Source organism: Halichoerus grypus, chromosome 4 (assembly GCF_964656455.1).
Source record: "Halichoerus grypus chromosome 4, mHalGry1.hap1.1, whole genome shotgun sequence".
Taxonomy (NCBI): domain Eukaryota; kingdom Metazoa; phylum Chordata; class Mammalia; order Carnivora; family Phocidae; genus Halichoerus; species Halichoerus grypus.
Genome location: NC_135715.1, coordinates 2,349,280 through 2,421,084, shown reverse-complemented (window position 1 = coordinate 2,421,084; position 71,805 = coordinate 2,349,280). Strand labels below are relative to the sequence as shown.

Genomic DNA, 71,805 nt, shown 5'->3' with positions numbered 1-71,805 from the left:
CCCACTTCCCCACGCAGGGCGTCAGCGGGAACAGGCCAGCTCCAGGGATAGAGTTGCCCAAAGCAAGGCGAGGGTTCTGCGAGCTTCTCCCTGACGGTCTGCAGGTGCATTGAGCTGAGCAGGTGGTGCCCACCCCCCAGGGTCCCCAGCGAGTTCCTGAAGCCTCAAGCGTGGCCTCCCCAGCTCTGCTCCCCCAGACCGAGGGGCCTGAGGGCGGAGGTCCCTCCCCTGTGGAGACACATGGGTCCAGCGCAGTCCTCTCCCTGTATGACACCTGGTCAGTGGGAGGACGTGTGATGGCAGCTACCAAGGCAGGTCTCGTCCTCCATGGCCCTGCCTCCGGGAGGCCTCGGGAGGGCCGTCAGCCCACAGTCCCCCCTCCTGCCGGACACCCTCCACTCATCATTCCTCCTCGGCTGGCGGACGGCACGGACCCCTCTCCCCACTCCACAACGTCCCCAGCCCCCGGGGACGACACAGCAGCCCCTTCACTCCAGGGCTTGAGGTCAGAAGGTGCTCCCTGTATGCTGAGGGGCATTTTTCGAGGCTGTAGGCTCCCCGGGCACAGGCAGCCAGCTGCCACACACGTGGGGACAGCGTGGACACACATAGGTGCTGGATAAATATCTGAGGGTCCGCACCGAGTTGGGGAAAGGCAGGGTCTGCACGTGCTTCCCTTTTTCTACCACAGCTTCCAAGCCTCCTGCAAAGTTCACCCTCTGGTCAGCATGATGAGGGCTCCCCGGGGGGATGCCCCAGAGCACTTCAGGGCCCAGACCTTTGGATTTTCTTCTGGCAATTTCCTGAAGGGAATTTCTTAGGTTGAGAGAGAGAAGGGTCAAGTTTGATCGTTTATGACTAATCGCATAAATACATTTATGCTTCAAGCCGATTCACTGATCAAATAGGAGTCACTCAACACCTCATTAAAACTAAAACCAGTAGAAAATGCACTCTGTGTGAGGATGAAAGGTTTAGACAGGGGCAGTTCACCGAGTTGCCTTCTCTTCCTGCCGTCATGCCCACAAAGCCATCGCTGTTGGGCACAAGTTACCCCAGCAAGATTTCTGTCTGGCCGGTCATCTGCCCTTCACTTCCCTGAGTCCAGAGGCTGGTCTGCTGCTGAGATGACGCAGAGGAACCTGTTCTCCTGCCTTCCTCCGTGTCCAGTGAGGAGGGACGGGCACTGCTCCCAGTGACAGTGCAGCATCTGTCCCCGGGTCCGTGACGAGCTGCGGAACACCTGGTGGGTTGGGCGGAGTTCCACCGAGCCACCGATCCTCACATTCCTTCCACGGACCCAACCCTCCCCTCGGAGGGGACTCCTTCCCACCACACTGCTCCTGTGACCAGGGGTGTCTGTCTTTCTGGCAAATGGTCGGCTGCTTAGGTGCTGGGCCCATTACATTCTCTAGATTCTGAATCTCCCGGGCCTCCTGCACTGGGCCTTATACACGGTGGGTCCTCAGCAGTGAGAATGGATGACCGGTTGCATGGATGAATGAAGGATCCAACTTTTCTTCACATATTTATCACGAGTTAGAGGGAGGATTATCTCCTGACCCCCCAAATCCAGACTGCTTACCCCTCAGACTGAAGGGTCTTCTGGAATCAGAGCCCCGCCTCAGAAAGGAGGACAGAGCTGAAAAGAGGGGTTGGGCAAGCTCGCACCCCAGAGCCCTGAGCTGGGACCTCCACCCTCGCGAGCACACCTGGGACGGACTCAGCAGCTGTGCCGCGAGCACCAGCACGGCCGGATGACGGAGAGCCTCATGCCGGCCGGTGGGTGCCGTGACATGTCGGTGTCCCATCTGAGGACCGTGCCTGAAGTCCCCCAGTGGGAGTCATCCAGGGTCAGGACCCCAGGCCGCGAGGTTCAAACCCATCCCACACTTAAAATGGGGTGAAGTTGGGCAAGTTCCTCTTCTCTGTGTTCCTGATCTCTGAGGTCACTGCTTGTAGTCACTGGAAGGATGGAGTGAGTTCGTACGGTCACGCCAGAGAACACAGCGTGCACATAACCGCACGATAAATAGCGGCCACCCATGTGTCCGTCCTGCAGGTGAGCGAGCTTGGACTCTGACAGGGTCAGAGGTTCACTCGCGGCGACACCTGCGTGCTAGGAAGCAGCCCCAAGGAGTTGGATCGAGCTCTGAGACCGGTCAGCCCGCACGGACGTGCCCCGCCCCCGCCCAGGAAACACCCCGCCGCCGCCGCCCCAAGCATCTCCCGCTGCTGCGAGTCCTGCCAGGGCTACGGCAGGGCCGGCGGCTGAGGAGCCCCGAGTCTGGAACACACGAGGCAACGGGTCCAGCTGGAATCTTAACAGCATTTAGGCCAGGAGTTGGCTGGATGGCCTCGACCCAAAATTAGGTTGTTTTCAGATGAGTGCATTATTCTGGAATGTCTTCATAAAGGTCACAGAGACACAAGACAGAGAGAGGGTTTTTTCTTTATACTTCTATTTTTCTGTCTCCCAAGCTTTATGACATCACCCACCATAGCGGGCTGGATAGTGTTCCCCTCAAGGGCACGTCTACCCAGAATCTCAGGATGTGACTTTATTTGGAAATAGGGTTTTTGCAGGTATAATTCGCTAAGATGAGGTCACACTGCACAGGATGGGCCCTAGATCCAGTGAGTGCCGTCCCTGTACAAAGCGGAGAGGACACAGGGGGAGACAGCCACGGGGCAGTGGAGACACAGACTGGGTGAGGGGTCTCCAAGCTGAGGGCACCAAGCAGCGCCGGGGCCGCCAGGAGCTGGAGAGGCAGGAAGGAGCCCCCGGAGCCCTCAGATGGAGCTCGGACCTGCAACATCGCGGTCTCGGACTTCTGGCCACAGGCCCTGAGCGCGTAAATCCCGGTTGTCTGAGCCACTCGCTATGCGACGCTAGCTACCTGCCCAGGGCACTGGGACGCCCACGAGCACCTGTCAGGGGGTTGTGAAGGACCCGAGGCACCTGCCGCGGGCTCTCCTGCCCTGAATTGCCTCCTCGGGCCGCCACGGGCCCGGGTTAGACAGGATGGAGGCCACCGGCTTCTAAGTGTCTCTCTGCTGGGACCATGTAGCAGCCGCCTCGGCAGCTCTGCCGTTCCTCAAACCCTGACGTGCCGGATCAAGTGTTTGAGGCCCACAGCCAACCTCCTGGCAGGTGCACATTGCCCAGGGGGATTTGTCTCATTGTTGGCAAACCAGCCCATCCTGGGACGCTCACTCCGCGTCTCCTGCTGGGAGGGAGGGAGCGGGGGTGGGGGGGGCACAAGGACCCAGGTCGCTCAGAGCCCCGCCAGGCTCCCCGCCATCCCGGGCCTGCTGCAGGAGGGGAGCTTCCCCAGGACAGAGCCTTGCTCATCCTCCTGGTGGGCACTCCTCTCTCCACCACCCAGCCCCGCATCTCAAACCGAATGCAGCACCAGCTAACTATCTACCTGCTGAGCCGGATACAGAAAGCTCTAGGCAGGTCCCGAACTGCCCCCCGCACACACATGGGGAGAGTGTCCTGCTTCCCTCACTTCCGGTGGGGCCCTGGTGCACGTCCCCCCTCACACCCCCGCCACGGCCCCTTTCCGGGTCTTCCTCAGTGCGCAGCCCAGCCCAGCCCAGCATGCAGCCTCTCTGGCACCCGGCCGTGCCACCCCCCTCCCCACGGCCATGGGAGGCTCTGCGTCCCCTCCACCTGGGCAGCAGGTGTTCGCACTGCCCCCCTCTCCCATGACCTCAGCGGCTCCCAGAGGCGCCCTCCTTGACCCCATCCTCCTGGTCTGCAGCCTCGGCCGCTGTGCACAGCCAGCCTCTCTTGGGCTCACAGACGTGGCGGAGAGCCTGGTGTCCTGGCCCCGCACAGCAGGACCGCCTGAGCTCCAGCCTCCCTGGCACCTGGAGCCCCAGATGGGCCGCAGGCGGGGAGGTGGCAGGGCTGAGCCACTGGGGACACAGTGAGGGAAGAGAGGGCGTCCTCCAGGCTGGCAGTGAGGGCTGGCCTCCCCGAGGGGCTGTCCCCCACTGAGCATGTCTTCATTCTCTGTAGTAACCCAGCTGGAATTGGGCTCTGGGGCTTAAGGAGTCCCCTGACCACAAGGAAAATCTCTTCCCACCCCAGGGCCCCAGGTGCAAGGGGGTGACAGAGGGCCAGGCAGGAGGAGCAGAGCAGGCCCGACAGCCCTGAGACAAGAATGCGGAGTGGCTTCTGGGGGAGGAAGGACGGGGCAGACTGGCAAAGATGCTGGGTTTGGGGGAGAGAAGAGAGGTTTCTGTCCAAGTGAGGGTCTGAAGGCAGGGAGTTTCTGCTGTGATGGAGAAAGAGCTCCCCTCTGGTGCTCTCGGGAGCGCTGTTGCTGAGAGGCACCAGACCCCCGCTGGGACCACGGCATGCGGCAGCTGGGTTTGGGGGGCTCCGACTTGCAACCCGCAAAGGCCCAGAGTTGGTACTTGTTATGGGCAAATTGTGTCCCCGAATGGATATGTTGAAGTCCTAACCCTGGAACCTGTGGGCATGACCTTATTTGGAGATGGGGTCTTTGCAGATGTGACCAGTAAAGCTGGGATCAGCAGGATGGGCCCTAATGCAACGTGACTCATCCTTGGAAGAGGGAAAGGCCACGTGAAGACAGGGCCACGGGGAGAACGTCCTGGGAAGATGGAGGAAGACGTCAGGGTGATGCATCTACAAGTCAAGGAACCCCAAGAGCGCTGGTGACCCTCAGAAGCCAGAGGAGGTGAGGAAGGATTCTACCGAGTCCCAGAGGGCGCACGGCCCTGCGACACCTTGGTTTCGCACCTCTGCTGCAGCCCCCGAGCCGGTGGGTGGGGGCCGGTGCGCGGGGCCCCTGCGAGGCCCTGCAGCCCTGAGCCGGCGGGCACAGTTCCTCTCTGGCACCAACGCGGCCGGCCGAACCGTGAGCACCTGCTTTCCCGCTGTGTTTCCAGCGTGGCTGCGGGCCGCTGGGGGCCAGGGCCAGGCCGGGACCCTGGGAGGAAGCTCTGCCCCCCAGGATTCTTCCAGTTACTCCCATCCGGTGCCTGCAGCAGGTGTTTGGTTGGGTACGACGCTCAAGCACCAGATTTTGCCCCTTGTTTCTCCGGTTTAGGTGTGACGAATGCCCAGGCACGGGGGCCCCCGTCCTTGCTGCTTAAAGGTGGGAGGAGCGGTGGAGTGGCGGGTTGAGCGGGGACCTGCACAAATCGAAGCCTTATCCCCCGCCCCCACAGGACTCAGCACCCGCAGGTGCAGCTGGTGGGGGGGCCCTGGGGGCCCCGAAGCCCCAGCCACGCTCCCGCACCTTCCGCAGGACTGCTGTGCCCGCTCTTGGAGATGCTGCCAAGTCCTGCTCGCCAGGCACCACCCACTCGCTGCGCAGCCCTGAGTGCCTGTCCTGCGGAGCGTCCACCAGAACACCGGGGCATAGGCGTGGCCGCCTCGGCCGGTCCCTCACGGGGGTGCGGCTGTCATAGCAGTGGGCCCGCGCTGGAGGGCAGGCCGACAGCTGGACCTGGCTACGTTCCCTCACATGGTCGTCAGCCCCCACGGACGGCACCCAGGAGCCCCCCGCGGGTCCCACCGGAGGACATTTCAGTAGCTCCGATCTCAAAAGCGTTCAATAATATTTTGCATGGAAGTGTTACTCACCAAATAATCCCACGTGGTGTCTGGAAGCCGTCTAGCACAAAGCGGGTCATTTGGCTACACTGAGCTGTAACAGATACAAAGAGACTGCTATTTATCAAGCCACACTGTCTACACCTACACAAGGTTCTTGAGTTGTTTGATAAAGGATCCAAGAACCGACATGATGGGGAAAAGGCAAGAACAAGTATTTAAAGAGGAATTTTCATCTCAGGTCCAAGTGCAAATAAATAGCTCTGGCGACATCATGTTTCAGGGCCAAGCCCCACACAGTGACTGTTTCACGAGCAGATTCTCTGCCAGAAACATCTATAACCCAAGATCGAACGATGACAGCTCAATCATGTTATTAGCCTCACAGTGAAGAATAGAAATAATGACTTGGAGAAATTGTCCCAAATTACAGATCCTCCATGGTGGATCAAAAGCTTATTAAACATTTTCTTTTAAAGACAAGGTAATTCAAGATAATGGGGCAGCGGCTTCAACTAATCAAGCCTCCAGGCCAGGGGAGAGGTGGTGTGCGCCAGCCGGGAAACACCGCTTCTTTGCTGTGTGTTCGTGTGTCTTACGTGTTGTGTGTGTATGCGCACACGTGCGCACACGCATCTCAATCCAGCTGGGCTACAGGCACAAAGGCTGCCTGGGTAGACGGGGCAGGAGCTTGAGGTTTTTATCATTGTAAGAGCAGGGCCAGTCGTGGCCCCGACGGCAGCGGTGCCCACGCGAGCCCAAACACGGCCACACTGCAGCCGACGCCCACGGTCCCCGGCCTCCCGCCGCGGCCTCTTCCGGGTGGCGGAGTCTGGGGGACAAGGAGGCCGAGCAGAGACTGTGGACGCCTATTTCCCGTCACACGTGATAAACAGTTGCAAAGACAGAGTTGGGGCCCCACAACTCATCTTTAAATTACGTCTGGTTTCCACACACGGTAACAGGCTCTATGTTAGCCCCTTGTATTTCCATCCACCCAATTTCCTACCCACCTGTCCGTCCATCCTTGTGCTTCATGGCAGAGCGGGACCTCCGGAGCCCGACAGGATTTGGGTTGTGAAGTATACAGCAAGTTCCACTCGGGGTCCCGTCTGTAACTGCGGGCCTGCTGCTCGGTACAGAGGCGGGTGCTTCCGAAGGACCAGCCGGGAGCCCGTCTTTGTTCCCGGGGCCCCGGGCCCCGGGGCTGAGGCTCTGTTCTCCGCCCGCCAGCCCCAACACCAGGCCTCTGGCTACTCCGGGGACCTGCCTTGAACTGGTCACGAGCAGAGTGAAAGAAGAGGTAAGCTGCCTGCAGTCTGACCATGGGATGCCCGAGGGGCCGCGGCCCATGAGCGTCTCCCCAGCTGCACGGGCCCCAAATCCCTCTTGGTTCCTCTCTTCCTTTACATCAAACAGAGCTCCCTCCCTGACAACAGTAGGTACTGCACTTAGATGTAGGCCTGATTTCCCCAATTTTGTCTTGTGTCCAGATCCTATGTTCAGGTCATCTCTACACCCCACGTGGGGCTGGAACTCACAACCTTGATGTTGAGGCGCACGCTCCCCTGACTGAGCCAGCCAGGCGTCCCTGATTTCCTAGTTTTTAAGACCTTTGATGTGTGGGGTGACCCTTCTGTCTCCTGTGGCTTGGAGTCCTTCCCCCTACCAACCTCTCCCCCTCGAGATGCCGGCGTGCCCGCATCCCGAACCCCCCGGGGACACGTGGTCATACAGGTGCACACACACTATGCCAGCGTTCTGGCCACCGTCCCACCCAGCTCCGGGGAGGTGGCAGTGATGACAGCAGCCTAAACTCACCCCCCCCACCGTCCGCCTGCTCGTCAGCCGCACCCTCTGGCATGGGTCCCCTCGCACCGCTAACCCACTGTCGCGACGCCCCCTTCGCTCCCAGGTTGGGTGGACACTTTTCCAGTTCTTACCCTCCTCCATCCCTCCGCAGTCTGGGCTCTGGTGAGCACGCCCTCCTTCCCGAAGCCCCTTTCCTCGCGGTGTCCCACCTGCTCCCACTCCTGGTTTTCCCCGACACGTCTGCTCACGTCTCCCCCCCAGACCCCCTGCCCGCTCCCCTTCCTCTGGCCGTCCCTCAAGTGACAGTCCTCTCCTCCTTTCTCCCCACACCACCTCCCTGGGTGAACGTGCCCGTGCCCATCACCATCCAGAACTCACAACACCTAAATCTATATGCCTTCTTAGACCATCTTGAGTCCCAGACTAAAATGCTCACGTGGGGCGCCTGGGTGGCTCAGTCCGTTAAGCGGCTGCCTTCGGCTCAGGTCGTGATCCTGGGGTCTTGGGATCGAGCCCCGCATCTGGCTCCCTGCTCAGCGGAGAGCCTGTTTCTCCCTCTCCATCTGCCTGCCACTCTGCCTACTTGTGCTATCTCTCTCTCTGTCAAATAAATAAATAAAATCTTTAAAAAAATAAATAAATAAAATAAAATGCTCACGTATTCAGTTGTCAACCAGACATCTTCGTGTGGATGTATTAGTATGGGTTGAATTGTGTCCCCCCCCAAAGATGCTGCCGCCCTAACCCCTGGAGCCCCCCTAGAGAAGGGATAGGCTGGCCTGCAGCCTCAGCTTGGAGAGGATCCCACCAGCATCCGGGGCTCTGGGGTGCCCCACTTCCCCGTCTGGGGGCAGGCGGGGAGGCGAGTGCGAGGCATCTCTGGTCAGGCGGGTGGACAGACAGCTGCTTAGGAAGGGGGAACATTTCCCCTGTGTGCAGGGTGATCCACCCCAGGATTCAGAACCAGGGAGGCTCCCTCCACCCAAGCTGGCTCCCTGCCCTTGGGTTCATGCCCCGCTCCACGGGGGCCCCACCGGTCCCTCAGCGACTCCATCCCTCCCTCCTGGGAAGGTCCGGAGACACGGGCTCCTTCCTTGAGCCCTCCCTGCCACGCGCCGTTTCTGGGAGCCTCAGGCTTCCAGTGGGCAGAGCCTGCGGCCCAGTAAGGCTTCCCTGCAGCCCCAGGCACGGCAGGGGCGGGGGCGAGGCCGGGCCGGCCCGGGAGCCCGGAGAACACAGCGCCCCATCCTGCTCTGCTCTCCACGCCCGTGAACCGCGAGGGCCCGGTGGCTCCTCCACGGGGGGACTAAGCCCATGTACTTCTCAAACACGATTGGAACCTTCACTGAAGAAAGAACAGTCCTTGCAGGGCCTTCCGCACCCTGTCCTCATGCCGAGGAAACAAGGGGACCCTCTGGCAGCGCCGAGAAGGATCCGGCTTTTCGCTGCTCCGCTCGGGGAAGTGGCACTTCCGTCAAGGAACCCTGCGCCAGCTTTGCTCCGGCTTCATACGTTCCATCGAGTTGTAACACGTTCATGGCAACACGCACGAGCCAATCCCGCGTGGCCTGAGCAACGATCACGGAGTGAGCACCTGCAAAACCACCGTCCCGGCCAGGAAATAGAGCAATGCCCCAGAAGCATCCCTGTCTTCCCCGCCCCCCACAATCACTCAGCTTAGATCGAACAAAACAGCACAAAACAAGATTATTTTTATGAGGCAGCAAAAAATATATGAAAGAAATAAAAGAACGGATGGATGCAAAACAACAGAAAAGCGGGCACGTGGAACCTGAGGCCTCGAGGCGAGTTAACAGGAAGCAGAAAGCACCCTCAATCCAGGTAGTTTGGCGGGGAGACGCAGGGGCAGGACTGTTCACAAGGTGGGCGGGGTCCCGACTCCCAGGCATGATACTCGGGGGCTGGCGACCACAGGGCTCGCTTCCTCCAAGATTTGTAAGTGTCAGGAAGGAGTGGTTCCTGGACCCAGAGGGAGAGAGTCAGCCATGAGAGGCAAGGCCCCAGAAAGGAATAAAGTGGGGCTTCTGCCCGCCAATCTGCTTGGCCCTCCACTGGCTGGGACTGACCTGGGCCGGCCCTGGTGGATCTGCCTCCCAGAGAGCCGGCAGGGGCAGGGGGCCTGGAGGGACCGAGGTAGCTATCCCGGCATCGGCTGTGCAAAGGGACATGTTGCAAAATGAAAAAGAACAGTCGACTTAAAAACATAGTCAAGGTACCAAACCACATACAAGGCAAATATATCAAAAATACAAGGAGAGTTTGTTAGAATCCCAGTCCCAGTGGGAAGCTTTAATATCTCTCTCTCAGAATCTGACCAGTCAAGAAGGAAATGAATAAACAGACATTCAGGATTCAAATAAGAATTAAGTGTGTGCATACGTGTGTGCATTATACATTCTTCTCTTATGACAACAGAAATTTCTTCATGTTCTTGATACTCCTGGGTGCTAGGAGTTTTTCATAAATTGTAAAAAGTAAAGTTCTTACAGATCATGCTACCTGATCTGGAAATTAATAGTAAGAAGCCAAAAACATTTATCCACTTGGAAATTTGAAAAACACTTTGAAAAATGATTCTCAGATCAAAAAGACATGTAACTTGTAAGTGACTAGTGACGTAGAAGTCAATAAAATAAGCACACTTCATCTTAAAACCTTTAAGATGGAGTTAACGTCACAGCCAGACGAAAATTTATAGTTTTATCCGTAATTATTTTTATCTAAGCAAGAAAGTTTGAAATGAACAAGGTAAGAATTCAATACAAGAAACCAGAAGAATACACAAAAGAGAGTAAGAAGGGATAAAATTAAGAATGATAAAATTGAAATTAATAAAGTAGAATACAAAAAAAAAATGAAACCAAAAAATAATGCCAAAAGCTGGTTATTTAAAAAATATATCGAGGAAATCTAGGCTCTTGGCAAGCCTTTGAGGAAAAGTGAGAGGGGACAGAGACACCCAGATTTCAGCAGGAGACACGGGAGTAATCGTAAAAACCATCTGCACAACTTTTGTCTATCGATGTCAAAGTACGGATGAAATTCATGACTTTGTAGAAAAATCCACCCACAGGTGAGAGTGGCCTGAAGAGCCTGACAGCCACGGAGCCTTGCAACAAGGACGGCGATTCTCACCCCTACGAGAGAGACGCAAAGCTGCCAAAGACAGACAGCTTTTCAAGTGGTTTTACCAAATAACCAGGGAACACGTAATCCCTATTTACACAAACCCCCCTGCAACAGAGAAAAATAGAGACAAACTACCCATCATCTCATAAAACCTTCACAAAAACCCTCATCAAGACGCCTCCCCACGTGCGGCCGGTTACTGACGTTCCTTCTGGGTGAGTGCAGAGGCGAGGACCCCAGGGAAAAGACAACCCCACGGCACAACAGAAACCCAAGCGGTGCTCAAGCCGGGTTTACCCCGAGAACATGGAGAGGCTGCGGCAGGGAGAGATGCATGCACACAATTCACGTCAGCCGGCAGCGCGGATCTTACCACGCCGTGACCAGAGGCACTGGATCTCAGCACGCCGTGACCAGAGGCACTGGATCTCACCACGCCGTGAGCAGAGGCACTGGATCTCAGCACGCCGTGACCAGAGGCACTGGATCTCAGCACGCCGTGACCAGAGGCACTGGATCTCAGCACGCCGTGACCAGAGGCACTGGATCTCAGCACGCCGTGACCAGAGGGCACTGGATCTCAGCACGCCGTGACCAGAGGCACTGGATCTCAGCACGCCGTGACCAGAGGGCACTGGATCTCAGCACGCCGTGACCAGAGGCACTGGATCTCAGCACGCCGTGACCAGAGCACTGGATAAAACCCAGCACAGGCTCAATGTAAACAGAAAAAGAACTGTAAAGAATAAAACGAAGGCTGTTTTCCAGAACCCAACGACGGATATGATCTTACGTGATCAAACACTGAAGACATCGAGGGCAGAAACAACTTAGAAATGCCCGTTCTGTAATATTGCCTCAGACATTTCAATCAGAGCAAGAAAGCCAGAAAACAGAGTATGTAAGTATTGCCAAAGAAAAGCCAAACTAGCATTAGTTTTAATTTTTTAAGTGGCTAAAATTTAACATGATTTTTTCCAGCTTTATTGAGGTATAACTGGTATATAAAAATGCACATAATTAAGGTATACAATTTGGTGACTTGGACATAGGCATACACCTGTGTTACCATCACCACAATCAAGGTAACAAATATATCCACCTTCTTAAAAAGTTTCCTTGTGTATCTTTTTTTGTTTTGGTAACAATAAGAAACATGAAAGCTACTTTTGTAACCAATTTTTCAGCGCACAGTCCCTTATTGTTAGCTATGGGCACGTTAAACCGCAGGTCTCTGGGACTTGCTTGTCTTGAGTAACTAACTCTGTTCCCCTGAAACCACTACTCCCCGCCTCGCCCCTCCCCTGCCCCCTGCTGACCAGCTTCGGGTGTCTGTTCCTGTGTCTGGCTTATTTTACTCAGCTTAACATCCTCCAGGTCCATTCATATGGTTGCCAATGGGAGGAGATCCTTCTTTTGCCAGGCTGAATAATATTCCATCGTATGTGTATACCACATTTTCTTTTTTTTTTCTTTTTTTCTTTTTTTAGATTCCATTTATTTATTTGACAGAGAGAGACACAGTGAGAGAGGGAACACAAGCAGGGGGAGTGGGAGAGGGAGAAGCAGGCTTCCCGCGGAGCAGGGAGCCCGATGCGGGGCTTGATCCCAGGATCCTGGGATCACGACCTGAGCCGAAGGCAGTCGCTTAACGACTGAGCCACCCAGGCACCCCTATACCACATTTTCTTGATCCATTCGTTTGTCGATGGACATTTGGGCTCTTTCCATATCCTGGCTATTGTGAATAACACTGAAATGAACATGGGAGTGCAGATACGTCTTTGAGATCCTGATTTCATTTCCCTTGGATACATGCACGGAAGTAGGATTGCTGGATAAGGTAGCTCTACTTTTAATTTTTTGAGGAATCTTTCTACAGCTTTCTACAGCGCCTGTACCATTTATATTCCTGTCAACAGTGTACAAGTGTTCCAATCTCTCCACACCTTGCCAACACTTTTTTAAAAATTAATTATTATTATTTTTTTTTAAGAGAGAGAGTGTGTGCCTGCAAGCAGGGGGAGGTGCAGAGGAAGAGGGAGAGAGAGAATCTCAAGCAGACTCCCCACCGACCACAGAGCCCGACACAGGACTCCATCTGACAACCCTAAGTTCATGACCTGAGCTGAAACCAAGAGTCGGACGCTTAACTGACTGCGCCACCCAGGTGCCGTCCCCCCTTTCTTTTTAAATAATAGTCATCCTAAAGGTGTGAGGTGATATCTCACTGGGGTTTTGATTTGCATTTCCTGATGATTAGTGACAAATGTTGAGCATCTTTTCATGTACCTATTTGCCGTCTGTATGTCTTCTTTGGAGAAATGTCCATTCAGGTCTTTTGCCCATTTTTAAATGGGGTTATTTGTGTTTTTGTTATTGAGTTGTGGGAGTTCCTTACATATTGTGGCAACTATCCTCTCCTCAGATACATGGTTTGCAAGCATTTCTCTCCCAATCTGGATGTTGCCTTCGCACTTGGCGTTTGCGCTATTGTGAGCTTTTTGGTTAGATGCTCTTCCACTTGTCCATTCTTGTTTTTGGCGTCAGATCTAAGAAATCATCGTGGAGACGCATGTCAAGTAGATCTTCCTCTTTGTTTTCTTCTAGGAGTTTTACAGCTTTGAATCCTACATTTAAGTCTACTCCATTCTGAGTGTAAATATTGTGCCTGCTGTGAGATACGGTGTGAGTACAAAATTCAAAAGCCTAACCAAAAAAGTGTTGTGAGAATTCAGCAAGATGACAGGAGATGAGACAAATTTACACAATAAAAAATGCTTTTATATTGACATTGTTGGAAAATGAAATGGAGGGAAAAATCACATTCATAATGGTAGCAAAGACTGAGAAATATCCAAGAATAAGTATAGCACACATCTAGGTGGTGTATATAAAAAACAGCATTACCAAAGACCCAAACAAAAGGGAAGACAGTAACATGAAAATGCCAGTTCTTTTTTAAATTAATACAGAGATGCATTAATTCTATGACAGATGAGCCTATCGTGTTTGGGAGGAATGAGAAACTCTCAGCCTCTTTTTAAACCCTAAACATCTGTGATATGCCCATTACCCATGTCACCTAATTTCAACGACAGATGCCACACAGGTGTGCAATGGGAAGCTTTGTGCGCTACTGGTATCTGAGAAAGGAAGAATCAGTTACCACTCTCGTAGAGAATCTGCAAGCGAGAAACTGCCTTTGCTTAAAACCATCTTCTGCAGTTTCCACTGAAGTTACCTCCCGATACCTCTTTCCCCAGTCCCCTCCTCGCACAAACCCGTAAGCTAATGAGCGTGCCAGAACGTACATGCTGTCTCCCTTCTGGAGATGAAGCTGGTCGTGTGCATCAAGAGCCCTGCAGATATTCAGAAACTACGATCCAATTACTTTACTTCCGGGATTCTATCTTAAGGAGGCGATACTAAATCTGGAAGAAGCCACACAGTCCAAGATATAAATGCTTCATTACTTATGCAGCAAGATGGGATCATCCACCCTCCTTCTCTGTCTGCCGCAGCCCATACGCCCGCCCTTCTAGGGATCCGGGTCACACGGCAAGAGAGTCAGACGGTCCCCGGCTCGCGACAGTTCTACTGTGCGATGGTGCGAGAGCGATCCATGTCCACGAGAGGCCATCTGGGTCTGAATGCGGCTCTTGTCCTGGGCTGGAGGGCTGTGGTTCGATCCTCTCTGGGGATGCTGGGCAGCGGCCGTGCTCCCAGGCAGCCACGCGGTCACAAGGACCAACAGCTCTTCTGTCCCCATACGACCATTTCCAGCACAGAATTCGGTGGGCTGCACGAGATGTCCCACACTTTTCAAATAGGCCTTGTGCGGGACGCTGTGCCCAATGGCCGGCTGATGGCGTTCTGAGCGCTCATGGCGTGGGGCCGGTTACATGTGTGAAATGCATTTGTGACTTCCCGATTTTCCCCATCAGGCTGTGATGTCCACAGACCTTTAAATCATCTCCCCTGCACTGCTGTGCTCGCGAGCCTGTCGCTTTTCTCTCTTTTCAGAAGACCCCATTTTACCCACAGATCTTCCTTGGCTTATGATGGGGTTACGTCCAATGTTTTGTAACAACAAAAAGTACTGCCACGACCACTATCATTTGTATATCGTGTATGCACTAGTGAATATTTCCATGGAAATCTCCTCCTGGACAGGGGCTGTGGTTCAAGGTTCTGAACATTTTAGTTGGTGACAGACGACACTCTGTTGTCAAAGCAATAAACTTGGCAGCCCCTCCCCCACCGGAGCGTCCGTTTCCCACACCTGTGAATGCCGTGCTGCCCAATGTCTAAACACGGATCTAACAATTAACATTTAACAAATTCACACGTGCGACTGGTGACCAGGTGAAGAGCACAGAACCCTCCACCCTTACTCCTACTTTCCAGACATCTTATCATCATTCCTGCTTCTTACTTCCATAAAAAAAATAGCTTCTTTTGGTCTTTCATGGTCTTTATCTCTATTTCTTGATTTGTCAATGTCAGACATTATCTCTTGACGCTCAGTGATGAAGATGAGGATTTCCCCCATTCCGACCACTCTGTGGGTCCTCCCCTTCTGGAAGTCACTGTGGCGGAGCTGGCTAGTGCTTTCTCAACAACCCTCCCACCTCCCACCCTGCTCAGCGGAGGGACTCTGGACACCACCCGCCAGGAGGATGGCAGGCACGTGCGCAGGACGTGAGGTGACTGGGGTCCTGGACCCCATGACACCAAGGAGCAGCCGTGCCCCCTCGGGCCACCTTCTCTTAGACTTGTTTTACAGGAGAGAGAAACAAACATCTATTTTAAGATTTATTTATTTATTTGAGGGGGGGAGGGACAGAGGGAGAGAATCTCAAGCAGACTCCCTGCTGAGCGCTGAGCGCAGAGCGCAGAGCCCGACACGGGGCTCAACCTCATGACCTTGAGATCACGACCTGAGCCGAAACCAAGAGTCGGACACTTAATCGACAGCACCACCCAGGTGCTCCCAGACATGTATTTTTAAATCGCTCTGATTTGGTGAGTTTTATTATATACACCAAATCGAGTCCTACCTGACGTGCTGCCATTGTCACTTCAAGCAGGAGACTTAGGTTTCTACTGTTCTGTGCTCCATCCCTCCTTCCCAAGAGGACACCGTCCCTCTGCTTCTCGTCAAGCACCCACAGCCTCTCCGCATCTTGCCAACGGGCCATTCTCTGTCAACCACAGCTCAGTCGTCTATGCTCCGTCCACAAGCTGAATCCAAAAACATAGGAACACCACACACATCACTACGAACTTCCTTTTTCTAGCAATGTCTGGAGAGCTAGCATCCAGCGCCCCCACCCCCCGCCAGGTAAGAAAGTGTTCCTTCTCCCTGCACCCCACACCCAACACTTGTTATAAGATAATCGGAGATTTTGGACACACAGCCACAGACCAATGTACCATCCTTATACAAACAACAATTATATGGACCACATTAAACGTTCCTTGTTTCTTCACTCATACTGCTGCTATTATGGATTTTTTTGGAGGGTAAGGTGTCTGGCTGAAATGAGAGTAACCAATTCACCCCAATTTGACTGGGATTCTCTTGTTTCAGCATTAAAAGTCTTGTTAGCTTGGTCAGTAACAGGATTCTAGGTGAAACATGACTTCCCTTTCAAACCTTTGGAATAATTCATTAGTGGAAGTGTCCACTACCCTCCTGGTAGGTGTTCCTGGCTGCCCTCCACGTAACAGGATCCACAGGGTGATTCCCACACCTCACTCTCCTCAACCTGAGGGTCAGTTCCATGCCCACCTGGGCCACATCCTGCAAATGTTGGCAATTTTTACAGAACCCACTTACTTTTTTAGAGCAGTTTTGCATTTACAGGAAACTTACAACAATAGTACAGAATTCCCATATAACACTTCTTTTTTTTAAAGATTTTGTTTATTATTTGACACAAAGAGGGAGAGAGAGGGTGTGCACATAAGTAGGGGGAACAGCAGAGGGAGAGGCAGAGGGAGAAGCAGGTTTCCCGTGGAGCAGGGAGCCCGATGCAGGGCTCGATCCCAGGACCCTGGGATCATGACCTGAGCCGAGGGCAGACGCTTAACGACTGAGCCACCCAGGTGCCCCTCGATATAACACTTCTATTATTAACATCTCTCATTAGTGTGGTATGTCTGTTATAATTAAGCAACCAATACTGATACATAGTATAATGAAGGTCCATACTTTATTCAGATTTCCTTAATTTTTAGCAAATGTCCTTTTTCTGTTCCAGGGTCCCACGTTACGTTACTCATGTCTCCTTATGCTCCCGGCTGGGAGTTTCTCAGACTTTGTTTTGCCCACGTTGACAACCTGTGTCCACTGATGCACCTGCTGGATGCCCTCCTGTTAGCCCAGGGAGGTCACGACGCTTTTGTGTCACCCAAACCACAAAACTAAGTCTCTTAGCAAGCATGACTCGCCCGGGTAAATTTAGGTAAAACTGCTTTCTCTGGATCAGGACAAAATAAACCCCCCCGTGCCTGTCGGTCCCTACCCCACACACGTTCCTCTCTGTCGCGCTGACTACTGGCCGGCCGGCGGCAGCCGGTGCTGGACCCTCCCACGGTCAGACCCTTGTCCGTGGCGGCTCACACGGTTCTGTCTCCTTCCTGTTCCTGGGGCTGTGCCTCGTCTGCGGCTTCGGTGTGACGGCGTGACCTCCCTGTCCCCGGGGAAGGGCCCAAGCAGCAGCCACGACTTCGGGGTGAGGGCCCCTGACTGCAGTCACGGCCTCTGGGCCCTCGCTGCGGGGACGGTGCTCGGCAGGTGTCACCTCAGCAAATCTGTGTCTCGGTTCAAAGCTCCATCCCGTGTGGAACTGAACGCGGCTGTCATAGCCTCACAGGCGGGGGGCTCGGGGGACGTTTCTGGAAGGCCGGCCTCCAGCGGCGGGGAGAGCGAGCTGGCCCGCTTCATCAGGCAGGGCCCGCCAGGAGGCAGAGACGGCACCTGTGACCTTAACGGAAGAAATTACCGGAAAGAACGCTCTGCAGGTGGGAGCTGTCTAAGTGAGCAGGCGGCGCCCGCGGTGGAGGCTCCGGCCGGTGTCCCTCGGGCAGGCACCAACCTGGCGTGCCTTGCTCCATGTTCCTGCCGAGCCTCACGGCAGCGCGGCCGAGCGGCGTCCACTCTGCTAGCCCGACCCTCGGCCTGTCTTCCCGCCCCACGCGGGAGCCACCTCAGTCCCCTGGGCTAGAGGATCTTGCCATCGTTCCTCCCCTGGCTGCCCGCGGGAGGTAGAGAAGGCCGTGGGCATGGCCGGCGGCCCATACCCGACCCTCGGGAGCACGTCAAACACCGTCGTCTGCCTGGTGCTGCCCCCCTCCCGGCAGAGGCCCCGGGCTGCCTGGGGCCGGAGCGGTCTCCTTCTGTGGGATGCTGTTCCCACCTCCTTCCTCCTCTCCTGGAGAGAACTTCAAAACTACTCAAAGAAAGCAAGCGTCTCTGTTCTGTATGGAAACGTCACGTGCTATGGAATGCAGTGGTCCACGTTGTTTAGCTCACAAAATTGGCTTAGATTATCTTGAATTGTATGAACTGAAGGAAAAGCCGTAGCAGCAAATGACTGTCATGAAAACATATCTTTTAGCCGAAAGGGAATGGGACTGACTCAGGGATGCATCTGAGCCTGCAATTTTTGTAGCTATTTCTAAAAACATGTTAATTAAATGCACTGGGGACAGCATTGTGGCGGTCGGGGCGCGAGGTTCGGGGGGCCGCAGGGGAGCGGAGCTGGACAGCCGGCGGGCCTCAGCTGAGCACAGTTCCCACCCCATCTTCCTTAGCTTGTCCTTAACAATGTTTTTACTTAAATGTGTTTGTTTCAGATCTACCCCCAAACAAACATACAGCCTCCCCTCCCCCCGTGAGCGGGCTTGGAGGCGCGGGGGCTGACGGCACCCCGCGGGCCGCAGGGCCCTGGTGCTGGTTGTGGAAGCTCTGAGCCTGGGGGCCCCGTGTCACACAGCGCAGTCCCAGGTAACTACTGGGACGTCACAGTGGAAACGTGGGAGCTCCCCAGAGCACGGCCGGTCCCGCTCCTGCGTCTGGGTGTGCGCACGGCCTCCAGGTCACTGTCAGGAAACTGCCCGACACCATCTTGCGTCGCAAACACGGCCAGTGGCTAAGCCTCGGGGGTAACCTGTGACCACCTCGCTGTGACCCTCCCGGGGTCTGTGACCCCCTGGGGGCCCCGCCAGCCTTGGCCTGCCTTCATCACAGGGACATGTCCCTGCTCACCGGGTCCAGGCCCCCGGGCACTTCTTCATGGAGGGGGTATGACCACCGCTCCCATGTGAGGCCCGAACTGCAAAGGTCCCCCTCAGCCCTGGAGCCCGTCAGCATCCTCCTCGCATCTGTGTCATTACCCTCCTAACCCAGTTTAGGGGTTTTTAGAGCAAGCGTCCCTCTGAGTTTCTGTGGCTTCTGCCTCTGACGAGCCCCAGAGGGCCGCGGGCTCCCCACGGATGCCGTGTTCCTCACAATCACCCACGTGGCCTCTTTACCCCTTCAGCCTTGGCAGCTTGTCCGTTTCTAATCTCATGCTCACCTGTGAAACCACCCCCCAAATCTCGAGTCCCTAACTTCAGAATTATCCAACAAAGAGGTTATTCACGGTCTGTTTCAGGATGGTTTCTAAGAACTTCTCCAATCTTAGTTCCCTACAAAACCTCTGAAGGAGCCTGAGAGGCTTGCACAGAAATGCGCGTTCCTGCATCATCTGGACCCGAGAACAACAGGGCGCCATAAACATCCCACCGACCTGAATCCATTTGTTCGAGCTCTTTCTCGCCAGTGGGGGATCTCGGCATCGTGACGAGGTGATCTGGTCCTCGCACATCTTCAGGCCTTAACACTCCCCGCAGTGTCTCCCGATGACCCCCTCCCCTCCCACCCGGCTTCGGTTCCACTGCTGTCTGCACGTCCCTTTTGCCCTCACCGCCTCTGGACCCCAGGGATCCCTCGGCCACGTGCCTCACGCACACGGGCCGTCCTCCCGGCGCCACCGCCTTCCCTCCCACAGGCTGCCTCCACCACGCAGCACAGCTGCCCTGGCCGCCCTGGGCCTGCAGGAGGCAGCGGCCCCCGGCCTCCACACCAGCGAGGCTGCCAGCCTCCCGCCCCCCCCACACCACGCCCCGGCCTGGGGGGTTCGGCGCCTGCCTCACTCTGGCGCCTCGAGACTCGGGCCGTAGCTCCGGCCACGTCCCTGTTCAGAGAGCTCAGGTCCTCGGGCCTCTTCCCTCTACTGCCTTGTCCTCCCCTCGGCCTTCCAAGGAGCGCCCACTGCCGCGGCCAGCCACGCGCCCCTTCCACGGAGCGCCCACTGCCGCGGCCAGCCACGCGCCCCTTCCACGGAGCGCCCACTGCCGCGGCCAGCCACGCGCCCCTTCCACGGAGCGCCCACTGCCGCGGCCAGCCACGCGCCCCTTCCACGGAGCGCCCACTGCCGCGGCCAGCCACGCGCCCCTTCCACGGTGCTCCCACTGCCGCGGCCAGCCACGCGCCCCTTCCACGGAGCGCCCACTGCCGCGGCCAGCCACGCGCCCCTTCCACGGCGCTACCACTGCCGCGGCCAGCCACGCGCCCCTTCCACGGAGCGCCCACTGCCGCGGCCAGCCACGCGCCCCTTCCACGGCGCTCCCACTGCCGCGGCCAGCCACGCGCCCCTTCCACGGAGCGCCCAGTGCCGCGGCCAGCCACGCGCCCCTTCCACGGAGCGCCCACTGCCGCAGCCAGCCACGCGCCCCTTCCACGGCACTCCCACTGCCGCGGCCAGCCACGCGCCCCTTCCACGGAGCGCCCACTGCCGTGCTGCTCTCCTGCCTGCTGCACCGGTGCTCCACCATCACCCCCACTGTCACCCCCACCGTGACCTCTGTCACCCCACTATCACCCCCACCATCAACCCCACTGTCACCTCCATCACCTCCGCTGTCACCCCATCACCTCTGTCACCCCCGTCACCTCCGTCACTCCACCATCACCCCATCACCTCCACAGCTGCTCTATCACCTCCATGAAGCTGCCGTCTTCAGGGCCCCTAGCTCCTCTCCTTGGCGGTGCGCTAGCCCAGTCATCCCAGCAACCATCTTTGCTTTGCTGTCCCTACTTCACGGAGCCACGATGCAGACCAACCTTTCCACCCTCCACCCAGTATCACTTGGACTTGCAATTACTGAGGTCGGGATGCCAGGCCCTCCTCCTGGATCATGTGTCCAGTTGCTCCCTCACCTTCCTCTCCGCCAACACCAACTTGTGGCTTCCAGCCCCCCAGCACTCGCCCCTCGGGGTGGGAGGGACCTCACCCGTCTCACGTCCTCACGGAGGCCCACTGTCCCCCACACTGGCAGGGTCCCCTCCTCCCTATCTGCCCATCCTCAGACTCTCTCTAGAAGACAGGGCCCTTCTCCCTATTGCCTATTCCTTGGCTCCCCCTTTCAGGAAAATTCTTCAAAAAGTTTCTACTTTCTGTCTCCAAGTAGTCTACTTCCATTCTCTGTTTCCTCATTAAAACAAATTTCAATCTACAGAAAAGCTAAAGAGGAAAGCAAGGTACACCCTTCTAGACTCCCATGTTTACCATTTAGTCACTGAGATCTCAGTGCCCCAAACACTAAAGGCATCATTATTCCAGCAGGTTTTTTCAAAGTAATCTCTCCACCCAATGTGGGGCTTGAACTCACAACCCCAATACTGAGTCGGATGTTCCTCCGACTGAGCCTGCCAGGCGCCCCTATTCCAGCAGTTCTTAAATTGTGATCTGCAAGCCCTTGGGGATGCTGGGACCATTTCAGGGACCCAAAAGGTCACAGCCATATAAGCTAGGAGATCGGACTCCTTCCTGTGTTGACAAGCACACTGATGCAATGGTGAAAGTCTCAGCAACAATTTTCCTGGTTACTATTGTATGTTTCAGCGCTGCAGGTTTTAAAAAGCCAATTCTGCCTAAGAATGTCCCTGATGCATAAAAATAATTTTATTAAGTCTCAACCACCGAGTGCATATTGTGTGATGACACAAAGTATGCATGAAGGATTTCTGACTGCATACCCACGCACCCAGGTTGTCTCCAGGAAAAGCCTTGTCTGGTTGTGTTACAATGTAACTAGCTGGTTTTTTTCTGGAAACACTGTTTTTACTTGAAAGCATGACTAGTTACTCAGACCTGGGTGTTTGGCAGATACGATTTTGTAGAATTTCACCGAGTAGCCAGCCTGTTGCTTCAAGGGGAACAACGGACAGTATTTGTGTCTAATGATAACATTTGAACTTTTTTAAGATTTTATTTTATTTATTTGTCAGAGAGGGAGAGAGCACAAGCAGGGGCAGGGAGCCCGATGCGGGACTCGATCCCAGGACCCTGAGATCATGACCTGAGCCGAAGGCAGATGCTTAACTGACTGAGTCACCCAGGCACCAAAACATGTGAACTTTCAAGCAAAAATTATAATTTCCAAACTTGTATCCACCACCATGCACTTGACAGTTTCCAGCTCTGAACTTTTATGAGATTGTTAATGACATTAAGGTGATTTTTTTTATAATGTTTCAACACTTAGAAGATGTGCAGAACTCAGTTAAACAATATTTTCCAAATAGTTAATGCAGGATGTTACACAATCATGCATGGATTAGAGGCCCATTTGGTGGGCAAGACAAACAGACTTAATAACTGGGTGTAAGAACTCCATCGATATAGCCTGATTTAACACTGCAACTAACTGAGAAGAGTCTACCAATGTAGTTTTGGTGTTGTATCAAATGCCCACAATTAACTGCAAAGGCTATTAAAATATCCACCCCTTTCTCAATTACTTATCTGTATGAGACCAGATTTTCTTTACATACTTCAACCAAAACATTTATTTAAACCTTCTTTCTCTTTGAAATGTTTTATAGTTTTCAGTGTAGAGGTCTTTTTCAATTTTACTTTTTCAATTCGAATATAGTTAACCTACAGTATTATGTTAGTTTTGGGCGTACAATACAGTGATCAACAGTTCTATACATTTCTCAGTGCTCATCATGATAAGTGTGCTCTTAATCTCCTTCATCTACCTCACCGGTCCACCACTCACCTCTCCTCTGGCGACCACCAGTTTGTTCTCTGTATTTAACAGTCTGTTTTTGGTTTGTCTTTTTTTTTTTTTTTTTTCCTTTGTCTTGTTTCTTAAATTCTACATATGAGTGAGATCATATGTTATTTGTCTCTCTCTGACTGACTTATTTCACTTAGCGTTACACCCTCTAGGTCCATCCATGTTGTTGCAAGTGGCAAGATTTCATATTTTATGGCTGAGTTATATTTCATCGTATATACACCACCTCTTCTTTATCCATTCATCAGTCAATGGACACTTGGGTTGCTTCCATAGTTTGGCTATTGTAAATAATGCTGCAATAAACATAGCAGTGCATGTATCCTTTTGAATTAGTATTTTCATTTTCCTTGGGTAATTACTAGATCATATGGTAGTTCTTTTTTTAATTGAGGAACCTCTGTAATATCTTCATAGTGGCTGCACCAATTTGCATTCGTACCAACATGTAAGAGGGTTCCCCTCTCTCCACATCCTCACCAACACCTGTTGTTTCTTGTGTTTTTTTATTTTAGCTATTCTGACAGGTGTGAGGTGATACCTCATTGTGGTTTTGATTTGCATTTCCTTGAGTGATGATGATCTTTTCATGTGTCTGTTGGCCAGTTGCCCAGCTGTATGTTTTCTTTGAAAAATGTCTATTCAGGTCCTCTGCCATTTTTGGATTTTTGTTTTGTTTTGTTTTGTTTTGGGTGTTGAGTTATATAAGTTCTTTATATATTTTGGATACTAATCCGTTATCAGTTGCAAATATCTTCTCCCATTCAGCAGGCCGCCTTTTTGTTTTGTGGTAGCTTCCTTCACTGTGCTAAAGCTTTTTATTTTGGTGTAGTCCTAATCATTTAATTTTGCTTTTGTTTCCCTTGCTTGAGGAGACATACTGAGAAAAATGTTTCTATGGCCATTGTCAAAGAAATTACTGCCTTTGTTTTCTTCTATGAGTTTTATGTTTTCAGGTCTCACATTTAGGTCTTTAATCCATTTTGAGTTTATTTTTGTGTATGCTCTAAGAAAGTGGTCCAGTTTCATTCTTTTGCATGTAGCTGTCCAGTTTTCCCAACACCATTTTTAAAAAAAGATTTTATTTATTTGAGAGAGAGCATGAGCAGGGGGAGGGACAGAGGGAGAAGCAGACTCCCCACTGAGCACAGAGCTCGAAGCGGGGCTCGATCCCCTGGTTAAGGCAAACTTTTAACCAACTGCACCATCCAGGTGTCCCTTCCCAACACCATTGTTTGAAGAGACTTTTCCCCATTGTATATTCTTGCCTCCTCTGTTGTAGATAACATAAGCATGGGCTCCATTTCTGGGTTCTCTATACTGGTCCATTGATTTGTGTCTATTTTTGTGCCAGTACCATATTGTTTTGATGACTACAGCTTTGTAGTATACCTTGAAATTTGGGATTGTGATACTTTCAGCTTTGTTCTTTTTTTTCAAGATTGCTTTGGCGACTTGAAGTCTTTTCTGGTTCCATACAAATTTTAGTATTATTTGTTCTAGTTCTGTGAAAAATGCTGTTAGTATTTTGATAGGGATTGCATTAAATCTATAGGTTGTTTTGGGTAGTATGGACATTTTAACAGTATATGTTGTTCTGATCCACATGCATGGGATATGTTTCCATTTGCTTGTGTCCTCTTCAATTTCTTTTATCACCGTTTTATAGTTTTCAGAGTAAAGAGCTTTCCTCTCCTTGATTAGGTTTATTCCTAGGTACTTTATTATTTTTGGTGTAACTGTAAATGGGATTATTTTCATAATTTCTTTTTGCTACTTCAATAGTGTAAAAGAAATGCAACAGATTTCTGTGCATTAATTTTGTATCCTGCAACTTTACTGAATTCATTCATCACTTCTAATAGTTTCTGGTGGAGTCTTTAGGGTTTTCTCTACGTAGTATCATGTCATCTGCAAATAGATTTTCTCAACCAAAATGTTTAAACCTTCTTTCTCTCTGAAATGTTATAGTTTTCAGTGCAGAGGTTTTGAACATCTTTTAAGGTATACTCCTAGGGGGGCGCCTGGGTGGCTCAGTTGGTTAAGCGACTGCCTTCAGCTCAGGTCATGATCCCAGGGTCCTGGGATTGAGCCCCGCATCGGGATTCCTGCTCGGCGGGAAGCCTGCTTCTCCCTCTCCCACTCCCCCTGCTTGTGTTCCCCCTCACGCTGTCTCTCTCTCTCTGTCAATTAAATAAATAAATAAAATCTTAAAAAAAAAAAAAAAAAGGGTATACTCCTAGGTATTTTATGGTTTTGGTGTTACTGTCAATAGACCTTTTAAAGGTTAATTTTCCAATTGTTTGCCATTACTATTTAAGTATACAAGCACCTAAAAGGGTCTTCAGGCCAAAAAAGTTAAGAACCAGTGAACTATTATAATAGTTTAGGATGCACGTAATTTTGGTGAGCTATGCAGAGCAAAATTTCAGCTTATTCTTGGGTCAGTGTTAAAATGATGTCCATATGTTTTTAAAGTACTAGAACGTTTTCTTTTTCAAGCCCTAAGTACAAAAAACTTTCCCAAATATATACAAAGTAGAACAATGAACCTTCACGTACCCAGTGTCAACATCAACTCACACTCAATCTTGTGTGAGCTTTGTTCTGTCCACTCTACCACTCCTGTGTCATTTTGAAGCAAATTCCAGGCATGATAGAACTCTGTAACAATCTCCTTACAATCTCTAAACGGGAACTTCATGTGCTCACGTCAATGCCTTTGAACAAGACAAGCAAACTGCATCCATCACCATCGCGTGGGACTGTTGCCCTCCTCTAGATTCTATATGGTAGGTTTACCCCGAGAAGCAGTCATAGTCTGTCCAACAATTCCCAAGACTAAACGAATGGTCGATCCTTAGTTCATCTTAAGAGATTCACTTAATGTTTTCCAGCAAATATTAACTCACTATGCAGTCTCTGAAATGCTAGTCCAAGCAGGGGATGGCATGGTTTCACCTCTCCCGCAGACTCAGAGCAACTTGGGCGGCTTCTCAGAGCAGCTGTTCAAAAGGGTGGCCGGGGCCATCTGGGCTCAGAGCTCGATTACTGATGCCTGTTGTGGGCATGGGATTAGGTAGCAGTGCTTCTGTTCTCAGCCTCCAGTAATTTGTGACACTTCCAACGCCTAATGCCCCTTCACTTTGGTCTGCTAAGTTTTACAATATTATGTGTAAAGAAACCAGTGTTTTAAATAACATATATAGCCATGCCAGAAAGATTATTTTGTTGGCATTTACTAACAATAATTTATAGTTTTAAAAGGCTTATGTTCATAAATGTCTGCTGGCCCAACATTTAGTAAATTATGGTTGTTGTCTTTTATGAAAATAAGCATGCAGGGACAATACTATTAGCTGAGAGCAACTGATAACCCCCAAGAGAGCTCCAGGGAGACGAAGCATCCATAAGACTAGAGTATATATACTAACAAAAGTGGCCGGAAATTACATGGGCAGGATCAGAGGAGCAAAGAAAAATCTTACAAGCAAAATAAAAGGCAATACTCCACTTGTCCCTCCCTTCTTGTCCCCTGTGTGGACATCCCCCACTCCTCACACCCTGGAAAGAAAGCACACCCCAGGCACGGATCGAGTGTGAGAGTTTTTTATTCAATTTGTAAAGTACAGTTTAAAAACAAGATGTTAGTAACACTCTTAGAACATTGGCTTGTTCATTTGACATTTTCTCTGTCTTCACCAATTTTTATTACAAAAATCAGAAAAGTAAAAATTCATTACAATATTTGCACAGTGTGACCACTAGCTGCTTAAACAAAAGCTAATTTCTATAAAACCATAAACTTAGTGCAGTTTTATTAAGAGAGATCCAAAATTCTCTCAGTGGACTGGATATACATAGTGGTATATATTTTAAAGCAGAAAACCCCCCAAAACGAAAACAAGGCAAAAAGAAAATATAAGTCAAAATAGTCAGTTAAATATTCTGACCTGACAGTTCCTACAAATAGTAATTTCCACTACATATAAAGGAAACCGTTATCTGTGGTAAAAACTGTAGAGACAAAGCAAGAAATGTGGAATAAAATCACAATAGGTCAGAAGTCAGTCCCAGGCTGCAGGTGTTTTCAGTGAAACCCGGGGCAGGGAGCTACATCGTTGAAGAAGGGGCCACTTCCATCCCCAAATCACCATGTGTGCCTGTAAGCGAGACCCCACCACATGGCAAGTTGCAAAGTTTCAATGAAAAGACTTTGAAAAAGACAAATGTTCTTTTCTTCAAGAAATCTTTGTAAGGCTGTACTTTGCATAGGGAAAGAGCGGTCTTCGGTCATAAATTCTAAAGGAAAGAGGAAAAGCAAGCTTTTCAAAATGACTATGTGCAAGGAGTTGAGTCACCAGGCACCTCATCTACTGCCTCTCATTTATCCTGATCTGATGTAATTTCACTTGACAAGAGGAAAGATGGCATTTTGTGGTGACGGTGTTTAAAGGAAAACATCGAGGCTGGCAGCAGAAAAATTAAATTCTGAAAGAGGCTTGCCACCCCACGGAAGAAACACCTGGGCGCTCAATCAGCCCTACTCGTGCATACAATAGGACTCACGAGGAACTTTTCAAATAAAAGCTTACTTTTTCAGAAAGCTGAAGTATAAAAAAATAGTACAAGCCGTGGCATTCGCTCCGCCGGCTGCTACGTGAGTATTGTGAGCTGGCTACCGGGGGTGGGTGCGCCCAGACACCGTCAGGCCGCTGGCCTCTACGAGCCGTGGTACAGGTGCATGGCCCCCAGGGCAGCGCCACCGCGTCTCTCTCCCCCCTTCGCGGAGTTGGGGTGCTCCGCCGCACTATTAAGCTCGGGGATGCTTTCAGCGGTGTCCCCAAACCCATGGTAATGCCCGTAGTGCAGATTCTCCTCAATGTCCTCCACCCAGGAAGGTCTATTAGCTACGCAGCTACTCGGACTCCCATTCAGGTGCAGAGAGCCGCACATCTCCGCATTAACGCTCATGGTCTTTTCTGGGTCCTCAGTCCCATTAACACAAACAGAACCCTGGCTACTTGGAAAAGGCCGTCCTCGAACTAATCCATTGCTAATTCCATTAGATCCTGATAAGCACTGGTCATTCCTGCTCTCCATCCCATTGAGCTGTGTCGTGGAGGGGAAGTCCAAATGTCCATTGATGACACATCCATTTGTCAGTGTATCCGACACGGGGCTACTGTTTTTCATATCTGCATTAAGAAATACACCTGTCACCAAAATTCAGAACCACAGGGGGAGGAGAAACTAAAAATGTTTCATTGCTGCTACAATTTTAAAGGATTTATTTAGCTGCTTTTTTTTTTCCTTTTAAACAAACCAGTTCCTTTTCTGGAAGTAAAAAACTGTGCACAGGCAGATTTAAAAATAGAACCCACAGCAGCATTTGCCCGGTAAGACAGGAAACATCTATGACTTTCAGCAGCACCGAGTGGCTGAGCGTAAACACCTAAGCTCACAAACACGCGGCATGAAAAATACCAACAGTCCCGAAAAGCTGTCAAAAAAACCCAAAAATCAAAAAACTGCTCTCCTTTTAAGACTACTTTCAGGAAGAAGTTTCAAAAATCACCCATGAAAAAGTCCAGCAGAACAAAGTGTGAGGTTTTCCACAGAGTTAAAACCCCACACCTCTCCAGCTCTTAAGAAAAGGGAAAAAGAAAGGCGGCCGCCGAAGCAGGGGCCTGGGGAGGCTCCTGGGACCAGGCGAGACAGCCCCAGGAGAGCTCCGGGGGGGGGGGGGGGGCGGCGGCGGCCTGCCCTCGTGCCAGGCGCAGGGACACAGGAGTTCAAACCTTAGCGACACTCGCATCCACGTGGCACTTCCGCGACTCGGCCTGCGGCAGTGGCCGGCGGGAGAATGGGCACTAAGCGCAACAGCACGAGCTCTGGGAGGGTCTTCCGAGTTCACCAGTAAAGTGACTACGATGTCCGAGGCTTCACCTAATTAGGCTACTTTAAAAAATCACTTAGGTTGGAAAAATGTTGCTTGCTTAATCTGCGTATGTAGACATCCATCAAGAGGAGGATGTCTTATGGGGGGGAAAAGAGTCAATCACAACACGCTGGGGCCCACGGGGAAACTCGGGATTCAACATTCACGTTCACAGGAATTCACAGAACAGTACAAAGGATGATCGCAAATCATGTCTTGCTTGGTAATGTGAAATTTTATCTCAATGTTCTGCGCTGTTAAAGCAAGGTATGATATTAAATACACAAGAGCGGAGTCCCACGACCGTTGGAACGAGGACACGTTTCCGGACCCCCAGTCACCCTGACACAGTGTGGCCCTCCCCCGGAAGGGCTTACTTTCCACGTCACCATCTATGTGCCTCTGATTTGCACTTGGACATAGGTTTCTGTGTGTCCCGCAAATCTTCCTGCCAACAAAAAATCACGGCTTGTTCAATGAACAAAAACATCTTCTACACATGCCATTAATCATCCATTTTTCTGGCATTTTAAGTGATAATCATAGTTTAATAACTACTATAAATTCTTCAGAGGATAAGGGATTATTTTTTTTCAAATTAAAGGACAGCTCTTCTATTTAGTTAAAACTCAAGGCTAGAGAACAAGTATTTCAAGAACTGAACATGAAGTAGAATAGAAATAAAATAAGCTATTCCCAGAGAAACACTTTCATCAATTTTTTAAAAAAAATAAAGTATACACAGTGTTTCCTGGGTGGTAAAATTCATGACTATGATGGCGACCTTGACAGTTATTAAGATGAATAACTGTGTACCAGTAACAGATACGGAAACGACATTCCCAGAGGCCTGGACCTGAAAAGGTCTGGGAGCACCACCTCAGAAACCAGCGTTGCCTAGACTGTTTTCATTTCGCGTTTTCCGTGTGCGCGTGTGTGTGCGTGGTTTAGTGCCCGGGGGTGTCAACGAGTGCCGTTATGCAATCTCAAAGTCAAGGCTAGTTGATAACCTCATGTCGTTATGGAAAACCTAATAAAACGAGCATGAGAATGGCAGGTATCCTAGACTGGCTAATTCGTGACCCCACCTGGCCGCCTCCAACACTGTCCTCACTCCTTGCTCCCACACCCTTCAGGGCCCGCGCTCCCACCCACCACCTGCCCACCTGCTGCACAGGCCCCAGGAGTTTAGCACATTTTGTGCATGCGGGAGGACGTATGTTGTACATGAAGTGACGGGAAGCGTGGCACCTGTTACACAGGATGAGCTGAGCTCGAAATAAAGCAACGCCCCAGCTCGCTATTAAATTTGGCCTGAGAATGCAGGGAATTCATGCTCGAAGATTAAAGAGTGATTCCTTCTGCCTTTTTAAAAGCAGGTAGCAATGTCGTTTGTTTTGAAAAGCTTTGAGTTTTGTTATTTGTCTTTAGCCAAGGTCCTTAAGTATATTATCCAATCAGAATTTTCCTTAGAAAATCAACCCATTTAATTATTTGGCAGGAAGGCAACTCTACCTGTCACATCCCTGTAGCTTCTAGAAAGATGTACACACTTGCCTTTCATTTTAGTAAATAGAAATGATTTTCTCACGTATGTCTGGGAAGCATGTCGCATAATCTCTTACCCCAGTGAAGAATTTAGCATAGAGACATAATAAAACCTTAAAAAAACCAGTATCTCTTCCTACATATATTAACACAGTAAGAAAATGGCTAAGATGTTTTCACGGTCACCTGAAGAAAAGAACGGCAGAGAAAAGTGTTAACTCAAAGGAAAAGTCTTCAGAGATTCTAAACGCTGAAAGAACAAACTTTGACTTTTAAAAACTGAAAATGACTATCAACTGAAGATATTAACACTTTTAACATGTAAAACGTGTTTTGTGAGACGTGGTGCTCAGGGTTTGGCTAGACTTGGAGTCCATGTCCCAGAAACCACAGCGACCAGCAGCGGCGAGCGGGGGGCTCCACGCTGGTGAGACCGGTCACAGGTCAAAAGCACGGCATCCACCCGTCCTCCGTGTCCACAGCAAGTCATCCTTCTCGCTGTGCCCCAGGCCGAAACTACTAGCAACAGATGTCTGCTTGGTGTAGTCACCCAAAGGTCACATGTCAGAAAAGTAAGCATGCGAAACCTCGTTGAAATTAAACAAGGCACGTTAAGCGGAAGCTTCAAACCAAAATAGAAGATTGCACTTAAACTTTTTGTATCTATAGAATGCACCCAAAACACTTATCCTTGTATCTACAAACTTGCCCAAGATAGGCAAACTCTAGTGTAACATTCTTTAAAACGCTGGACAACAAAGTGCAAACATCGGGAGAGAAACTCAGGTTAGAAATAATATGCATACTGGTTCTTGCAACGACAAGGGGTCTGCATTGCTGAAACAGTATATATTTCTATTTCTTTTGGTCCGACAGAACCACCCTCCTGCTGTTTGATGTCTTCGACCAGGGGGCCGCTGCAGCTAACAGGGAACTGTCCACTCCCACCTGTTACAGCAGCAAGCTCTCTATCGACCAGCATCGTGTCAGCTTCGTCATCCGCGTCGCCGTTCCCCAGCGGCCTGCAGGGACCCGAGCTCTGGGCTGCACAGAACACAAAGGCAATTTCAGATCCCTGCATCCACAAGCTTTTAAGACAACTACCTCCCACTCCTTTTTCCTCAAGAGTACTGAGGGCTCCAAAACTGTCAAAACAACTTAATAATCTACAGATTACCAAGGAGCCTAGTACACTACCGGGAAACTTACTTTTCCACAGTAAAAAAATACTTCCCGATGTGTGCCGTTTCAATGAAAAGTCACAGGATTTCGGACACTTACTCTATATGTACTCAATGGCACAAATTCTCCTTTATGGATGTTATGTGGACAAAATAAAGCAGTTATACAACCCAGAGATGTTTTTAAATACGTTAAGTTCAGTGTACTCTGTATTATGCCCTCAAATGTTCCTTCAGTTGTTTTTGATAAAGAAATACGAAGACAATTTTTGAGTAACATAAAAACCATTAAAACTATCCTCAAATTAAAAAAAAAAATCACTAATTTCAGAAGCAGAAAATAAGGTAAAAGCCAAGATTCAATACTGTCCTGGGGGCACAGGCCCGTGCACCAAGATATGATAACACTGGAAACAAACATTAAAGTCTTAGTTCTAAGATCTTTGGAGCTGAAGTTATATATGCACATTCCTCAAAAAAGGATCATTCTCTGGATCTTGGAGAAAAACAAACATGCACATTTAATCACGTTTCCTGCAAGAATCACGTTCACCGTATGGAAACACTCCTCCGGTGCACCTTCCCTGGGAACCCCCCTTCTCCCAGCAGCCACTCTCACTCAACACATGGCTTTCTAGTCTCAGCAAGCATGTGCTATTACAGAAACGGGCCCCCAAATCACTTTTATGCCTTGCTTTTCTTCATTTACCATGGCATGAATGCAGCTCATCAGCAAAGTTCAAAAGAACCTTTTTAAAGTCAAATAATACTCTGCTGTAGGGCTGCATTATAACTCACCCCCTGCCCCAACTCCCCGCCGTTGGCTGGCTGGCTGGCTTTCCTATCACGAATACCACAATCAACATCCTTATCAACGCACCTTTGTGTGTATTTCTGGTTCTTTATTCAGATAAACACTGAGAATTATTTCTGGGTCGAAGGATATATACAATGAACAACTTTCGGTGCTAAATCTTTCCAATAAACATTTAAAAACAGACATGAACCCTGCAGCTTTAATTACTTCTAATTTTGGAGGCACGAATCATTTTTGATACATGCAAAAGGAACGAGCATACCAGTTCCAGACCATCACTAAGCCTAACCCACACTGTTGAGACCAAAGATAATCATGTATGGTCTTCATGACAGAGAGGCACAAGTTCTGAATGACTAGTACGTGGGAGACAGAAACAGAACAGACTGATTTGTGTAGCTGGTCTGCACAGGTGCGAGGCCAAAAGCACTCAACAAGACAGAGGCACTAAGCTGTGGATTTCCGTCTCTCCCACTCGAGGCTTTTCTTATTCCTCCACAGGCCCCACATCAGCGACAGGCAAGGTGCGACCTTCCCCGTGAAACAGGTACTTTCAGCAAGTCCATGGCAAACAGGCCGCGGTAACGAGGGGGGTGGGGGGTGGGGCACCCAGGTGCCCGCTGAGCAAGTGCTCAGGACCTTCGGGGAGACCTCAGCCAGTCATTTCGGAGACGAGGAGCCTGCAGTCGGCGTGAGGTCAGGTTCTGCTCCTTCCCGTACCCGGCAAGCCAGGCGGGGAATCAGGTGGTTGGCGGGGACGGGCGCCCGCTAGCATGGCAAAGCCAGGACGCCTCTGTGAACAGGGGGACTCCGCTGGGATACGACACGACTTTCGGTGTCTGTACTCCTAAGATCTGCTTTCCGGGATTCAGGGGCCAGTGTTCCTCGGGAAGGTGACAACTAGGCTAAATGTGCAATTTCACATCTCTGAAAAGCAAAGGTTATAAAAAAAACCTGACAGAGGACAGATCAAAAAGTGCTTCCTGAGAGCAGAGCTACGTATCTTCTCATCCCCTAAGCCCAGGGCCAGAAGAGTGGCCCTATCTGTGAATGAAGCCCACTCTCCAGTCTGAAAAGGCACAAACACAGAAGGCAAACAAGAACGATTAGTAACTGGAACTACCAGTAGTAAAATCGGGATCATGGCCTCCAGAGAAGGCTGGCTACGAGTGCCGTGGGACCGGGCAGACCTGCCGCCAGGAGGCAGAGGAGTCTGGGGACATCCCAGGTCACACTAAGAGGAGCCGGGGCACAAGGCCACTTCACCGTGTCAATGTGTCCCTTAGCGAGACCCACGCAGCGCACTAGGGGGCTACTGAGTCTGAAACCTTTCCACGTCGCAGGTGCACCATTAATGCTGACGGTTCCCCATTTACAGAACAGGATGAAAATTAAACAGACCAAAGGCTCTCTTATTTTAGTCGTCAAGAAACTCTTTAATGTGGGGAGCATAAGCTAAAGCCGTCAGCCCAGAATTTTCTTTCTCTACAGATAGGCAGTCTTTGTAATGCACCGTTGCCATAAAATATCTGCAAGGACCTTTAACTCATCGGCCGATAACCCAGCTGTCCCAGAACCTTGGGTAATTCTAGCACCTGTAAACAGGGAGCACTTAATTACCCAGATGGAGGTATTAAAGGTGCAATTTACTTTTTAAAACTGTATTTTATGAACCATGAGATTAACATTGGCCTTTCAGAATTGTAAGAACATTGGATCCAAGTTGACTCCTTTCTCCCACATACCCACCCGTCTTTGCCAAAGGAAGCACTGGAAATATTCCACATTGCGTTGGAGAAAGGCAGCCGTATAGACAGAAAATGAAAGGTCTTCTTTCCAAGTTATCGATTCTGATTCATTTTACACTTTGGAGAAGGACCTTCCTTTCCCATCTTCCTGATGACTTCCATGGTTAAAACGAACAATCACTAAACATTTTGTAAAAAAACGTCCTTACCTTTTACTTGGCCAAAGTAGGCATTTGCTGAGGAGACAAGATTCTAGCACTTGTTAGAGGCTGAATATTTATGATAGAAAACTGCCTAGGACTGGCTCAAAATAAACCCTCCCAGCTTCCTTCCTGCAGAGGCAACTTTACAACCAAGTGTGACCAACCACCACCCAAACACAGAAATCTGCATTTGTACTTCCACTGGAGATCCCTAAAACCAGTTCTTAGCAAGATTCTAAAGCTATGTATTTATTTTATGACCAATCAGTTTGAAAACCCGGGGAGGGCATTACTCGGCTCTTGGAAGCCGGGGAGCATCTGACACATCACAGGAGGGCGCTGTCAGGAAGCTTATTTCTGTGCTGGCTCGGTACGGCCGGGAAGGGGCACAAGCAGAACAAAAACAAGTTATTTTTTACTTTTTAAAAGTGAACTCTATGCCCAACGTGGGGCTTGAACTCATGACCCTGAGATCAAGAGTCAGAGGCTCCGACTGAGCCAGCCAGGCGCCGCCCCCGCCGCCCAAAAGGACCTGGGCCAGAATGAAGGCGGTTCTACCACAGGGGACCTTTCACACTCTAGCTCCTGCCACGGCCCCAAGGGCAGCACTGAGTTCTGGAAACTCTACGGAGGGCCTGGGGCTTGTGAAAAGGACGCGGAAGGGAAGGTGCCCGGGACGGCGGACTCCCACCACAGCCACTAGACAGCTGAGGAGACGAGGTTCGAGGCAACAGTATGAATCACAGAGAGCGCTTGGCTCTCAAGTGTCACTCACTCAGATCACGGTTACATGATGCCAAGTCTTCAGGGATTAAGACAAAATGATCATTTGTTACTCCAACGCAGTGTTCTCTTGCTCTGGCCAAATATTTAAAAACAAGCCATCACTGACTGCGTCGTGTGTGCATCTCTAACGTATGGGATCAAACTAGAAGGAACTACAATTTTAACTGGGGAGGCAAGGGATTTCCTGAGTCTCAAGCTCTAATTACTCAGATGTATCACTTCACGGAAATCACAGCCACTCTCCCTTCCCCTACGTCTTCACATGTGGTCAAGACGAGTAAGGAAGACCAGAAAGTGGAGATTCTTTAATGTGAAGTTCATCCAGGGGAAGTGTGCTGAGAAACTTCCCACTGCTAATTTTAAAAGGAGTCATAATGCCGTAGTTTTCCTAAAAGGTGTTTTTATGAATTAAATACCTATACATTATGTATGAAATTCTCAGATCAATAATATACCCATTTGAATTAAAAACAAAACCACGAAGTCGATTTAACAAGAGATCTGGTATCAATAGCCTCCTTCCTTTGGCAACTGTTTGCAATTACCAAACCCCAGGCTAGCGGCTGAGTCTAACTCACGCTGCTTCTCCCCACTCTAGACTCGGGCTCTGCACCCCACACAATTATTGATTAAAACAAGAGCAAAGTCTCTCTCACGGATGGGACGGACATTCTTTCCTAACCAGTCTCCCTGGTAACCTGGACGGGTTTCCAAGGAACACACACACACACACACACACACACACACACACACACACACACGTAACTACTGTTATTCCTGAGGGTTAACAGAACACGAACAGAGCCGTTACAGAGCAGCTGTTACTGAAGGACATCTGTCATCCACCTCGAGCCAACGGTTGATAAAACCTGGGGGAAAACACCTCAAAACCCACTTATATACTGGTGCTTCCTTGTGCTACCCCAAATGAAAAAACCCCGTTTTATGCCAAAATACTTTTAATCAAAATCAACCACTGAAGTGACTTTGGACTTAACACTCTAGTTCATGGCCCCATGGACTACTGTCTGCGCTCTGACCAGAGCGGACGGGATCCTGGTGTGAATGGTGGGGCGAGGGTGTTTTGAGAAGGACTATATCCAAAGCACAGCGTACGGTCAAGCAGTACGGAAAGGATGAGGTGTTACTAATCCTTCAAGTTCTTTTCCATCCGACTTTCCAAGGGAAAATCACGCCAGTTAAAATATCTGAAAATAGTTTATTGAGAGTGGAGACAGAGGCTACTTTCTGTGGAGAAGAGTAGGGAATTTTCAGTCTCAGGATTCCAAAGTAAAAAAAAGGAAAAAAGTTAAAAAATTTCACAAGGCACACTTTAAAAAAGTTGGCTTAGCCAGGAAAACTTTTTGAAATAACTGCTTTTATGAACATAAATTCCACACTAAAAACACGAGTGTGTGTGATTCTTAAGTTGTAGAAAGACTGGACTGAGTTTCGTTAATAAGGTCCATGCTACGCATTCATCAGCCCAGATAGCATTCCTGGCGCCTAGAAAGAAAAAAAAAGCCTAACTTGCACTGGGGGAAGAAAGAAGGGAGACAATTTTAAACTCTTTTAAATACGTTTACATGTGAAGTTATTCAAAAGTACTTTATATGCATATATTATATAAGGAAAAAAATACTTATTTTTACTCTAGTGTGAGAACCAAAAACTTATCCACAAAATGAATAATTCAGAACGAGCAAAACTTTAAGCTCCCACATTTAAATAGCAAATCAAAACGAGATGCCAGAGATTAAGTGAAAATGAACTACAGCAACCTATCCTGAATTGCACACTAGAACCCCATCCTAGAGGGGCAGTAACTGTGCAAACACAACTTCCTTCAGAAAACCCAGGTAGCTGGGGAAAAATCATTAGACTTAGGCCCCAAGCCCCACTCACAGCGAGCATGTAACGATAAAATGAAAGCTATCACCTCCGCTTTCCCCCCGAGAAGAGCGGCACGGATGACGGCACCTGTCCGTGCTCACAGACACGCATGGACACGGACACACACACACACACACACTCGCACGCGCTCAGTGACATGCGGGACCAGCACTGCCTGGGGGATGGGAGTGAGGACGGTCTGGCTCAGCGCATCCGGTGTCGAGGCCAGATCTCCCCCCGGTGGTGACAGAACGGGACCAGGGCAGGTGTGTGGAGCAGAGCCCAGGCCTGGGGCGGCACGACTCCAACACCGGGCTCCAGCTGCATCTTCTTCTGACCTGGTGCCTGGGGTTAAGCAGCGGGAACGGGCAGTTCGGGAAAGCTGCTTGGGGAGTTTCGTGGGCAAAACGTGAATCTCTCACCCTAGTCAACCCAAGTGAATCCTTGTCTGGAGGAGGGAAGTAAAATCCCCTCAACATCTATCCACCCGCATGATTCTTCAAACCCAGTCTGTGTAGTAACAAGGTTTAGGAAACTTAAATTCAAGTCTGAGGAGTCCTCGGGAAGTCTTCTCAGGATGCTTCAACAATGAGATACTGGCCGATCCAACAGGCCTGAACACCTTAGGAGACTGGTTTGAAAACCTCTTTGGTAAATGTCTGAGTCTTGTTAGAATGTTCAGTGACATCGCTCTTACCCTACTAGATAGGATTTAAGATTTATGCTATAAACCAACACACGCGGACATGGACACACACAGGACTCTTGCCTGAGGGCATAATGAAGCTAACACTTCACATCATTCCAAAATATTAAACCAGGCATTAAGCGGACAAAAAAGACTATTTTTAAAAAGCGGATGCTCTTAAAGGGCTTTTAAAATACGTTAGAAAAAATATACTGGAACATGGTACAAATACATGACAACACTGAACAATACGTCACCATTAAAAACACCACTTGTGAGGTTTAGACACACCTTCATGTTGTTTGTGCTTATGATCATTCTAGCACCTTTAGAGAATTAGGTAATTTATAAAAGTTACGAGTTTGGCAAACCATTACATTAAGTTCATACGTTCATTTCCACAAAAAAAGTCACAAGTTTTTATAGTCACTAAGTATTTAAAAGTAGGTAATACAATTTTATCAACTTTATAGTAAAAAAAAAAAGCCCATTTTCATCTGGATGCCATCCAGTTAAACTGAAAAGGTGCAGCACTGGAGAGAGGATAATGTTGACCCACATGAAGTGTAGTTAGCTAAAACCTCCAGCCACTCAGGTTTTTCTCATACTTTACTTGTATAGCCTTTTTTTTTTTTAATCGAAGGGCACAACTTTGTATTTATGCTCAGCTATCTCATCTGAGTTCATAATTTCAACGTGATTACTTTTCACCGCCATCTCTAAGTGTCCCTCTCTGTTTAAGTTCGTTAAATACTCTTGCCCAGCTATCAATCTGTCTTTAAGATATCTTATAGACAGGAATATACATATAGTTTTTTTCCTAGATGAAGGGGAGGTGTTTTCATCTGACAGTGACTAGGTGACTCCGCTTCTCTGCGAACTCCGAAGGCGTCTGAAGATAGAGAGGTGGGAGAACACTTTTGGCTAACTTACCTTACTGACGTAGCCTCACGTGGCCCTGACACCCCAGAGCTCGCTGTGACACAGCACCACACTGCGGGTGCGGAGACCAGCCGGGGCAAACCTCTCCCTGCCCAGATGGGAAACTGTGTTTGGCTACCAGACCAGCAATGTTATTCATAAGCTCGGGAACATTCACAGGAAACAAACAAAAAAATCAGGCACGGTGGCAGAGTTTTTTTAATAGTTATATTTCAAACAGGTACAGGAAACGAGAAAAATCTTTCTAATTCGTGGTAGAAAACCCTGGGTGTGCAGAAAGTTATATACGCGTTTCCATCTGAGCTGTCAACACCGCCCTCCTATCTGCTCCCCTTTTGTTAAAGGGCCAATCTTCCAAGGGGCCACACGGGGAAAGCACCACGACCACTGCACCGGGCTCCTCCGGGCACAGGACCCTCAAGTGAAGGTCTCATCTCGAAGGTGCTTCCAGCCATAAGAAAGAGCACACGTTACAGAAAGAGGAGAGTCTGCCCCCTCCCGTCCACCAAGGGGTCTCACCTTCGGTCCTAGCCTTCTTTACTCCAAAGGGCTCCGGATCTTCCAAGCATCTCTTGCGACTGGTTCCCGCACTAGTATGATTGGGGAATCGGCTCTGATGGCCCCCATTTACCGGGCCGTTATCATAGAAACGGCTCAGGTGACAATTCTGCAGGTTCAAGAGAAACTGGGTGCACTCTTGGAAACCCTGGGTTTGAGCAAGGTCTGCCGCTGTCAGGCCACGGGCATTTCTCAGGCTGTGTGACACAAAGACACTGAATTACACCCCGCCGCGCGCTCACCTCTCTGCCCCTGCTGACCTGACTGACTAGCTCAAGGGGCGGCAAGGGAATACAGGTGTACGGCGAGTCTCCCTTACGGGGGAGCTCTCGTCCTGCTGCGTAACTAACTTCGTTCTTGCGCACATCTGATTACTAAGCAAGATTCGGGAGATAGGCATTTAAAAATCAACACACTAAAATTTAAAAAAGGCATCTTCCTATTTAACTTCTCAAAATCATTTTTTAGGTCAGTCTGAAGAACCTAAATTTATGCTAACTTCAGACTTAACCTGACCTGAATTCTATATTATCTGCATAATTGTAATAATCCATTCCTTTAGCTTGAGTAAAATCATAACAAACAAACATGTACTGAAATTGTCCATGGCATTTGTAATGATCGGCTTCCTCAAAAGAGCGCCCCGACAAGCCAGATTCGATGCTAGCACGTGACACTGTAAGTGGAGGTCTAGAAGGATTCCTGACATCAGAGGAACTTATGGTCGGGGGAGATCTGAGAAGCCAAGTTTGTGTGTGTGTTTGACGGGGCTTTCTGGCCTGCTTAGGAAAGCCTGCGGCGTAGGACACTGCATTCGAGAGCACCTGCACGGGGGTTTCCTGGGAGCCCATCCCCGGGGCGGGGGGAGTTCTATCACCCTAAGAGTCCACACCACAGCAGCTCGCGTGGCCGGCCACGCCAACAGATGAAGGTCGGGGTCGCCTACAGCAGCCAAGACACAGACTAAGTAGGAGGTGCCGGCAGAATGTGACGTGAACCATCTCAATCACACGGATACGAAAGAACCACCTGTAAACCTCAACTAGGAAATAATAAATACTCAAGGAACAAAAGCAACTCCCTGAAGTTCCCCTGAAAGACAAGAAAAATATCCTGCCCCGTGAAGTCAAGCTGCAAACCAGTGAAACAGACAGACTGATGACTGAGAACGTGAGCAGCAGACGGGGGCCAGGTCTCATGCCTGCTCTGCCGAGCGAGACCACTGGCCATGCAGCGTCACCGAATAATAACCACCGCAGAACGCGTGATGCTTGCTTCCAGGGCTAATGTTAACGCAAAAATCCACTTCAGAGTAACAACGAAACATCAGGGACAGACGGGGGTTCCTCTGTAAAGAGAACAGTAAGCCTTTCCAGCCCTCATACTCCTAAAGCTCCAACCTCAGAAATGAAAAACCTGTGTATTTCTGGACAATCGCTAAACATGTCTCCACTCTAAAGCCTAAGATAAAGAAATGCATCCTATGTTTCGAAGAAAGGTGGAAGCCCAAACTCAGTTTGGTCAGATACAAAACAGACAAAACTTGAGAATCCCAGAAACCAACAAGTTTCTTAAGAACATAAGGCAGTTGTGTGCAGAACTAATGGGGACTCAACCTGCCATTTCGATTTCATGGCTATGAATTCTGATGAGTGTTCTTCTACAGTTGGGTATGAATTAAATGGAAAGGAAACGCCAACGTTTGGGCAGCGTGAACTACCTTAATTACACGTACATAAAATGATCATATACTTAGTTTCTGAAATCTACTATTGATACGACAATAGTAAACTAAGTGTTTAGCTGGGTGAGTTTTTTAATTTTCAGGGACTGCCCCAAGTGCCGTCATCCAGAAAGGTCTACTCTTTCAAGAATGTGAACACAGGGGCGCCTGGGTGGCTCAGTCGTTGGGCGTCTGCCTTCAGCTCAGGTCATGATCCCAGGGTCCTGGGATCGAGCCCCGCGTCAGGCTCCCTGCTCGGCCAGGAGCCTGCTTCTCCCTCTCCCACTCCCCCTGCTTGTGTTCCCTCTCTCGCTGTGTCTCTGTCAAATAAATTAAAAAAAAAAATCTTAAAAAAAAAAGTGAACAGAGTAATAGGTAGCCACATGAAAAAAAAAACACATCTAATTCTTCAACATTTGGAAAAATGAAGACCTAGAACATATGCAAAGTTTATAAAATGATCACTTCTATACAGAAATATGGAGCTGCTCTCCAAAATCAGAGAACACAGAACTAAGCTGACGGTAAAGAGGACTCTTTAGATCAGAGAATGATGAAGAACAGCACACGCATTTTTAGATGGCATTCACGATCATAAACTTCACTAAGGAAAACAGAGAAGCTTAGGGAGCAGCCAACATTCTCAAGTCACGAAAGAGAAGAATTTCCGAAATATACTCAGTGCCTTCACTTTCCATTCAGAAACAGAACATCAGACTAGACTTAGGGTAGAATAGCAAGTTTACTGTTTTCCCAAGGAAATACAGCGTTAGAGAAAAATAAGCAACAAATTGGGGCCGACATCCGGAGATTCTGGAGACGGCCAGCGCTTGAGTGGGGGTGTGTGCTGAGACCTGAGACCAGAAGGCAAGGTCTCCCCACAACAACGCAGTCGAACACTCGCACCTCATGAGGTATTATCTTCAAAACTAAACAGAAGGACCGCGGCCAACTCATGCTCCCCACGTGTGGACCAAACAGGGAAGAAGGATCAGTCACAGCTCAGACTGAACGGATGCTGGTTCCACACATACCTTTGCAGGACGAGAAGTCAGAGGGATCCAAAAGGGAGATCAAAACATTCTAGAAGATGTAGGGGCAAAATCTGGGACGTAAGATGACTGTGGAAGAATTAATTGGGAGCTAATAACTTTGGCACTGTCCCTACAGGATTATCAGAAATGGGGACACATGCTATCTTCTCTCTGCTCCCAGTAAGCTACAGATTTCAACGTGAGCAGACCCTTGAACAAGGGGGGGCGGGGATACCAACCCTTGTGCAGTCGTAAGCCCACATGTAACTTCTGACTCCCCAAAACTTTACCACTGAGAGCCTACTGTTGTCCAGAAGAAGCTTTACTGATTACACAGTTGATTAACGTATATTTTGTACGTTATATGTATTATATACTGTATTCTTACCATAAAGTAAGCCAGAGGAAAAAGTGTTATTAAGGAAATCATAAAGAAAATACATTTACAGTATGTACGTATTTATAAAACCCCAGGTATGAACGGACACGCACGGTTCAGGCCCCCGTTGTTCAAGGCTCAGCTGTACACTCCTTCCCTTGTCACTAAGCACTGAACGTACACAACACAGTTTGTACTCCTCTCGAGCCAAGGATCTCTGAACACCTGATTCACTCACACACCAATGGGAACCCCACTCACGTTCCTTCAGCCCTCCATCGTCTACCCTGACAAACGTCCGACTCCCTAACTGCTCTGCTTACACGGAAACACGGCCAAGTGGCTGGCGGCCCCGCTGCAGAGCGCACGGACAGGACAGCTGGGGCGCACTGATCCCGGGGCCGGCGCTTTCCCTGCAGAGGCCTAGACGCTACGGACTGCAGGCTCTCAGGCCACTCCCGCTCACGACTCAGGTCCGTCCTCTCGGCCTGGAAGCGGCCGCGGACGACATGTAAACCATACAGCATGGCGAGCTTCTAGTGAAATTTCACTCATGGACATTAAAATGAGAATTTCATGTAATTTTAACTTGTCATAAAATAATCATTCTTCTTTTGATTTTTGTTCAACCATTTAAAAGCGTACAAATCATTCTTAGGTTATGGGCCATACAAAAACCAGCAGCAGACTAGATCTGCAGAGTCACATATAACCAGATGATACTGCTAACTAGTCCTCTAGTTTTGTAAAACTATCTGTCCATGGGTTCCTCAAAGCTGTCTTTCCAGAAATTTTATGTACTACTCAATTCAAACAAATGACTTTTAAAAACTTGCCAAGTCGGTTAAATTGCAGAATGTTAAGTACCAAGAAAAATATCTAGAGGGAAACTGCAAGCCCCGAGAGCAGGTGGAAAGAAACAAGACGGTCGTCCCTATTCCACTTGGGTGTTTTCTGTTAAAAGTCCTGGTGTCCTACAATCAGGCAATGTGCTTACAACGAGGGAGGTGAAAACAGCCTTTACAAGTCTAAATCCCTCAAGCCACTTTCTCACTTTCACAGGGTCCCCTCTGTTCAGTAAGCAGAGGGGACTTTCACACGTGCTAGAGAGGCTGAAAATCACCCGGGTTTCCACATCAAGGACTAGAATAAAGAATCATTACATGGAATTGTTCTTGAAACCTGAACCTTTAACAAAAGAGGCTCAGGTCTTTCAATCAATCCTTTTTCTGACTCATTCGAGCATGTTTCAATTTTGATGTTGTAAGAGCTGAAACAGTGATCCTGGTGAAAATGCACCATCAATTTATTAAATCTTTAAACTTTTGTGTTCCAAGTTGAAATAGAAACTAAAGCTAAGCTCCCTCCCTTAGCTTCTTTTTTTTTTTTCCTCCCTTAGCTTCCTGACAGTCAGGGGCTGTGACTGTGAACTGGAAGGGGGCAGGACGGCTCCCCATCCCTGTGCCGCACTGGGTCTGGAACAGTACTTTTTACTTTATTTATTTTAGAGAGAGGAAGACAGAGTGTGTGTGAGCAGGGGGAGGGGCAGGAGAGACAGAATCCCAAGCAGATGCGCGCCCCACCCCCCCCCCCCGAGTGTGGAGCCCTTGTGGGGCTCGGAGCTCGATCTCATGACCTGAGCCACAGTACTTTTTAAAGAGCCGAGCCTTCACCCTTCAGTCTGCAGACGCTCGCTTAGGGCGTGCGGGGCGGGGCAGCACCACACTCATTGCTGAGCTCAGGTATGGTGCTGGGACAAACGTCAGTCTCAACTGCAGTCTACACACACTAGTCCAAAGGGAAAGTTCTAAAGTATCTAGAAGAAATTATTCAAAAATACTCTCAAAACCTGTATTTTACATGAAAACTGGGGTAGTAATGGCAGCATACACATTATTTTTAGCCAAATCTTTTAAAAAAATGTATACTCTTGAATTTAGCATCTTCAGTGTGATGCACCTGGGTGAACGCAGACTATGTGTGAAATTCACCTCTGTCCATTTCGGAAGACGAGAACCTCGTGGATGCGCTGTGAGGTCGTTTCTAAAAGCTCTCCATTCACCCGCTCTGATATCCAGCTGAAAAATCTTTGAAACTGGGCAGAGATTTTAAAAATTAGACAACCATCAACTTGATGTTCAAATTGGGTCTAGTTTGTTGAACTTTCAAAGTCAACTGTCTTAAAAAAAAAAAAAAAAGAGCTGACACGATCAGATTGGGGGGGGGGGGTTACTCTGCCGCCAGCGCAGCCACCTGCGGGTTCTAGCGCCTGTGACCCCGAGACTGAGAGTGATCTCGGAGCAGGCCGCCCATGTCGTCTCGGGGGCCTAGGATTCTCTCCAAAGTGCAATATGGAAAAACGGAAGACAGCGAATAACCGTCACTGTGAATTATTTCTTCCGCTGAATAACTGGCAAAGAAACTTATTTTTTTAAGCTTTACTAAAGCTAACGTGTAAACACTGGGATACTGTGTTTTCTGCAGTGAAGTTCTGGACAGAATATTAAAATGTCTTGTACCAAGGGACCCCTCCCCAAAGCACTTGTGTGGCCAGCTAGTCCTCTGTCTATTTTCCACTTACAGTGTCACGCCCCCGGAACAGACGAGAAGCCGTTCTAGTAGGAACCGTTTTTTCTTTAATTTGAAAAACCACGGATCAGGCAATCACTGAAATATAATGTTTAGCATCTGAGCTGTCACATCTCCTTCAGGATGCTCTCTTTTTGTTAATGCCATGTGACAATAAAAAGATAACCACAATTTTTATATAAATAATATTTCTGTTAAAATTCTGATCTCAACTTAACTATTGTTAGTTACAAATAAAAGGTAGATATCATAAATTAGGGTAAGCAAAGCATGCAAATCTAAAGAATCTATATCTGAATTCCTAGATTAGCATTAAAACCAATCACCGCAACAAATACCTCAACAGTATGCCTCGTGTGGAGAAAGGAAGCCATACTGAGCATTCAATGCCACAACCGTAAGGTTCGGAGAGGCACCTGTGGCAGTTCTCAGCAGTTTCTATATGGAATGCTCCCCCTTTCTAGGATTACTTGAAAAAATCAAGTCAATTCGAATTACGTAGCTGTAAGACATTGACACGTGTAGGTTTTACAGATTCAGAATCTTCTCTGTGATTTAAAACGGGCAATGGTTCATGACACAGGACACTGAAATAATAAGGGATCACATATTCGCAGGCAACATCTGCATTAAAAATACATAGACACACATGGGTGCAGAGGCACGGTTAGGGCGCGGGCCACCGTCACGGGACCGCCGGGACCGGGGGGCCGGCTCCACAACGCTGCCTTCCAACCTCCTGCAGCCACTTTCAGCATGAAGCCCATTTAAATATGTCAATACTTCAACAAAAGTTTAACAGTATGGACTAAAAACCATTCACTCACGATTCTGGTTACTTTAAAATTTGGTATGCTGTATCTCAAATACATTAGTAACTATTCCTAGATGGAAATAAGCAAATACATGGAATCGTTAAAAAAAAAAAAAGATTAAAAAAAACATCACTAAATGTCCATTTGTACAGACAACATTAGCAAACATCTAAGATTTCTTCAGTAAAAGAAAAACACGTGTATTTTTAACCCTTTGGTATCCAAACTCTTAAATTATGAAGACTTTCTTAAATACAGTCTTCAGATAACAAGAGGAAGAAACTATTTTTTAAAGTATTTACCTGAATAAATTTGGTGCCAAGTTTTCATTTCAAGGTCAACATCACTGAGGGTAGTTTTACATTGCAACCGAACCCCAACCATGTTTGCATACGTTAAACAGAAGAGTGTCATTCAGAGAGGCTGATAAAAGGCTTCATGTGCTCCCACTATAATTTAGCAGAGGAAAAAGATATTTGGATTTGGAAATCATTGGCTATTTGAAAGCACTATTTAGAAAAGCGGTGATTAAACAATTATCCAAGTCTACGCTATTCAAGGTGTTACGAAACTAATCAAAATTCTAAACTAAGTGTGTCCACAGCTTTAGGGGGCTGGCTGTCCACCTCTGCTCCTGTCAGCAGGCAGAAAGAGCTTCAGCGCTATGTCGGGAAGTATCTCGTCCACCAGGCCAGCAGCTCTTCAATACAACGGGAAAAGAGCCAGCCACCAGCAAGATCGGACAAGCGTGCCGGAGTGACACCGAGGTACGGGCGGCGAGACTAGGTGGGAACGCAGAGGGTCCAAAATCAGAAACTAATTCAGAGTTACAACTCTAACAAATTTCACAGACTTTTATTCTTAGGGGCAAATACGTGAACCAATGAAAAGAAACCACAAATTTCAAACATGAATGAATGAATGGTTACCAGAGTGTGGGCTAGATTTTGCCTCGGGCAGGAGCTGCGAACAAACTCCCAACAGCAATATGACACATCCTTGTGGCACGTAGGTGCCCTAAAGGGAATTCTGCTTCCAGAGAGGGCTCTCTGGGTAAGCGCACAAGGCTGGGTCATAAATGTGACCACCAATGACGAACCAAACTAAACCAACTCAATTTCAATTAAGAATGTCTCAAAGTTCAGTAGTGTAGATGCTTTTGCAAAATGAAAACAAAGTCTATTAAGATCACATTTTAGACTTTTGTGACTATAGCCAACTGTGCCTGTTTTCTAAATTAGGCAGAAGGATTTTTTTAGAGTGAGTCACTGAACTTGCTTACATAAGGCTATTTATTGATGCTTCTCCAGTTATCTGATGACTGCAGTTAAGTCCTTCCCGGGATCAGAATAGGCCAGTGGGAATATACACAGCCCCTTTGAAGATCCGGGTGCCACGGAATCAGTGGCTTCCACAGAAATGCTCTCCTATCGGAAGCTACGAGACTCTGCCATGACCTCCTTAAACACTAACACCCGTGTGGCAGGGCACAAAATGGGCCAGCAAATCTGCCTGAAGTCCCAGCAACTGTAGTTTCACTCTAAATCCCACTGAGTCCCTGTATTTCTACTCAGAGGCATAAAAAAGGCTATTTCAATATCTGGTTGATACGGAAACGTTCACTTTACCTCTCAAGAAAACAAAGTAACCCAAATTAATTGGTGCCCAAATAGTGAAAGTAAAGACAATCCAAGGCTTGAAATCTGCAGTTTACAATGTCAGTAGTTAAAAGGTCTTAACTTTCAGCAGATAGTCAGCAAGTTTTCTTGCTTTCTCCAAAACCACAGAAGACTTCATCTTACATTGCTACTTATTTGATCATCAAAAAGAACAAAGAGGCAATGGCAGTTTGCAGGCTCGTCTGTGCCCCTCCTCCGATGCAAAGCCCTCAGAGCGGGCAGCAATCGGTACTGGCCGCAGTGACAGACGGAACCGTCCCACAAGCAAACGAAGGACGGGGACAACCTCACTTTTGAGAAGTCCGTACCTGATGCGCTGGAGAAAAATGGGAACGAGAAGAGTCTGCAGAGGTTCGGGAGATTTAAAGTATGCAAACATTGAACCTGGTCACAGAATTACCACTTAATCCTACGTATTTTTACTTTTGGATGTAAACAATGGCAAATGATAATGACCATCATATAAGCCAGAAACAAAACCTCACGAGAAAAAGAAAACTTGGCACCAAAACTCAAGATGTAAAATAAGAGAAGGAAAAAAAAAACTCCATCAACATACTCACGTGTGGTGCTAGAAAATGTTACACACGGTGCCCAGCGGCTGACATGCGTTATCGTACAGACGCGGCCTATATTGGCAAGTGAGTTACACAACAAACCACTCTAGCCACAGACGCGGGGTACGCTTGCCCTCATCATTATCTACCCAGTGACCAAAAAAGCAGCAACTTAAGATTTTGGCCACTTTATGCAGCTGATACATAAAAAAAAAAAAAAAAAAAGTAGGAATTAATAACAAAATTAATAATCACCACCAAGTGTGACAAAATACTGATACGAGACAGCTTTCAATCTCTTCACAGGAAAAGGAAAGGTTCATATTATAGCATGTAATATGAAGAATTAATAATCTGGCCCATTGTGAACTAGAAAAAACACAAATCACTTTAGGTAAGTAAATTAATACTGTGTCCCTCAATCCTCTTAAAAAAACAAAACAGAACAAAAAGGCATTTTATTTGCTAGGACTACTCTTTACCATGTGAGTAGTACAAGTAAAACAGATCTAAGTACCATAATTTGGGGGACTCAAACTATCATCTGTTGGTAGGCTAAAAGTGTTAAACTATAAAAATGTGCAGAACAGACATCAAAAAGCAATTTACAAATCAGCTTCCCAGAAAAACTGGCAATTTCTCCAGATGTTAAAACTAAATAACCACATATACAATTGATTCTTTGTGCTCTGTCTCCAGGCCAAAGACTCAGAATTTTAAGACTTGCTTTAGGCTAGGTAGCTCGGGCTAAATACTTCTTCTAAAAAACATCTCAAGGTTCAGGCAAGGGAAATCACCATAATGCAGGGTCTCGAGGGAGTGGCTCTTATACTGAGAAGGAAAAACAGCCTGGCACTCGAGGCCAGGCTCAGTCACACTTGGTGGGAAAGAGACACTCGAGGGTCCTGTAACCAAGGACAGAATTGTAAACAAAAGATTCTCATTTTAGAAAGACACCTATTAAAAAAAGGATATAGAGATAAATATTTATTGGCTCAAAGGATTAAGCTATTCATTGAAACGAAGAGAACTAACATCTTAGTAATAAAATGTTCAGGGTCAATTAGACTATTGTTTAGAAAAATAAGTCATTAAAAAGGTCAACTTCTAATTATTATTTCAATAAATGACAAGCAATGTAATCATTGATTTTATATGACTCTGTATTTCATAATCAAAGCTTCTGTTATTAAAATAAAGATTTGAGTTTTTAATCTAAACACAGCTAAAAAAATGCACATATAACTTCACTTTGAAGCAAGCCATTGAGAATCATCTCAAATTATATAATATATATTCGTATTATCCATTGTTTTTACATTACCTGAAGTCATAACTATATGAAGTCACAAGGTACCCTGCAATGTAATAGTTAATACAGGGCATATTTACAGTACTAAATTTCTATGGAAAAGATCCAAGCCCAAACTAACGACTTATCTTAATGACATAATACTTAAATGAAACAGAAGCTAAGATCCTAGGAGCCAAATGACAGCCCCTGGTATTAGGCCTTGCAGTAATTAATCTATATGGTTTTGCTATCCAGGATCTATTTTCAATAAATTTATTATAACACAGAGTCAAAACAATGAAGTGGAAACCAAAGGGTTAAACTAGGTTAGTTTTGTGGGTTTATTTCTCCCAAAGTCTAGATTTTCACATTTCCAATTAGAACAAAGTGGTTTGTAATTAATTTTTATGAAATATTCAAGACACTCAAAACAAAAAAGCTAACATTATAGTTATTTTGGTTATTACAGCTCTATAGCTTACACTCAACATTTAGGGGTGAAAACCGCATCCATTTTGTTAATGCTGTGAACTGCAGAAGAAAAATTTTTACAATATAAATCTTTCAGAGAAAGTTAATACAAATGAATTTAATACCTAAAATAAATGTTTAATGCCATGGCTAGCTAATGAGTTTTGCATATAAGACCACATCTTTAAATTAATACACTTCAATATTAATACTGTTCTATCAAGCCACGAACAAACTAGCTCAGGGAAACTGGACCAGAACAAGATTACAATAATGTCACCGGTATCAAGAGCTCAGAGGGAGTCTAAGTCTTTAATGTATATGGTTATAAATCATTAAAAGTCAGAATATGCTTTAAAACATAATGTTCTCGCATCTGCTAAAAGATGAGAAAATCACCACTTAGAAAAGCTAGCTGTCTGTCAGGATCTGGGGGCCAGGGAGGCCTGAAAAGATGTTCTAATCCAATCCAAGGCCTCATTTCAAAATGAACACTGGCAAAGTAAGTCTGACGACTTGCCCGTGGTGACACAACTAGTTAGTGGCCAAGTCAACAATGCCAGGTTCCAAACGGAACGAGCTCACGGCTCTGTCCACCCTCACACGCCGTCATGGCAACAGCCCGCAGCGGCTCCCTCCGCTAGCTGTCAACCCCCACGGGAGCCTGCCCACTAACGCCACCTGATCTACCGAGCAGAGCTGCGCTCACGGAGACACCACCTGAGGACTGCTGCCTGCTCTCAGTACACGCTGCCCGTCAGCACGGTGCCCTGACTGCATGTCGGCAGGACGGATAAGCGAAGGCACTTACTCGATGTGGGCCCCGTTGGCCACCAGGGCACTGACGCAGTCCAGGCTCCCAGAGCGAGCCGCCTTGTGAATGGGGGTCTCGCCCTCACAGTCCTGAAACAACAGAAGGCGCACACGACAGATCAGATCCGACAGGACTCGCACATTGCCAAGCAACATAACAGACACACACCGTGCACCTCGTTCGTCCCGGAGACCAAACACCACGGCGAGTCAGAGCTGACGAACACACACGACTGTGGCCAGAGACGCGGGAGGGAAAAGAGAAGTCGGCCACGGAACGGGCACGTTCTCCTGAATTCCTGGGCCGAGAGCAGAGTCGTGGGGCGTCTCCGGCAGGGAGCAGGGACAGCACACACACTCACACGGACGTCGGGAATCATTTTATGCTGGAGCTCAGCACAAATGCGCTGTAGATAAAACCCAGAACAATTACCCTGTAACAGGTGAAAAAGAAAAAAGGAACCAAGGCCAAGGTACAGCACACACCATCCAGCGTCTGGTCTACCCAAGAGTGCCCACATCCGCCGCAGGGCGGGCCTGAGCGGAGACACTGCCCGTGCCCCCCTGCACCTCGAATCTCAATTATGAGCGCACTTCAGAATAGGAGGGTAGAGGTTAAAGGGCCAGGAATGATGAGGAGAGGACCCGGGGCCACACACAGCCAGCTTCACCCACAGACCCTGAGAAAAGGCTGCATCAGAGCGGGATTCACGCTTCAGAATAATGCTGGAAAAGGCAGAGAAAGCGAGCCGACGCTGGGAAGGACAGTGAAGAAGATGAATTAGTTTGCAGACTATGAATGGGACAAAATCTGAAATACGCTTCCATTCATGGGCTCTCTGGTTCCTAAGAGGGAAAGAAAGATGCAGCAATCAAGAGGAGCAAGCCGTTTCTGTTTGAAACCCCGAGGCAGGACCTCCCGCCTGGCCCAGCAGCACCGTTCGGAGTCATCGCGCCTCCCCGTCCCTGGCAGCAGAGCGCTCCCCGTAACAAAGGGAGGGGCGGCGGCGCACTGTGCGCGGCACCCCGAGGACGGTTCATTCATAAACCAGGACACAGCCGAGCTCCTGCCCCCGCGCACCTGAGCTCACAGACAGATCCCAGGGCGCAGGCCCAAGTGAAGAGTGCTCGCTGCTTCTACAGCAACATGTAACCTCAAAGACTCCAGCGTGCAGCGCAGAGAAAAGTGTGACCACTGACTGAAAGTGAGCTCAGAGGTGATGTAAAGTTCTACACAGAATAAGCCCATTTCTGAAGAAAGAAACACAGAATTCCATGTGGCCACCCAGGGAGCCATCTAGTGAACTCCGATTCTGTTTTTTTTTTAAGATTTTATTTATATATTTGAGAGAGAGAGAGAGAGAATGAGAGAGAGAGCACATGAGAGGGGGGAGGGTCAGAGGGACAAGCAGACTCCCCGCTGAGCTGGGAGCCCGACGTGGGACCCGATCCCGGGACTCCAGGATCATGACCTGAGATGAAGGCAGTCGCTTAACCAACTGAGCCACCCAGGCGCCCCAGATTCTTTTATTTTTTAATGATTATTTATCTATTAGAGAGAGGGTGAAAGAGAGAGCATGAGCAGCGGGGAGCAGCAGAGGGAGAAGCAGACTCCCCGCTGAGCAGGGAGCCCCACGTGGGGCTCGATCCCAGGACCCCAGGATCATGACCTGAGCCGAAGGCAGACGCCTAACAACTGAGCCACCCTGGAACAAGGAGAAATAGTCAAAGTCTGCTCTATCACTTCAAGAAGATGATGGGACAGTAACAGAGGACAGAGGAGGAAGCAAAACCAGCTCCTATGTGCGTCCTCCAAGGAGAACAGCTTCGGGCTGGAGGGGAGAACCAACGCTGAAGAACACGCAGCCCAGATGTAAGATGTAAGATGAGGAGCCATTTCAATTACGTCTCAAGCTCAGACAAGTCACATTCCAAAAATATCAACTATTTTGTAGTATGATTCCAGAACTATTGTGGGCAAACTGAGTAATAAGGGAAAGTGGGAGCAGCGCCACAAGTCTGAAGATGGACAAGTCACCGTGAATGGCAAATACAGAAAAGTCTAGTTCTAATCTGGCTACAAGAAACTAGAGGTGGTACCAAATGTCACCAAAATTCTAGAATTCTAGACCGGTAGTAAAGAGATGACTTGTAAATCCCGGCAGAACGTGATGCCCGTGGGTCGTGGCCACAGACCGGCTGAGAATAAATCACCTGGAGACGGACTTCCTTCTCTGTGGGTAAACAGAGGCTCCAAACGGCCCCTCACGCCAGGTCTGTAGACTGCAAACACAGTCTCTGTTAGACTTGAGGACAATGAACTGATGACAGTTAGGAATTAATATGCCAAAAAATCGAGACTAGAAGGTGGGTGGAAACTGGAGCAGGAGCAGAAAGGCCGCGGCAGGTCCAGAAAAACGGCAGGCACACAGACGGGCTTAGGAAATCCTGGATCTGGTTCTCTAAGAGTTTACGTGGGGGATGAGAAACTGTCCACTGGGGGGGAGCTAACACAAGGGCTGCCGTGCCCTCCGAGGTCGGGGGTGCCTGTCCCAGCAGGCCGGCCGCCACTCCCCACACAAGGCGGCAGCCGAGACCCTGTCAGCAACCATGCCAGGAGGCCCAGGGATGCCGGGTGACAGCCTCGGACACGAGAGGGCTTGGGGGGCCGCGAGGGGGGCCCAGCAGCCCCTGGTCCAGGGCAGAGGCTGGGCTGCTGTCCGACGGTATGTGGAAAAGAGCTTCTAGACTTAAACGGTCTGAAAGGCAGCGGGGGACCACCTCTTTCGACCTCTGTAAATCAGATGCTACGTGAGAACTGAATGAAAACCACCAGAAGGGCGCCTGGGGGGCTCAGGGAGGAGTCTGCTTCTCCCTCTGCTCCCCCCCACCCCCGCTCGTACGCTCTCTCAAATAAATAAATAAATAAAATCTTAAAAAAAAAAAAAAAGGAAAACGAACAAAATATCTATACCGAAGTTCCATATTAGTCCTTAATCACTCCCATTCGTGGATTATCCGTATCTCATTAACAAGGGCATTGAACACAAGAACTTGCCCCAGGCCAGGGAGCGGCACAGGGGAGGTGGAGCGTGGCACCCCTGGGTCCCGGGCGTTCTGCCAGGACAACAGGGCAGAGAGAAGGCAGCACCAGGAACGGGCAGGTGGGGACAAGCAGGCCTGGGGCAGTAATGGCGGGGGCTGCGTGGCCCCTGAACACACGGATCAAAGCGACACGCACCGTCACTCCCCTGACCCCCGTTCTAAACCACTGCCACAAACACCTGTCCTCGCTTCCTGCCTTGTAGGTGGCCAGCTGAGTGACCTGTGAGGGAGGGGCCTGGTTATCAGCAAGGGATGAATCTTGGGAAAGACAGCAAAGCAGAGAGGAAATAAAAACTGTTTTGCACATAGTAGGCCCTTGAGGATTCTTAATAGAAAAAGCAAATAAAAACAGGAGAAAGGGAAAAGAGGAAAGAAGGAAGGCATAAAGGCATCCCTACAGAGCCCCAGGCACAAGCCCCTAGACGAATCCACCCTCAGGGCAGGGTCTCCGCCCGGGACCCCTCTGGCCAGACTATCCCGAGTCCTCTACACCCACACACGTGTCCACACAAGAGTCCCCAGGAAGCGAAACTCTCTCCCTGAGGTTTTCTTCGAGGAAGTGAAAGGAATAGTGAAAACACCCCGAGAAGCTGACGTGCCCGCCCGCGCTTGCACACCCCCCCCCCCCCCCCCCCGCTCCTCATCCGCAATCGGTCAGAGGGCGCGAACTCACGCTGGTCCGCCTGCTAGTGCTGGAGAGCTGCCCCAACGGCCCCGACGAGGCCACAGCCATCCTTCTGCTAGTGTGGGTGTGTCTCAGCGCTTCGTGCGGCAAGGAAGCCGAGGCCGCTGTGGGCAGGGGAGCCGGGAAACCTGGGCTCCAGGCCAGACTCCTTCAGTTACCAGCTGTGACGTGGGCAAGCCACCTCGGATTGCCGTGGATCCCGGTAAGTCACGTAACAGGTGAAAGCGCTCTCTAAACAGAACGCACCGCTCCGTGAAGGGCCTATTATCCACAAATAACTCCATACACGTAAATCCCCGTTAACCCCGAGGTTAACCTATCAAACTCTAATTAAGGCCCCCATTTAAAATTCAACACCATGTAATTATAACTGGAAAAAGAAAATAAAAACCAAGTTAATCATCGGCACTCCCTTACCGGTTTGTTAATGCTGGCTCCTGCTTGAATCAACCAGATGAGGCACTGGGGGTGGCCCCCAAAAGCAGCGATGTGCGCTGGGGTCTGTGCGTAGCGCGTAGTGGAGACGTCCAGCGTGGCTCCAGCTCTCACCAACTGGATGAGGCACTCCAACTTTGAAAACGGCAGAAGGGGGATGACACACGTGTAAGTTTCATATGTTTTTACATGTTACACAAACAATTTCAATTCTGTGACGTAGATAAGTGGCATTTTTTGTTGCCCAGCTTTTTTTCTGTTTAAGGGAACAATAGAAGTCATTCCTTCGCAATACAAATTTTAAAAAAGCTTAAAAAGAGGGGCCCCTGGGTGGCTCAGTCGTTAAGCGTCTGCCTTCGGCTCAGGTCATGAACCCAGGGTCCTGGGATCGAGCCCCGCATCGGGCTCCTTGCTCAGCGGGAAGCCTGCTTCTCCCTCTCCCACTCCCCCTGCTTGTGTTCCCTCTCTCGCTGTCTCTCTCTGTCAAATAAATAAATAAAATCTTAAAAAAAAAATAAAAACCTTAAAGAGTATTTTTCCTTATCCTGGTTTTAAAAAAAAATCTGTTACACAGGAATAGAAAGTCAAAAACATTGATGCCACACAAATTTAAACATTCTGTTTTTCCTACAACTGAAAAAGCCAAAATCAGTAAAGACTGCGATACTCAAAGACTTCTACCGCAGCTGGGTCTTGCCACCTTCACACGCCATGCTACAGAACAAAGCCAGTGACCGGCTGTTGAAAGGAGGTGCAGCCACAGCGAACGCTCCATAGGGCGTTTTCTGCTCTGCACGAGGGCACCCTGCGCACCCTCCCACAGGCCGCATTCGAGGAAAGCTCAGCCGAGGCCTGCCTCCAGTCCCGATGTGCAGTGAGTGTTCACACTGTGCACGTCCCTCCAACCCCTCCCCCCCCCCCCGGGAGGAAAAGGCCTAGGGCACATCCAAGCTCTGGCCTCCCAGGGGCCTGAAAGAGGACCACGCATGTGGCAAGACCACACTTTACAGCCGGGCACCAATTATCATCCCAGCCTCTGGCTGCAGGAGGCTCGTCACACTCCACACATACCCCACAAGTGCCCACCGCGAGCCAGGCGCTGTCCCACAAGGCCTGCTGTCCGCAGACTTACACTGCTCCACCCACATGTCCTCAGATCCTGCTCGGCCCATTTCCCCTCTCGAGGCACAGGGCAGAGTTAGTGGAGAAGCTCCAAGTGCCAATGATCCTCTTCCACAGGACAGAGCTCGGAGGAAGAACAGGCGGCCACACCCCGATGTGACCCCGCATCTCTTATTCTCTGTCAGCAATTTAAGCCTTTCCTTGCTAAGGACAGGTCACTGCGATCCACATTTGTGGGAGATGGACTCTCACGCTGGGAGCACACAGATTTAACACGATCTCGGGCTTCCAGGAACTAGAATCTGGGAGTGACGGCTGATAGAGACACACCTTTGGTGCAATTTTGCATAACGCCGTTATTAACGTACTAGGAGAAAATGAAAGTGCCAATGGTAGTGATAAGGCCAACAGGTTTCAAGTCCAAAAAAAAAATGAAACAAGGATCAAAATCAGTGGGTATGCCAAAAGCTGTTACTTATTAAGATCAAGCAAGAGCTCCCTGGACTTAAATCTGTTACCTGTGGGTTCGCTTTAGGAAACTGGGAGAGATACTGTTCCATACGACAGCTTGTAAAAGCCAAGTGTAACTAGAGATTTTAAATAATGTTTAGTTCTCAAGGAAAAATAAGCCTCATGAAAGGTCAGGTAACGTGCAGAGTTGGCACATTTCTCGGAACGCCAGCCTGAAAGATGGGAATAGTTCATTATGTGTTAAATGCCAACTTGGCTCTTGCCCAGGCCCCAGCACAGGGCAGGCTCACATGCAGATAAAAAGAGGGGAGCTGCTGGCCGGGGGGCAGGGAGGGGTTGAACGGAGATCTTGGAGCCCCACTTCTGGCCTAATTTCCGCCCCAACACTGAAGGAACGAACAGCCTCTGGTTACATCTGGTGCCCAAGGTTGACCTACTACTTATGTTCCACAGTAGAGACTTCCAAAAAGTGAATTCAGGGGGGTTTTGCTTCTTACTGTTTGTACAACATACATAACCCGAGAGGTACCGTGGTAAGCGTGGTAAAGCCTGTGCCAGCTCCTCCTAATCCCGAGAGGTAGCTGGAGGCACCCCTGGGTTGGTAAATACCCTGAATGAACACTGTAATGAGGTTCTAAGCGCCGGACAGAATGCACCAGGCTGTCCTACAATACTGTGTCATGCTCAGCTGGAGGATCGATCAACAGGGAAGCCTTTTCAAAACCAGCTGTCCTTGCCTGGCAGGAGGCTGTCCGTCCCCAAAGCACGGGGGGACGAAGATGCTGAGGACCCGCGCTCTGAGTTACCCACGATCTAAGGGACAAAAACCCCGGAGCCAGGCGCACTGGACAGGGACGCAGAGCTTCGGGGCACGACTGCCTCGGGCGAGGTCCAGCGCAGGCGGGAGAGCGCGTTGCAGGCGCTGGGGTCTCTAAGCCCCGCCCCGCGGTCCCGCCGCCCGCCCACGGCCTCCACCGGCACGAACGGGGCTCTCCGGCTGTTTGGAGCGTGCACGCTTCCCGAGACACCCAGGAGCACCGACTGCTGAATGCAGCGGCAGCAAGAGAGCAACCTGTGCCTGGAAAGACGCGGCACCCGGCTCTGCGAGACCCCTTCTTTCCTCAGCCGCGGCCGTACGGCCTCCCAGGGAGAGCACTGTTCAATGTCCACAGTGTCAGCTGTGAAATGCGGCGGGGACCTCGTTCTAAGACAGACGAGGAGCGCGTTCCCGAATCCTTGGGAAATGGACGGCGGCGTCCTGTCCTTCCCGGATGTCCAGCGCTCCTAAGACGCGGTGGACAAGGGACGCGGCCTGCACAGGAGGGCGCCCCCGACTCCGGCCGCGGGCAAGTCAGCGCGCCGCGGCCGCGAGCCCAGGCCACTCTCCCGCCCGCAGCTCCCCCGCCCTCAGCGCCCGGCCTCGCAGGCCCGCGGCCGCCCAAGGGGCAGCGCCTCCGCCCCGCGAGCCCAGCCCGCCGCAGGCGCCAACTGCCTCCGCTAGGGGCGGCGCGTCCGCGAAGCCGGCGCCGTTTGAAACTTGCGCCGCCGCACATGCGCCCCGGGGCCCCTCGCGGCGCCGTCGCCGCGGGGCCCGCTTCCGCCCCGCGCTCCCGGCACACCCCGCGCCCGCCGCGGGGCCCCGGGCCGCCCGCACCGCCGCACATGCGCCCCGGACCCCTCGCTCGGGGCGCCAGGGCCGTCGACCCCGCTTCCGCCCCGCGCTCCCGGCACTCCCCGCGCCCCCCGCGCCTCAGCCCCCACCCTCCCCGGCCCACCACGGGAGAGCCGCGGAAAATGGCGCCTTAAAGCGCCCGCGCCCACCTTGCCGAAGTGCGCGGCCCAGTGCACGGGCGTCCAGCCGTAGAAGGAGTCCTCGGCGGCCAGGTGGGCGCGCGGCGTCTGCTGCAACAGCGAGCAGAGCGCGGCCAGGTCCCCGTCGCGGCAGGCGCGGTGCAGCGGGAAGCGGAGCGACAGCAGCTCCTCGCTGGAGAAGCCCGCCTCCACGCCTGCGCCCGCTCCTGCCGTCGACATGGTCCGTCACCGGAGAGCTCGGGCTAGCCGACCGAGAGGACGCGCGGTGAGGACCCGAGAGGCCGCCGCCGGAGCACAAAGGAGCGCGAGCGTGGCCGCCTCGTCCCGCCGGCTGCAGAGCGGAGCGGAGCAGAGCGCGCACAGGGGGCGGGGCGGGGGCGGGGCCTACCGCGGGCCGGTCTGAGGCCGGCGCCCGAGGACGCCGGGGGCTGGAGGCGGGGCCTGAAGCGCCGGGGGGCGGGGCCTGGCGGAGCCTTGGTTGGGGCCGGCGCGTGGAGCAGCAGGCCGGCAGGGAGCGGGGGGCGGGGTCTGGGCCGGGGGGAGCCGGCGCTGAGGCGGGGAGCAGGGGGCGGGGCTTGTGCCAGAGGCGGGGCCTAGCTGGGTGGGGCTTGGGGGCCGGCGCCTGGAGCAGGAGGCGGGGCCTGGGCTAGGGACCGGGCCTGGCGGGGCGGGGATGCGACGAACGCCTGGAGCAGGAGGCGGGGCCCGGGGCAGGAGGCGGGGCCCGGGGCAGGAGGCGGGCCGGAGCCCGGGGAATTCCGGGAGCCGGGAGCGGCAGAGGCGGGAGCCGGGAGCGGCAGAGGCGGGCCCCGGGCCGGCGGGTGGGGTCGGCTCTCGGCCGCGTGCCCCGTCCAGACCCCTGCCGCGCAGTGTCCCGACCGGCCCGCGGGGACACTGCCGGCGAGGCCCGAGTCCCCGCCGGGCTCCGTCCTCACGAGGCGCCCGCCTGTCGGGCAAGCTGCAGAAGCAGCCAGCAAAACACTGGAAAATCCTCGGTCAGTGACCGAGAATCATAGTTTTCTTAACAGATTTTCTAATGATAAGACTAATACGTGAAAATCAATAATTTACTATCGAGGAATAACCACTATCAACGTTTATGGGTTATTTCCTTACAGTACTTTTCTTACCATATAGTTTCATTTGTATATATTCTTTTTCCTTATATATATTGCTTTCCTTGTTCTTTCACAGAATTCGGAATCCCAGTAATTCAACTTTAAGTAGGGAACCAGATGTCTGGGAAAATAATGGTGCATTAGATATCAGCTGGCAGCATTAGCTAATAAAACAAGAAGTTGAGCCCCTAATGCCTAACGAAGGGAAATTGTTAATTTATGGTGTAAATGTACAACACAGTCCTCTATTCATACAAGCGTGTTGATGACATGTGAATGCTGCACTTGGGGAGGTGCTCCAGATACAGGAAGTGAGGGAAAGCAGCAAGTTGGGTTCAGGGAGCAATTACTAATGCATGGGAAATGTGAACGAGACAGACTCTGTCTTCTCTCAAGGGGTTTGTAGTCTATTAGATGAGGCAAGAAAGACTATTTCAATAGTTGAAGCAATACCTTTTTCGTTTGGACCAGAAAGGTGGAACTATGCTGTCAACTCATGGCAAGCTTGGTCCACTCCAGAAGTCAACCATTTTTCTTTGCATAGACCATGCTGATTTTAATCTTATTATCTCTGTAAGGTGTATACCCTGGTAATGACTTCCATCCTTCCTAGGAAAGAGGAAGAGGAAAGAGGAATACCCCTTTCCATTTTGCAAAGGACGTGAACATGCCTTGTCATCTGTAATATCGAGGGGGAGGGACTACTCCTCTTTACTGTGCCCCCTGCGGTTGACAAAACTGAGACACAGAGAAGCTGAGCACTTGCACAAGGACAAACTGGGTGCCTGGGGCAGAGCTGAGAATAATAGCCAGACCTAGTTTCCAAACCAGTTAGATTTTTTTACCCTTGGAATTTATTTTGCGTTAAGAGCCTTAAGGCCTAGGAAAATAAAGTAGGTTAGAGTGGCACCATACATAGATGCCATAGACTTCCTGGTTTTCAGAGTTACTAGGACTGTGTATATATTTAAGTAGCTGAAATAGATCAACACAGATACGATGATGGGTCCCTGCATGATAATTGTGGATATGAGAATTATAAGGGCTTCCAAATGCCAGTGTTCTAGTTGGTTGGTCCCAAGTTCTGCCCAACTCATTATTATTACCAGTTATATATTTTCTTCAGGATTCTTGTTTCTAAAAAGCTCTGGGGGAAAAGGGGGGGTGACTAGATTCATCACTCAAGTGCTTCAATTTATTTGACAAAACAACCATAAATATGTGACAAAACATTCTCTCCTTGACTGAACTCTACTCAGGCTCCTCCGAATTTCAGCCAGTCTTAGACTTTTGGACTTGGGTGTTTGTCTCTGCATTGTCCAATTTTAGCAAGACTCCTGCTAACTCGGTTTAGCTACAATTCCCATCCCCCATACCTGATCGTCTTTGATATCTGATCAAGTTCCTCACCCCCCAGGCTCCCCTGGGTGATGTCAGCTCACCCCTGCCTGCCTTCAGCAAGAATCCTGCTGGGTCAGTTTAGCCAGAACTAGCTGGTTCACTGGCCCTGGTGTTTTGTCCTAGTAGCATTTCACCCTCGGTCGCCCACCCAGGGTAAAGAAGTTGCCCATGCTGTACTCAGAGCTGAGTCCGATCTTTCTCCCTACTACAAGGAAAATTGGGGTTCCTGCTCCCACTGCCGCAGTCCCTGAGTATAGTCCACTTTACTATGCTTTAACAAGTCTCACTGAACAGTTTGTTTGTTTTTAAAGATTTTATTTATTTGACAGAGAGAGGGAGAGAGAGAGTGCACAAGCAGGGGGAGTGGCAGGCAGAAGGAGAGGCAGGCTCCCCGCTGAGCAGGGAGCCTGATATCGGGACTCAATCCCAGAACCCTGGGATCATGACCTGAGCCAAAGGCAGACACTTGACCTACTGAGCCACCCAGGCATCGCTGAACAATGTTTTTGAATAATAATCTTTTTCTTTAACATAAGCAAACTTTGGTATTTGAAGATATGATTCAGATACATGGAAGCAGGAAGATTCAAAACTCAATGTATCAAAACGAAATACAACAAAACCCCTCTGCATTGAGGATTGCATTGTGCGAGGAATTGCACAAATGGGGCAGGGCTCAGGTGCAGGCATGTCCCAGTCAGAGACGCACAGAGGTGCCCACACATTGCGTAGACATCAGTAGGGCTGTTTTCACACTTGGAACAGGACACAGTCAAGGCTGAGCCACGGGAGATGAGATTGGAGAAGGTAGGACCCTTGGCCGTGATCGTAGCGGTTAGTACTCTGCGTTGTGGAGAAGGTTGGACCCAGGCTATGCGCCATGGTAAGGAACCACGTGGGACTGGTGAGAGGCTTTGCTGTGGTGCCAGGTGAGGGGTGAGGGCTCTGAGGAAGACCATGTCCCACGTGCAGCTGGCTCTGCGTGGGCAGCCCACTCCGATGGGGCCCATAGCCGGGACGACACGCGGGACAGTAGCCTGACTGTTCTCTCACCTGTGCCCCCCCACCATCCCCCTTCCTCCACGTGGCCAGATCCATCTTTTAAGAAGGCAAATTAGCTTAAAATTGGACACGAGAGCAGTGTCTTGGTCTGTTCCGGCCTCCGAAACACGGTGCCACAGACTGGCGGCTTTAAACAACAAAAATAAATTTTTTGCAGTTCTGGAGACTGGAAGTCTGAGATCAGGGAGCCAGCAAGGTTGGTTCCAGGGGGTGGGGTGGGGGGGGGGGGCTCTTCCTGGCTCACAGGTGGCATCTTCTTGCTTTGTCCTCACTTGGTGCGGAGGGAGCCACGTCTCTGGTGTTTCTTCTCCTGGGGTCACTAATCACATCATGGGGGCTCCACCCCCATGACCTCATCCAACCCTGATCACCTCCCAAAGGCCTCACCTCCAGAGAGCATCACATCGGTATGAATTTTGGGGAGACCCAGACATTCAGTCCATAGCAAACAACTTCCCAGACTAACGGCATTCAGATACCACCCCCACGTGGATTTTCACCACATCTATGTGGATTTTTGTATCCACGTAGGATCTGTGCTATTAATAACTTTCTTAAAATAAGTTCACTTTTTAAAATTACCGACTTTATGTTCTCTTGATGAAGAAAACATCAATGAGTTTATGGTACCAGTTACATTTTCTCACTACTCATTGAAACAAATCCACAGCAAAATAGCATGTGTTCATGTGCTTCCCAAATCACTTGCCATGGTTGGTGGTGCTACACTGTGCCTTGGAAATTGCTCCCCAGAAATTGCTGGGCTTGGTTATGGCATCTCCAGGACACTGGCCCGGCTGGGCTGTGGAGGCTCCCCCATGGACCCCAGCCCGCACTGCCAGGAATGTGCTCTACTCCACATGCTTCTCCTTCCCAAAGCCTCCACCCGATGACAGCCAAAGCTTCCCCTCTACTCCAGGAGTTCCCAGGTTTCTAGCATTTTCATTTCCTCTCACCCTTAAATGAAACAAAAAGCCGGGCAAGTAAATGTTGCTCATTTTTAATCATAAAACCTTGATTGTGAAGAGGTGTGCCCTGAGGTGGCCTCTTCACATCCAGCAGACCTCTTGACAAGTAGAAACATGCCCCAAACATGCTTCTGGTGGCTCCGGGTGGGGAGGTGGGCCTTTGTCTTCAGAGGTGGCCTCTCTCTGATCTGAAAGGGAGCCCCCAGGCAGGGCCGAGAGCTTGCTCTGCAAACAGGTGCTCTCTTGAATAAAGCACTAGATGGTGCCTTTATCTCTCCCTCCCTCTACTTCTGTCTCTGTCTCTCTCTGTCTGTCTGTCTCTCCGTATCTCCATCTCTGTCCTTGTCTCTCATTCTCCGTTGTCACCGTATCTCTCGCAGGAGGACAGAGCCCCACCCATACTGAGCCTACGATACAAATTTGTTGAGCCACACCAGACTGGAGGCTGAAACAGATCAGTTGGTAGCCCCTCTTCAGAAAGGGGAGACCTGCTATGGACCAAGGATCTCAGTTATAAAGAGCATTAAGGGGCGCCTGGGTGGCTCAGTCAGTTAAGTGTCTGCCTTTGGCTCAGATCATGATCTTGGGGTCCTGGGATCGAGTCCTGTGTGGGGCTCCCTTCTCAGCGGGGAGTCTGCTTCTCCCTCTGCCCTTCCCCCTGCTCGTGCTCTCTCTCTAGCTCATTCTCTCTCTCAAATAAATAAATAAAATCTTTAAAAAAAATAAAGAGCATCAAGATTCTGGAATCTTACTGGTTGCCCTGTATCTTACTTGTGTCTTGTGAAAAAAAGTGAAAAACTCAGATTTTTCATAGAAAAGACCCCAGTTCTTCCCCACTGTGTTTCTTCCCTGTATATCTCCTTTGCCTCCAGAGAACACTTTACTTCTGACACTTGTGGTCACCAGATGTGTGGAGGTGTTTCCCATGCAATTCTCTGCAACACCAGCTGGGGTCCTAGTAATCAACCCAAGTCTGATAACCGTCCCCCCACAGATGGGACCAGACCCCACAGGTTAGGGGCTCAGTCCCACAAGCCTGCCCCCACGGCCCCTTCAGACACCAGGCACCGGCCCTGTTGTCTCCTGTGCTTCTGACTGACCCGCTAGACTGGAGGCTCCCACGAGCCCCTCCTTGGGTTAATTTGCTAGAGCAGCTCACAGAACTCAAGGGAACACTTCCCAGTTTATTAAAAAGGACCTTTGCCTTCAGAGGTGGCCTCTGTCTGATCTGAAATTCTGACAGAGTAACATAATCTTAACCATCTGATGAGGTAACAGGAATAGGTTGTCAAATTAAAACTACTGTTGCCAAGGGGCTCCTGGGGGATGCAGTCAGTGAAGCGTCTGCCTTCAGCTCAGGTCATGATCTCAGGGTCCTGGGATTGTGCCCCACATTGGGCTCCTTGCTCCATGGGGAGCCTGCTTCTTCCTCTCACTCTCCTCCGTGCTCTCTCTCTCTCAAATAAATAAAATCTTACAAAAAAATAAAACTGTCGCCCATCATTTTCTAACAGACAAGACCCTTAAGTGAGGGAATCCCGGAGTGCTGAGCCTTCTGGAAAGGCCAGGTTGGGGGCAAGGAACGCACAGGCCTACCAGGAGGTGAGCTGGGAGCAAAAAGATCCCATTAGTTGGGTCCCAATATGGTCTCTGCCTGGAAGATAGATGTGTGAGTGCCTTCTCTGATTGCTCTTGCTGGAACCCTGCACCCTGATCCCAGCCTTTGTAACGTGGGAACAATGTCTCTGGTGGCCGTGGGGCATTCAGGGAGAGGCAGTTCCTGCGTTGGGGACCCGGGCATTGCTGCGTCATGCCCCCTTTCTCCCTTGCTCCATCTCTGGGGACTGGACAAAGCATTAGGGTCTCTCTTGCTGGAGGGACCATTTCTCCGTCTCAGGCTTCAGCTCGTCATTCATTAAAGGAAGACGATGTTCCCTGGGCTCGGCAAAAGGGTTGTTGTCAGGGTCAGAGGAGATTGCGGATGCAGATTTTGAAGATGTAGGTTACTAATTGTTTTCCAAAGTACCTTTATTATTTCCCGCAACCGGCCCCCCCCCCCAATCAGCAATTTGTAAAAATTTTAGTTACCAGTTCTTCCGGGGATGAGGTATTGCTGTTAGATGTTTTAATTCTCTTGAAGGCTAAATTACCATTAAAGCCTCCAGGGGCGTGGTCAGAAACTGGCCACTCAGAGCACACACCAGCTGCTGAAGTGTCCCCAGGAACCGGCCTTGCTGCTGGGGCCCATGGCCCCTCAGGAGGCCACCCCTCCCAGGCGCTGCAGGCCACACGGCAGCTGGAATAATGGAATGCTGACCTGTGGCCGGGACACACTGCCCTCCCTTGGCCTCTTCATCCCAAATGTAGGGTGGCCCCTTCCTGTTAATTCCTCAGAGCACAGCAGAGAGTCGGCTGTCACCTTACCAAAGGCTTGGGTAGACTGGCAAGGACTTGCCACCCTACAGCGAATAACGGGGAACCAGCCCAGGGAGCAGAGACCAAGGGCTGTTCTCGTCATTCACCTGATTGGCCTCACTCCACTCCCTGCCTGCCTCCCTGGAGCGGGGGCAAGAAAAGAGTGTAAATCAGCGCTCTAGCTCATACCATACTCACAAATCTGTTCTGCGTGGATTCGACATACATATGAAAACAAGAGTGAAAAAGATTTAGAAGGAAATGTGGGCCAAAACGTGGGCCATCTTTATGACCTTAGAGCAGTGAAGGATTTCTGAACAAGACACATGAAACCCAACTATAAAAGAAAAAATGGACAGATTTCATATTACAATTAGTAACTTCATTTGGACAAAAAGTAACAGAAATAAAGTGAAAGGTAAGCTACAGACCAAAGGAAATAGTCTGCAAGTCATTTAACAAAGAAAAGATTCATATTCAGCATATACAAAGAACTTCTCCAAATCAACAAGAGAGAGATGAAAGACAACGAAAAATGGGCAAAGATATGAACAGGCAATTCACTGGAAGGAAATATAAATATCCAATAAGCAGGACACTCAGTAGCCAGTGATTTCTCCTGTCTTACTGGATGGATTAATCCTGTCATCGGGCAAAAATTTGCAGGGATGCTCTACCTTAGGACAACAGCTCTCTTTCCTTTACATATCTTTCCAGCTACTGCGCATCTCTCTGTTTCCTTCATTGGCCTAACATCAAAGAATTTATATATGGTTGACCCTTGAACAATGCTGGGGTCTGGACGCTGGCCGCCACAGTCAAAAATTCACATATAACATTGACTCCCCCCAAAAGTTAATTCCTAACAACCTACTGTTGATCGGAAGCTTAACAGTAACATGAACAGTCGATTACCAGGGATTTTGTATGTCATATGTATTATATACTTTATTCTTACAATAAAGTAAGCCAGAGAAAAGAAAATGTGACCTAAGACAATCCTATGGAAGAGGAAATACATGTACAGTGTGAGCTATAAAAGGCTCCACGTGTCCGGCACGGGCGCAGTTCCAGGTTCAAGCGTCAGCTGTGGTTGTTGCCTGGTTGTTGCCTGGGCTGACGCTTGAGTCCCCAGCACTCCCTCCGAATAGCTCCTGGCAAGCTCATCGCGGCCTCCATGTTTGCCAGCCCACAGTCTCTGCTAGTCTTGTGTTTGGGGGTGTGCAGCAGCTAGGCTGCTGGCTCCTCCTGGGGACACATTGTTCTGTGGCTCTGCAGCTGTCCCGTGCGACCTCCGGATGCTCGAGGGCCCCAGCCTGGGTCCTAGACCCTCGGCTCTCTGTACTTTCTTCCTAGGCAATCACAGCAAATCCCATGCCGTCGAATACCATTTATGTGCTGATGACTCCTAAATTCATGTCTCTGGCCCTGACCTCTTCTCCCACAGCCCAGACTCGTAAACCCAGAGGCTTAGTTCTCATCTCCATTAGGATCTCTACTAGGCATCTCCATTTACCCCAAATAAAATTCCCGAGTCACCCCCACACCTGTTACTCCCACTTACCACCCCCGCCTGCTCTCCGTCGCTGCAAAGGGCTCAGAAGTATCTTGACCCAGGGGCTCAAGTCCAGCACCCAGGGGCCAACACTGTGCTCGCTCCCACAGGCAGATCCCAGTGGCTCTCCTGTGCATGCACACCTTTCCACCCTGCCACCCCAGCCACGCTCTCCTGCCTAAACCCCTGAGCCTTCTTCTCAGCTTTTCCTGTCCAGCCACCAGAGGATCCTCCTCAGATGTAAATCCAACAATAGCACTGGCTTAGAACCTGCCAATACCTTTTCACTGACGGTTAAAGAAAATCCAAATGGCACGGATGTGAATGTGGTTGGTGAGACTGCGGAACTGAATTTTACACTTTATTTGATTTTAACTTATTTATATTTGGATTTAAAAACTTATACTGACTCAATTATTGGCAAAATTTTAAGTGTGTCTAAACAACTTAAAACCAACATGGGTATGGGTAGCTGCTCTTTCAGCTGTAACTGCTGTGAAATGTAAATGCCGATCAAATATTCCCAGGGAAAATTTAGGGCTCAGATCAAGATTGGCCGTACCTGGATTGCCAAGCCTTAGTAAGAATGAAAGAATATAAAATATCTCATGAATGATTTTTAATATGGAGTGCATATTTGACTTGTAATATTTTGGATACGTTAGGTTAAATAAAATATATTATTCAAATTAATTTCACCTGTTTTTAGTGTGGCTAGTGGAAAAATCTTAATTATATATGTAATTCTTGCATTTTATTTCTCTTGGTCAGTTTGGCATGTTGGAAGCTGATGTATTATCTGTCCATACATCAACATAACTAGTTTTTTTTTTTTCCTTCTGAGGAAATGTCAGCAATTTCTTTGGTTGAGTGCTGGGCTTGACCCAAGGCCCATTTTGAAGAAAGGAATGAGTATCTTTGAAAAGTGTCTTCACTGGCAGGTAGTAAAATGCTCTGAGAGCCTCAGGAGAATGAGAGCATCTGAGCAAATGGGCGAGTGGGGAGTTCTGTCCCAGTGTGGGCCCTCGCTCCATCCCCTGGGCAGTGAGGGCAGCGTCCCGGGCTGCTCACTCTGGTTTTCTTTCTGTCTTCCTCCCTCCCTCTTTGCTAAGTATGCACGGTTGAAATGATAAGAACTAAATGCAAGTAAATTAAATTTGCATAGGATATGACTCCAAGAGTACACCTGTCAGTTTAACGTGACTATCATGTAGTCTTATACCTGTTTATGCTTCTATCTCCCTATAAATAGATGTGGGGAATGGTTTTTCCCCTGGGAGTTTCTGGGGGGTGAGATGTTGTGGACATGTATTTTTTTTTTAATATTTCTATAGTACTTGACATTTTTTCTGATACGCTTTTTATTTTTTATTTATTTTTAATTATGTTCAGTTGGCCAATATAGAGTACATCATTAGTTTTTGATGTCGTGTTCAACAATTCATTAGTTGCATATTAACACCCAGTGCCCATCACATCATGTGCCCTCCTTAACGCCCATCACCCGGTTATCCCAGTACTTGACTTTTTAAATGAGCATTTTTTTTGCAGGGGTGGGGGATAAAAGCAATGGTTCTTATGACAAAGTCCAGACCTTACAGAAATCCATAATGTAGAAAGCGAGATGAAAGCCCCAGGGATGGTCCCATGAGTTGTATGTTCATACACACAGAGAGATCTAAGTATTGTTACACATTATCTCCCCACGATTTTGAGGTCAAGTGGAAACATACTACCCACAGAGACGCTGGACACTCCGGAGCCCTCGAAACTTTTAGGCAGCTTCCATGCTGGTTGTGGGTTTAACGTGACTATCCTTTCTAACACTGTCCTTTCTAACAGCTGTGTGGTTTGCCAGTGTGCGCCTGAGGCATGACTGATCTTCCCATCCTTTATAGACGATTGAGTCTTTTTCTCGTAATTAGAAGCAATGTTGCGGTGAACATATTTATATACAGTTCTTGGCATACGTGCCTAGTTTTCTGAGATGAAATTTCTGGGTCAATTTTCGGCACAGTTTAATGGCTTTACATCCGTTTCCAAGTTACCAATCAGAAAATTTGGGCTAATTTACACTCCCATCAATGATGTTTGGAGACTACCTCTTTCCTCACATTTTAGGCCAATACCAGGTATTAATCATATTTTTAAATTTAGGAGATCTGACAAGCAGAAATGACTCAGTCAGCAAGTATGTACAAGCACCTGCCGCGTGCCCTTGTTAAGCTGCAATTCCGAAATTATTCATGAGACTGCTCCTGAGAGTCTCTGTGTTTTAGGGTTCCATGTGTTATGCATTCCTGCAGAGCTGCCAATTGGTATGCTTGGATTATTTGTAAATGTGTTGCTCATTTATAAGAACCTTTTGTATTTAACAATACTGACTCTGTTACGTTACAGGTTGTCGTGGTTGTGTTAACACCTCCCTTTGCTTCGCCAGTCTTGTCTGTTTTGTGGACTCAAGTCTGACATCCTATTTTTCTTCGTGGTGTCTGTCCTTGGAGTCATGCCAGAAGTCCGCTGAGATTATAAACTACTTCTGCACTAGTGATCGGTTTATTGTGTCTGGGCTTCTGCTTTGGCGTGCACTCTGCCATAGCGCCCGGGACGTTCTGACGTTTCTGCTCCTGCAGACGTGGTGCCGAGCTTCAGTGGTACGGGATGCTGGAGGCCTGGCGGGAGGATGCTTCCCCCCCTGGTCTGGGAGAGCTGTGTTTGCTCTTTCTTCCTCCCTCTGCGGGGACTGTGGCGGTGGGGTGGTGGGGACAGGCAGGGGGACCTGGAAGCCTGGCAGCCCCTCACAGTCCCACCTGGGACCATCTTTCCAGGGACTGTTTGCTGCTGCCCTACATCTGGGGGCCAGCTCTGGCTGTCTTCCCCACCGAGCCTGGACCCTGGTCTCAGGGACAGGCCCCTCTGAGTTTGTCCTTCGGCACCTCTCTCAGCCCTGGGGCCCCTTCCCTGTTCCCTCTCCCTCCTCACCCTTACTCCCGACCACACGACCACACGTCCTCACTCTTTCTGTTCAAGTTGCTCTGTTTACATTACTGACTGGACCCAGATTGGCCCAAATTCCCTTGTATTTTCTTTCGGGCATTGTGATGTTGGTATCCTTGATATTTAAATCTTTAACTCATCTCTGTTGGTTTTCCTGTGTGGTGTGGGTCAAGGTGCTTCATGCTTTCCCAGGATGTTCATGCACTGTCCCCACTCCCAGGTAACTCTTCAGTGACCACGTGTCGTGTGCCCAGCACTACGACTCTCTGAATTTCTGGCCACCTCACTCCATTCCATTGAGGCTCTGTGTGTTCCTGAGCCACACTGTCTTATTCACTTTATAATAGCTTTATAATACACTTGCCACACTCTCTTTCATGTTTGTGTTCCAAGAGGAAATCTCAGTGATCACCACTAACTCCCTGTCCCCCGAATACTAGATGACCTCTGTCCACAATAACATTTTAAAGTAGCAGTAGGAAAGACTGCCATCTTGAGAAACTGCAAATTCTCACTTTTCCCGGAAGCAGAAAGGAATAAGGGAAGTCACGTGGTAGTTCGGGATTATCACAGGGAGCGTGCTGTATAGAAGCTGTGAGGTGTTATGCATCTTCCCAAACCACAGCTCTCATACCCAGAGCCCACATGACAATTACATATTTTAATTTGCAGAACTGAGGGACGCATGCAGCTTCAAACCATACCATCCACCAGGACTGACTGGGAGCACGAGCGGCTGCTCTGCCCTCTGTGGAGGACGGGGAGGGGTGAAGTGGCAGAGGCCGGGTACCTGGCATTCCACATCGGACCGCACTGTCGTTCTCAAGACTCCTACATCTTCCTTCTCTCTGCCTTCACCGATTCCTCGATTCCTCGGAAGATGGCATGCCTTCCCCTCCTGGCCAGGATGAACCAGCCCTCACCGGGCTCCTGACCTCGGGTGCCACATGTTTGGAGACCTGCCCTAGGACAGGGGGATGCAACCCAGCGGGGGCTGGTGGCGCTGTGCATGGGGGCAGGGCCGGCCAGTGCGGGGGAGGGGGTCCTTTCTCAAGTCCGCGGCCCCCTCCACCTCTGGATGACAGCCCACGGGGGGGAAGAAGGATGGAGAGTGTAGAGATGGGCATGGGAGTTAAGCATCCTATCACCTCTGCATCGTCCAGACTGAGATCCTGAGTTAGAGAGCCGCGCCGTGAGCGCTGAGTAACCATCAAAGAACGTTAAGAGAATGGATGGCTCCAAGATAGGACTTTTTTCAGTTATGTCATTGGCCAAGGTTTTCTCCTGGTCCACAGCTTTTCTTCCCATCATCATCACAGGGGGCGTCACAGCCCAAAGTCCCGGATTTGGTAGAGAAAGTCTTGATGTGGCTCCCCTCACCCCTTCCCTGGCTTTGGTGCCACAGGTAAGAGCCCTTCACCCACGTTGAGGCCTCGGGACTTTTCTTCTGTGTTGTCTTCTGAAGGATTTATAGTTTTCCATTTTAGAACTAAATCCGTCCCTCACTGCAAAGTAACGTGTCACTCCGTGGGCGACGTGGGTCTCGGTTAGGGTGCCGCTCCCGGCCGTGAGACTGCTCCGTGCGGCGTGCCGAGAGGCTGTCTTTCCTTCGCCCACCTGCTTGCGTCACGGTCCAAAGGCATTTCTGTGAGTCTGCACCTGCCTTCCCTCTCCGTGCCGCTTCCCCGCGTGTCTACCCCTCCGCGACCACCACACTCTCCAGGCGGTTGGAGCCTTTCAATTCTGGGGGGACAGCATTCCGTCTTTCAACATTGACTACGACGGCAGCTGTAGTGTTTTCTTGTAAAAAACCACATTGTTGAGATCATTCACACACCATCCAACTCCCCGGCTTCCGGTGTACAACGCGGTCTGTTCAGGGGGCTGCAGCCATCGCCACAACCAGTTTTAGGGCATTTCAATGACCCCCCCCAAGAGAAATGCCACGTGGCTTAGCTGCCGCCCGTCAACACCCCGGCAGCCCCTGCCCCAGGCGGCCACTAACGACCGTCTCCATGGATTTGCCTGTTCTACACATTGCGCATCGATGGAATCGTAGACGCTGCGGCCTTTTTTTTGTGCCTGGCGCCTGTTACAAGGTCTGTCCACACTTCGGCGCGCCAGCGACCCCTTCCCTTCCTGGCCGGGTGACGTTGCGTCCTGTGCATTGCATCTTACGCATCCCGCCTGTTTGCCCACCCAGCAGCTGACGGATATTGGGGTTGTTTCTACTTTTTTGGTTATTGAGAATAATGCCACTATTAACAGAAGTGTAGAAATGGTGGTGCGGATATAAGC

At 49.6% G+C, this 71,805-nt stretch overlaps 1 protein-coding gene across 1 annotated transcript; it reads right to left on the bottom strand.

Moving 5' to 3' along the window:
• Positions 1-26,295: 26,295 nt before the first annotated feature.
• ANKRD10 (ankyrin repeat domain 10) lies at positions 26,296-58,345 on the bottom strand. Its single transcript, XM_036081628.2, has 6 exons — positions 58,001-58,345; positions 54,569-54,721; positions 50,360-50,451; positions 38,969-39,204; positions 31,140-31,235; positions 26,296-27,900 (listed from the first exon to the last, which is right to left on the bottom strand). Exons 1-6 carry the CDS (start codon positions 58,208-58,210, stop codon positions 27,425-27,427), a joined length of 1,263 nt encoding a protein of 420 aa, XP_035937521.1. The 5' UTR covers positions 58,211-58,345; the 3' UTR covers positions 26,296-27,424.
• Between the last annotated feature and the right edge of the window lie 13,460 nt (positions 58,346-71,805).

Bases quoted from the DNA above. Each gene is read 5' to 3' on its own strand.
- ANKRD10 (XM_036081628.2), bottom strand. From the start codon at position 58,210: ATGTCGACGGCAGGAGCGGGCGCAGGCGTGGAGGCGGGCTTCTCCAGC. The intron at 50,452-54,568 runs GTAAGGGAGTGC...CTGTTGTTTCAG, and splicing joins GAGCCAGCATTAACAAACCG to GACTGTGAGGGCGAGACCCC. The intron at 27,901-31,139 runs GTGGGAGTGGAC...TTCTTAATGCAG, and splicing joins AGAGCTTGCTGCTGTAACAG to ATATGAAAAACAGTAGCCCC.